Genomic DNA, 66,561 nt, shown 5'->3' with positions numbered 1-66,561 from the left:
TGAATATGAAACTTGTTTTCTAATGACAGATTTTATATTCACGTCTGTTGGTGAAATGTAGCCGAATGAAGTCAATAGACCAAATCTCAATGCTTATTGCAAGTAAATAGTGGTAAACATTAACAGGAGCTCACAATGAAATTTTTAACGAAAGCAGGTGAGTTAGTTGATAAAAAAATGCTGGAGTATTTGGTCGATGCTAATACAACAATAGAAAGTGTTTACACAAATAACACAATAACAGCCTCTTTTGGACGTCCACTGCGTTCATCGTCTTCGGTGCTCATATGACCAGTACGAAATTTTGCAAACCCGGTGCAGAGTCTGGATAACACTCATTAAGCCATTTTTTGGTATCGGCGGCACTTTTTTTTCATCAAAAAGTAGTGTTTCATCGTCACACGAAATTCCTTTTTTTCCATTTTTTTCGCAATAACAAAAGTAGCTACACTCAAAATGCAATATCTCACAAACTAATAATCAGACAGCTGTCAAATTTATACACGTATCTTTTGAAGGTTGGTACTAACTGAAAATGGTATGGATTTAATTCTAGTGGCGCCCTCTCATAGAAACGATACGAACTTTTCAGTCGAACTGTTATTAGTGTGTGTTTGACAGCTTGTTTACGACACAAAAACTTTGTCTGGCTATTTTTACTATGGAACAAAAATTGAACAACGAGTTTGATTGAAATGTTGTGTTTCAAATCAAATTTCGACTACGGAATCATTAAAAATGTTGCAGAAGTGTTTTGGGGAGTCTACTTTATCGAGAACGCAAGTGTTTGAGTGGGATAAAGAATTCAATGAGGGTCGTGAGATCGTAGAAAATTTGCCTCAAGCTACTCGACCGTCCACCTCTGACGATAATAAAGACTGTCCCAGAAAGTATGGACGCACTTTGATTTCGCTGTAAATAATTCACAAGTGTAAGATATTCAAGTTTTATTCGATATACTGATAATATTAGACTACAACAACAGAATATTATTCTCAACATTTGCTACTTAGACATTGTAGACTAGCTGACGCACCTTCTTGCGAACGTTTCTCATTAAATTCCGTACAGACTTCTTGGCGACAAATTTTGACACTTTTTTCCAATCTTTTTCGAACTGTTGAATGGTTTCGGATGCCGAGACATGCTTCCTAAGATATGCCTTCGTTAATGCCAAAAATTCCTCAATTGGTCGAAGTTGTGGGCAATTTGGTGGATTCATGTCTTTTGGGACGAAAGTGACATTTTTGGTAGTGTACCATTCTACCGTTGATTTCGAGTAGTGGCAAGAAGCAAGATCTGGCCAGAAGACAACAGGATCCTTGTGGCTTCGAACCATGGGTAGAAGTCGTTTTTGTAAACATTGATGAAGGGTTTCGAAATCTTATCGCAGCTACAAATTGCTTGCCAGACCATAGCTTTCTTACCAAATTTTTCGTCTTCAATCGATGTCTCGGACTGGTTTAACACTTGTCCTTCTCGCACGGTATAATATTGTAGTCCCGGCAAGGATTTGTAATCGAGTTTCACGTAGGTTTCGTCGTCCATGATTATGCAGTTCAAATTTCCAGCAAGAATCGTATTGTACAGCTTTCGAACCCTCGGCCTGGTCGATACTTCTTGTTTCGGATTACGTTTTCCTGTTTTTATAGGTTCGAAGATTCAAACGTTCTTTAGCACGAAGAATATTTGACTTCGAAGTGACCACTTTTTTGGCCACATCCCGAACTGAAACCTCTTTCTTTTAATAGTTTCACTATTTATGTATCATTTAATTTCACTATTTCACTGTCACGTTATTACACTTTCACAGAGTCACTATACTTTAATGAAGCATAACAAACGTTACAATACAGATACGCGTATTTCGGAATGTTATTTACATCCTTCTTCAGTGTATCGGTTTTATAAGTTTGTTTGAAAAAATGCTGTAATGCTGCTCCTTTTATACGAAATGTCTTATTGTCAACAGGTAAAAACGGGAAGAAACAGGTAGTTACAAACGGGTAGGAAGGTAGTTTGATTGTCAGCGGAGGGCAACAAACTGAAGAAGTGGGATATTTTGTTAAGAGATTAAGTATTACCTAAATCTATTTGTATCTTATGTTTAGGTAATAACTTGAATAGCCAGGAGGGCTTATTTCCTTGGTCATGATTTAAAAAAGAAATGGAGTTATTTTTAAAGATTTCTAAACTTTCGGCTGTGTCTAATTTTCATGGGTTGGAAATTTGTCTTATGATTTTTATGTCGTTGGTAGTGAGTTCATGATCTTCAGAAAAGGCATGTTCAGCTACTTTTGACTTGAAATGATGTGGTAGTCCTTTCTCTAATTCTTTAGATGCTTTCACTATTTCAGCGACGTGCTCTTTGACACGGATGCCTACACAGCTCGAAAAAATCTTGTGATTTTACATCTTATAAGATGCACATAACTGGAGCGTCGTATTTCATACAAATTTATATTCAAGAACATGTAAAATTGTGTGATTTGGAAACTACATGGCTTGAACACGAATGAAATAAAAAAACAAAAGATCGGTAGCAACAGCGGGACTTGAACCGAGAAACATTAGATCACAAAGCACATCGATTATTCGACTGTACCACAGAAGCACATATTTGCTTGCTGAATAATTGATACATATAAATCCATCCTGTGGAAATTGGTAGTCGAGTGCAAATTACACTTGGAGCTTGTAAAATTTTGTGCGCGTGGAATATTGTGTCATTTGAAAAGTCAAGTAGCTATGAATTATATCGTTTGTAGGTTCATGTCACATGTAAAATTCATAATTTTTTTCTGTGTAGAGTTTTCTTTGTTTGTCCAATATATATTTCATCACAATGAGAACACGAGATTTTGTATACCCCAGATTTTTTCAAATTATCCGTAGGATCTTTTGTAGAACCTAGTAAATTTTTCAATTGACAGTTCATGCTGCTGAATACTAAATCCAAACCAAACTTATTTAGTTTTGATTTCAAAGGATGTGCAATGTTTGGATTGAAGTCCACCGATATTCTTTTTAAATATTCCGATGGGGGAGGCATAGTTGTAAGTGATTGTTTTTTCAACAATCTAAATTTTTTGTCGAGGATTGTTTGGATTGAACGCTCCGGATATCCATTGAGCTTTCCAACTTCGAAAATAAAGTTTTTCTCTTTTATTGTAGCAATCATATGGTGGAAAGCTGCCATTTTGTGTTGGTGGGAATGATTAGAAGCATTTGGTATGACCCTATCTGTGTTGGTTGGCTTCCTGTATAATTTAAGGTTTTTGCCTCTCTGACAATGAGGATATCTAAGAAAGGTAAACTGTTGTCTTTCTCTTCCTCATAGGTGAATTTAATGTTTTTTATGTAAGTTATTAATCATTTGTAAGAAAGTTGATAAATCTTTGCGTTTGATGATACAGAATATATCATCAACGTATCTCCACCAGCGATTAGGTAATAATCCCTGGGTTTTCAAAAGTTATTCAAGATTTGCCATAAACAATTCGCATAAAAACGGGAAGAGCGGATTACCCATTGGTGCCCCTTGTAACTGTTTATAAAATCCGCCTCTGAATTTGAAGTAATTTACATCTATACAAAGCCGAGTTAGGTTAAGATATGACCTACTTTGCTTTTCCATAAACCGTTACTATGTTGTTGAAGTAACCAATCTTCCAATAGATTGATTGAGTCCTTCACCGGGACACTTGGGAATAAGGCGGTTACATCGAATAATACCATTATTTCGTCTTCTTCGATTTCACCAGAGTTTTGAAGTTGAAGTTGTGAACCTTTGGTAGTCCTTTGATTTTGGGTAAAGAAGGGTTAGGAACTTTGAGGTAATTGAGGTTGATATCGAAGTTTGGATTACATTCAAGAAGAGTTTTATCCACTTTTTTAATAATTTCAGGAAGGGGGTCGGTTCTTTGTTTCTTATAAGGACCGTCATTAATTTTTTGGGTTATCAAGTTGTCATAATCTTGTTTGTCCATAATAACTACTTTATTTCCCTTGTCAGCCTTTACATAAAAACAGGCATTTCTCGCTTTGTTTCACTAGTTCTTTTTCATCTATGGTTTGCTGATTATTCAAAGAAGTACTTTTAATGACGTCAGATACGATAGTTCTGGCGTCATTAATTTGAAGAAAGGAAAGATGACATTTATTTAAACCTGTTTATATGTCTATAATAACTTGTTCGAGATTTACTTTTGAAGAAATTGCATAATTTAAACCAAGATTTAGAAGATTAGTTTGTTCATTGGAAAAATTTTGAGATGAACGAATTACCACACATTTTTCTAAATTTTCATCCATTATAAAAATCGCCACACGAAAATTTTTCAACTTCTTTGTATAGACACCAAACAACAACTAATCGTACGATATGCGTCAAAATTTGACAGAATGTGTATAAAAGTGTTGCCAAGGTTGAGAAAATAAAAGTTTACCGATTGGACAAGCGCGGGAATTTTACAATGAAAATTCCGGTTCTTTTTTGATCATAAGGTACAAGAAAATCTTCCAAAAATTGTACTGGAGGTTTTGGGGGGCGGTCTGCAAAATTATTGGAACGTAAATTTTCGAATTTCTTATGATGAAGAATTCGTTTGCGTTCGGATTCGCAATGTTCTGTAATTTTTACTTTGTTTAGAAAAGTTTCAAAGCCTTGGGGATATTGTTTCGCTAGTTTCAAGTGAAGGTTCGAGCATTCCAAAGTTTTTACGCTCTGAATGCTATACAATTTATTAACCTTCTCTTTCAAAATTTCGTGTTGAATTTTAATTAGAATTTTTCTAGAAAAAGATCTCTCACCCTTTACCTTACAGCATGTGGGAATTAATCCTAATATACTGCATTTTTTCAAAAACAAATCATTTTTTATCTTCAAAGGTGTTATCCTCACCGAACTTCCTGATTGCATTTCGCACGGCTTTTTCACTTACTTCTTCCATTTTTGCTTCCATCTTTCTCAGTGACAGTCCGCGTTCTGTGCACCATTTGTACACAATTTTTCGACGTTGTTCTGCTGAAAGTCCACGCATTTCGAAACAAACTAATGAAAACGAATAAACAACTGCACAAGTTGTTAGAGAAGAGTGTAAACAACAGGACGCAGCCATAAAAATTGACAGATTTTGAACAATTGCGAAATGGCAGCGGTTTTTGGTTGCGTCCATACTTTCTGGAACAGTCTTTATCGAAAAAGTGAAGAAAATTGGGCTTGAATATCGTCGAGTTAGCATTAGATAGATAGCAGAGGATCTTGACATATCTTATGGATCGATTCAGCACATTTTGGTTTATGTTTTGGATATGAAACGCATCGATGCCTAGCTCGTACCGAAAGAACTAAACTTTATGCATGATTGTGACTGAATTTTAGGTCTAACACGAAACAAAAGTCATCGCTCAGCCGCCGTATTTGCTAGATTTGGCCCCCCTGTGACCTTTTACTATTTCCAAAACTAATATATCCACTCCGGGAAACGCTTCATAACTCGACCTAGGATATAAAAAGTAATTCGCTAAAGAACTGAATGCCATCCCGGCCGAGGTAAGTGTATGAAAAATTGGATTGTACAGAATACGATTTTCACTAAAAACCGAAAATGGCTGAATGGGTAAATGAAACAAATGACACAATTTTGAAACTACTGTTCCGCTTATGTCGTTGACATGACATGGATCTTGCTCCCATGATGTACAAGCGGAGCTGAGAGTGACATTTATTTCTCGTCATTTTTGTCTAATTCGAGTAAATGGAAATGACTTCTATTAGCTCAGAAACCAGCCCCATTCACACGAAAGTCAGTTTCCATATTGATTGAAGTAGCCTTTCTATATGAGAAAAGTACATTATTACATTAAAATAATAAAACTCGAATTAATTAGTGTAGATATATTATTATATAAATACAACAATAAATAGAACATTTCAGACTATGAACATAATTTGTAACTTAGATGATGAACTCTATGGTTAACACGTATAACTATGTTTTTACAGCGCACTAATGCTAAACATGCAAACCGTGGTATGGTAGCTACCACCGTTTACAATTCCATTGTCTAGAGATTGTACCAAAACGGTAGCGTTCAGTTATTTCGAATATCCACTTTGCAGTTTAATCCATTGAACAGATTAAACAGATTGGAATGCTATGTTGCACGAAAAACCGCGTGATGTAGGTGTATCGCGATAAGAAAAAAAAAGCGGCACGCCTGTCTGAATTTATTAAATTTTTTACTGCTTGCTCACTGCCACTTGGTGGTGTGGATGCACCAGCGTGATCACCGGTGAAATTTTGCGATGTACACTTTTACTTTCATCGATACATTTAAATAGCCGCAGACGTAAAAACTTTTTTTTCATGAAACCTACTGACTGATCAACAGTAGCTAATTAGATCGACCTTGTAAACACTCTACGTAATGGTATATGACTGAAGCTTTCTTAATAAATATTTTTGAGGGGCTCTCTTATTCATAAATAAACGTGGTGAACATTGAATCTCTTGTAGCAGAATAACATGCACTCATCGCAATCGTTCACTGGGTGTTGGATTTTGTGTTTTTTGGCATTTCTTGAAGATATTCTGTCGATAGCCGCCCGCGTCGCTATCGGGCTCGAGCGTAATTCTGCCACTGGGAATAAGGATGAGTGAGGGCCTTTGCGGTTGCTTGGACAAACGTGTTCGGATAAAGGCTGTGGGCTGGGGCTCGGTAGATTGAATCGATCACATCATTCCTTGCATACGGGTACGAGGATGATGAAATACTGCTGATCGCCGTTGGTGGTGTGTCCAGCGAAAGCTGATGTCCTGGTGCACTGTGAATGTTAATATTTACAGTTTTCTCCGGACTAGCCCAGGCTGCCGAATGGTGTCCGTACTGTCCGTACTGCCCGTACTTGCTGTGTTTGAAGAAGTTGATGACCTTAGCGAGGCCCACACTTATGTTGATCACCAGGATGGAAACGGCAACGAAAAGTGTTTTCACGCCGACGGCAGCGACAAACAGGAGCAACATTTTGATGCCTCCCAGTAGGAACATCATCGGTAGCATAAAGTTTTTCACCATGCGTATTCGACCGAATGTTCTGGGAGCTAGAAATTAAAAAAAACAAACCGTGGTTTTAGTATTGCGGTTTCGAATGCAGCGTAGTTAACGAATCGAATTTACCTAGCAATCCGCTGGCGGATGAACGTTCCTGATCCTGCACGGTGGCTCCAGATGACATTTGCATTTCACCGCAAATTATCAGCACGATCAACGTTATTGTCACCGCGAGGAGTGATGATGCCCTTGCTGCAGTCATTATCGTGTGGCTTCGAGCGATTGATGCTGACAGGAAATCGGAAAGTTGCCAGCCGTTTCTTGCGATGGTCTCGTGACGACTGACTAATGGAGATGAAATGGGCTTTCTGCCATAAAAGAAGATCGAAGAAACAAAAAAAAATATGGATTGGATCAGTACATGGCGTGAATGATTGAACTGTAGCAAACTTGATAGCTTGCATTTCTTTTTGCGGTATCGATGAGGGATATTCAAAAGCAATAATTGAATTAGCGTGGTTCAATTATTTGAATGTATGCAATTCGTTGATTCTTTTGTTATCTTAATTGGATATGCATTATAAAAGGTTATATTTTTCTCTATAATTGGTTTTCATTGTAAAACTGAGAAATAAAATGCATGAATAGTGATACATTAATTGAAAATAACAATAAAGTGTTTTCAACCGTGAACTTATTTCACTCTCGAAATCGTTTACCCAATGTTTTTCCCTTCAATACTCGGGGGCTGGGGTCCACTAAGAGATTGATAGTACCTATTAGCTTTCTCCGGACAAAACCAGCCTAGATGCCGTGTGGAATCCGGCGGAAAAAATAAACCAAGAATAGATCCACTGGGTTCCTGCTTCCATGTCGTAAAAGGCGACAGTTGCAGGAGTGTTTTTTTTCTTTTTTTTTAATTGAATGATAAAAGTCAACTATTGCGCAAATCCTTTAATATTACAAGGTTAATAACAGAGATAACATGCATCGGTATATTGAATAAGTAGTGAAAAAATACTTGTTTGTTTGATAAATTAATATTTTTTTCTCGGTAGCCGGTTGGCCAATCTATTAATAAATTTTATAAATAATTAAAATAATAAACAATCAAGACGCGCGTGAAATCTGTAGACCTTTGTTTGGTGATTGAAAATGATTTGGTATAATTTGTAGAATATGTCACTACAGTGAATCGACTATTTTGTCTGGATCCTATTCACTCGTTTATTTTGTAGTAGGTCATTCCATTTAGAAAAAATTAGGAAGTTTGTGTTCGTTACGCGATAGTATTTTAAATGTTCTTTCAGTTTTCACGAATAAGAACAAGGAATCAAGATTTCCCGGGATTTCAGTATCGGATATTGTTGAAACGTTCACTTGGGAAGTCAGTGAGTTTAGTGGCGCACCCGAGCATCTCGAAACCGGAACATACTGAGTCGCGCGCGAATTCTTCAATTACTGAAATTTTTACTAACAAATATCCTTCTCCCGGGACACTTGTGGAGTGCGCAGTAGTATATACGGCCTCTAGTATCAACAAATGTTGGACTAACATACCTTCCTATCCCTAAGCGGACTGATCAATAAACTTCGGGGTTATCAGAAGTTGCACATTGTAGGTTGATCTGCCAGTCCCAGGTCTGATCTTCCAGAATTTCTCTGTGCAATATCAGCTGATCCCGATCAGTAACGGAGTAGCAACCTGGGGTGGCCGTTAAAGCTCAAGCTCAATAAATGACGGTACTAATAATGATAATGATGATCTTCGATTCCAATGCTTTACGCACGGAACATCAAACATTACTTTCGGAAAAAATAAACCTTTTAACTGTTTTAGCGGTAACTTCTTCTTTTGAAAAAAGACGGATGGGTAATGTCACAGACATAACTGGAAGACGTGAAGACGAATAAAACTGACATGTTTTTTGCACACTTTCGAATATCAATAATCGTTGGTACTAGTTTATTGATTGTGTGATATTTTTCGAACTTTCAATGCTTCATTTGCAGAACTGTAACGGTGTCAAATATAACGTAGAATAAAAAGGGGACAAGACCGATTAGGATAACATTAAAAATGCTATATTCAAATTAATTCACAAAGGGTAAATTGAGGTGAGATTCCGGTCCGGGAGAGTTGTCGCATTTTCGAGTTTGTAGTTATAGACATGCTCTAGAGTGTGAATTCACCTCATGAGACGACAGCAAAAAGGTAAGCAAAAGTAGTGAATTATGTTTTACCTGTTGAATATTTACCGATAGTATATAGCAAGTAGCAAACATTGTTTTAGTACTGAATTTATTAACTTTTCTCGCAACGATTATGCGATTGGAAAAGTGCACTTTTCTTGTATGATGAGAAACAAGTTTTTTGTTTCATATGTTTCACAACAGTAATATTTTCTAACCGGAAACCGGAATTGAAACTGCCCAAATGATACTGTCGTACCGTCAGTTGAAAAACCGGATGTGGAACTTAATCCATTCAGGTTTTTGAGCTGGTTTCACAAGCAGTAATATGAATAAATTTTACATCCCTTACAAAAACGTGTTGAATCAGTTGTATAGCCCCGGTAACCAATAAGCACATACTAATGCCGCATTATGACAGCAAATAATCGCTAATTGGCATTTCAATCGGCATTTCAATCGCCGATTCATAGATAATGCTTATTTATGGCTGGTGTGCATTCTGAAAGCTGAGTTCAGATTGATTTACAACAGATGAGCTTTCAGATTGCAGATATAGAGCTTTAAGCATTTTTGGTGCTCATAAAAGGCTAATTTAATGCCAATATTAGTGCTTACTGGTTACCTGGGAACATATCTAACAAAAATAACCGATCTCAAGCAATTGTGAAACATGCCAATTATAACAAGTTTTAATTGTCACTTGGGTTGTTAGCTCTGTTGCTGTGAGCGGAAAACTTATGTCGCGCCTTGCTATTTCATCCAAAATCAATCTAAAAAAACCTGTTTTAATCCACCTAGTGGTGTAATGATGCGTTTCTCATGTACATATAATATTGTGGTATTTTATTCCAAATTTTTCTATTCGATTTTTAAAAGAAACCAAGAGATTGTTTGTGCATAACAAACAGAAAAATACAGTGCTTTGATTGCGTAGGTCATCCTTAAGAAAACGAAGTGGGTTCACTATTATATGCACTTCCTGCACCGGAACCCGAGAACCGGTATAATCAAAGTCGGTTCGTAAGGCCACCAACTAACATGACATACAAACTCTACTAGTACGCACTCTAAATTACGATTTAAATGTTTGTTGCATCCGAATTGCAGTAATTTTTTGTAGGACCATAAGACCTTTCAATTGACCCTAAGATTGGAAATAACGGTTTAGAGTCCAGTTTAGACATTTTTTTACGTATTTTATTTGTCCGGTTTAAGTGACGGTGTCCAATATTGAACACACTTTAACCTATAACTCCGGAACCGGCAGTCGGATCCGGATAAAATTCAGGAATTCCGTATGGGACCGGAAGACCTTTCATTGAATCTAAGTTTGTCAAAATCGGTTCAGCCATCTCCGAGAAAACCTAGTGAGATTATTTGACACATACACACACATAGACATTGCTCAGCTCGATGAACTGAGTCGAATGGTATATGACACTTGGACCTCCGGGCCAATTTTCATTAGTCGGTTTTTCAAGTGAAAGGCAAAACCTGTTTTAATCCACCTAATGGTGTAATGATGCCATTCTCATATTACTCATAATATCATAAATATTACTGAGGTTGATTCGCAAAAACAACTGTTCATTGAATATAAATAGGAAAGTTTGTTCGGACTTAATCGAACAAACTCTACAAATCCTGTTTACCCTGTAATTCCGGAACCAGAAGTAGTATCCACAACAAATTTAGGAATCCCATATGAAATTGTAAGACTTTTCCTTTGAACCTGTAAGGTTGTGAAAATCGATTTGACCATCTTGAAGAAAAGTGGGTGAGATTTTTAATCACCGTTTCCAATTCTTCCGAAACCGGATTCAGATGACCGGAATAGCCGAAGTTGGTTCGTTTACCAGCAACTCATATGACCTTCAAATTGGCACAATTTTTAACCTAGTAAAACCTATACTTACTATCTCATGCTCTATTTCGATTAAACCAATTAAACGAAATTAAACAAACGAAACGAACCTTCGTTTCTGTTACTTCTGTATATGTAAGTGAAGTTAAGGGGTTACACCACTGTAGAAAAAAGGAGAAGGACTTTTTTGGGGAATTATTTTGGGATCCAAAAAATGGAGTAATCTGAATTTTATATAAAGCACTTATTAATATGTATATTTAAGTACAAAAAATGATCAGTTTTAAAAATTGAAAAACAAAATGGCGGCTTGGCGGCATTTCCGCGAAAGTGCTGCATTTTGACGGCCGGAAACATAAGTCGAGTAAATCTTGACCAATCGATTAAAAATTTTATAGAATATTCGCGATAGTTATCTCCACAGAGGTTTTTTAATTAATTGATATTCTGTAAAATGGCAGCCCTTTGAAAATAAAACCGCATTTTTTCATCACAAAATGTTCATTGAAAAATATTCACAATTTTCAAAAACCCCTACGTACCTCTGTGGAGATAACTATCGAAAATATTCTGTAAAATTTTTGAATCGTTTGGTCAAGATTTACTTGGCTTATGTTTCCGTCCGTCAAAAATGCAGCACTTTCGCGGGAATGCCGCCAAGCCGCGTGTTTTTCAATTTTTAAAACCGATCATTTTGTGTACTTAAATATACATATTAAAAAGTGCTTTATATAAAATTCGGATTACTCCATTTTTTGGATCCCAAAATAATTCCCCAAACAAGTCCTTCTTTTTTTTTCTACAGTGGTGTAACCATTTAAACAGCATGAATCAACAACATAAAACCTTTTAATAACATTTATTTTTCCCGGCTTTACATTACGCACTTATCATAAAATAGCTAAAAGTTTTATCAACCGCAGCACCGTATTTTATCAATATCATACACTAGTAGCAGACATCCGTAACCGTTTCGTTTTATTTATAGAAATAGAACAAAAAACCCATCGTTCGTTTTGTGTTTTGTTCTACCACCATACCACCACGTACCTTTGTTGTACATATTGTCATTCTATATGGCGATTTGAAAACTTTGACACTCATCGCCCTGTAAATGCGGAACCGGAATTCGGATCCGGTTGAAATTTCACAGTAGCTTGAAAGATAATATGAGCTTTAATTCAAATCAAGATTTGTGAGAATCGGTTCAAGCATCGCAGAGAAATCGTGCTTCCAAAACAGGAAAAAGGGGGACCGGTAGTGCCGAATTAAGTTATTATGCCCACAAACTAACAAGTTCTGCAAACTAGAAGCATTTATCAGACAGTTTTTGTGGGATTTGTACCTGTTTTTGACCATTGTTTGTGAAAAAAATACTAATGAAATTGGTAATTTTCCACTTATCACGCTTGAGCTCCGGAACCGGAAGTCGTATCCGTTTTCTTCTTCAATAATTATTATTCTTAACTCACTTCAACATTTCAACAGGTTTTTTAACCTCTGTGGCATAAGAAATCTTTATGAAATACTCATAGATTGTTCTTTACCGATAAACTTATCCTCTGATCTAAAAATTTTATTAGAATATCTTTGGAAAACTCATATTTGTGGTTTTGAAGCTTTCAGGATTGTTACGGTCGCGCGGATTTCGCGGTTTTCGCGGATTTCACGATTTTCGTGCGGTTTCTGCTCATATTTTGATACGATGGCGCGGATTTTCCGCGAATTTCGAGAAACATCGTTGCACATCTGTGAATCATTTGTTCAAAGAAAAGTTTTATGAAGCCCCAAAAACTAAAGATGGGCGAACGTTTCAGCAATTGGTCGAGTTGGCTGAATTGATGAATTTTCACTTTGATAAAACCAAAATTGACGAGATCATTAGATTCAGTTATTATAGAAGTACTAGATTTAAGGAAGTTTATAATTTGGATGATTGTAATCTGTTCATGCAGAAGATGAGGAGGTTTCATGCCTACTGGAAAGCAAGTTTGGCAGAAACTTACTCCAGTACAACAACAAGAGAAGGCACTGTTTTAGAAAACAAAAGTTAAACATGAGGCGATAAATAATTGAAACTTAAACTATGAAGATTAAATCAGAGCATCCTGATGTGATCTACCTTAAAATTCTTCTTACCGAGAAGGAAAAGCTTGCCGAGCAAGAAGATCTTGAAACAAAAAAAGTCTTCCCAGACATCTGTTCAACTTCTTTCAAAATCACAAAGTTGTAGGGAATTTTTTTTCGCTTTTACATTTTCCGTATATCTGAGAGTATATATCAACTAAGGACATCCAAAAAAATGGAGAATTAAAATGAAATCGTTTTCATGAGATTTCTCAAAGTGACGTGTTGTATCCGGACTTATTTATTGTGTTTATATGACATGCTCATGCCGATTGTTAGATAATATTCAAGTGGAAAAAATTCATTTTTTTAGTTCTGCGGAAAGTAACACCTGCATAAAAATAGTAGTGTAAACACTTCGCTTGAATATCTCGCGTTTTAGTTTACAACTTCGCACGGATCTCGCGCGTTTTAGTTTTCGACTTCGCGCGTTTTAATTTCGAAATATTTCATAACAACCCTGAACTTTCCAAAAGTTCGCGGTATAAAGTTTAGCGACGTGCTTAAGTGTTGGTGATTTCATCCTTTCATATTAGCAGTGATGCCATCATTAATTGGAAAAAAAAAACACATTTAAATGCACTAAACATGGATTTATGTTTTATTCGTCGCACATTGATATACTACCTTGATTAAAAAGTTCCCGGAATTTATTCAGAAAATTAAAATACAAGATTATTCATCAAAATCGATATTGTCTCTTTCAAAGTACTCCCCATGGACTGCAACGCACTTATTCCCCTGCTTGATCCAATCCTCGAAACATTTTTCAGTTTTCGGTATGGCCATCTTCGATTTTTCCATAATTTCATCTCGGGTGTTGAAACGCATTGGCTAAAACCGAAACAAATACCATTCAGCAACCACTGAATTCACCCGATTTGGCTCCCTGCGACTTTTTCCTCAAAAAAACCGCTCCGTGGAACGCGTTTCAGCATCCGAGATGAAATTATGGAAAAATCGCAGATGGCTCTGATGGCCATATCGAAAACTGAATATAAACAATTTTTCGAGGATTGGATTAAGAGCTGGCATAAGTATGTTGCAGTCGATTAGGAGTACTTTTAAGGGGGCAATATCGATTTTGATGAATAATCTTGTATTTTAATTTTCTGAATAAATTCCGGAAACTTTTTGATCAAGAGAGTATAATAAATTATTCTTTTCCAGTCCCACCAAAGGCAAACTACATCATTATTGGCCGTTTTGTGCAAAATCCATTAACATTTTTGGTTTATTAGTATCAGCTTTTGTTACCAGTTACCGAGAACTACGCTTTTTGAGTCGCGAAAGTTGTTGAATGTAAGAAGCATTGATCGATATTCCTGAAATTTCGGTTAGTTCAGTGGTACCGGCGTAGAACAAAAGAAATCGAATCCAAATTAGTGAGACATGTCTAATTTATTATTTTGGTGCGGTAGCAGTTCCCTAGCACTCCATGTTTATCTATTACGCCTAACTCCATTTGATCTAACATGCCGAAGACATGGGTTCGATTAGACAGCAATTGTCACTCTCGATACCTGTTTTACCAAAGTTTTATTAATTCTTTCACTAATGTTTCAAAACGATGTTAGGACTTCGACAACAACAGATGCTTCATACTTGGCATAACTACGATTGTCATTGAATTTCACAACTTATGCAACACATCATATTTAGTATATACCGAAACTCAATCTTGATCGGTCGAATTTGGCATCAACTTCCATTTGTCGAGCTGCTGTCTATCCGGTTTAATTGTTGGCTAAGACTACAGCCATGGCAAATTCGGTAAACTTAATTTTATTTTGATAATTTTCTTCCGCAGCTCGATTCTTATATAAGATGACTTTCTTTAAACCGGATTATAAGTTCAGGATCAGGTTTACGTGTAGTGACTCTCGTGTCGTTCATAGATTTGCACCGTCGTTCGCGTTGGTCTTTTATTTTCGGGAGCAGTGCTCCCATTCCAGTAAACACTAGATATTTGTTCCAGTTCTATAACATAACCTTTTGCTTCAACTTGCCGTCCGATTCTTGGCGTACAGGATCGTTTCATATTTAGTACTACTTAGTACTAGTACTCTATGCATTGAACCGCCAAACCGGGGTGACTCCGTAACTTTGCAGTTAAATATTTCTGCAGTTACATCAAGTTTGCATTGACAATCATCATCGTAAACTTTCTGCCGCTTTTGTATACAATTTGATTCATGAACTTTGAGGGGAACATTTTGGTAACTAGCGTACATTTCTTTCTCGCCGGTGTCCATCATCTATCGACCATTTGACATGATGCCCGAAGAAGGAAAGTCACACGACACACAAAAGAAAGGTAAGTATAACCGCGTGACTACGTGCAAAAGTCTCACCAATTTATGTTTGTCTTTTTTCACCGGTCTTACTATGGCATCGCATAACTCAAACACTAATTTGCAGGGAATTAATTCGTGTGTCGATTTTCACATAAGACGAAAAAAAGGCTAAATTATACGGTGGTAACTGGACTACTTTAGGATTTTAGGCATTTTACTTTCATGGCATGCCACTAACGTCCACTGGGACATTTTGGAAAGTAAGAGAAATCATTTCCGAAATAATCGTCGTCTTAAATACGCATTTAGTATGCTATTAGCGATTGGCGATGGCGGTGTGTTTTGAGATTGAATTTTAATAATGAATAATTTTATCTTTGAATTATTTAAGTATATTTTTATCTCTCCTTCTTTTGATATGACATCCTTTTGGTTTCGCCATTTTTATGTCTAAGTCGTTTTTTAGGAGGAGGTTTTGACCCAGTTCTATGCTAGAATGTTCCATTTTTCGACTGGCTGATTATGATAACTGCGTCCAGATAGCAATAAAAATAAAAATTTCAGCTGGGTTCATAGGCAGTGTTGCTAAGTTTAAGAGAAATCAAGGTCGTGATGGCTTTTGCATTCTTACTGCTAACACCTGATTTTTTAAACTCAAGCCTACTTTTTAATGACTAAAGTGGTGTTTATAATTGAATGGATTGGAAAAGAACAGTTTAGAAAATAAGACCGAATAATAATTTGCAGCTGTTTTGTACGATAAGAATCATGTGTGACGTTGATAAAAACAAAAGATTCAATCAACGATGTTCAATGCAATGAATGCTTTGTTTTGAGTGCAAAAATATTTTTATTTATCTTGGATTGTCTGGACGGAGTTATCAAAATCAACCATTATTTATCGATTATCTTCCTTAAAAAGTAATTCATTGACAATTGCCGTGGTCCGTCACCTTCCGTCACAGTCAGCCTCTCTCGACAATCTCTGGCAGCCTCGCTGCATGTATTTCAAAGCATTTGATGAAAAATAGAAGCCAAATTTCCCGAAAAAGACGATAGTTCGGCTCTAAAGCTGACATTTCCAATCAAGAATACGTTCTTTTCTAGAAAACGTCGGAAACGAAGTTGTTCATTTAATCTTTGGGAATATCTTGAGAGCAAAAAAATGTTGTTAGGTTCAATATAATTGTTTTCACGATTGAGTCGCTCGTCAAAAGGTAGAATAATACAATTAAGTGCTCACAAGTTCCAATCTCATGCGTCTCCGTATTTCTATTATCAAAAGAACGGTGTCAACTGGATTCTAGCGGCTTTTGTGTTAGTAGAAGAATGAGAGGGTGCAAATTGATTTGTTGTCGCATTACAGCCCAATTATATAACTACTAAAATTCATTTAAATAGACCAAACAGTTGCTTTTTTTTTGCGAATCTCTGGTATGTCGGAAAGTAGTGATAAGTGTCTTCTATCATTTTCTAAACGAACACAAAAGATCCGCCAATAGGAACAAAATGTTGTTGAGTTCAAATCATTTGTCGCCTACGACCATCAGCTGGCTGTGATGTCGATATTGTCTGAAAGGTGATCACTGTGGCAAGCCCTGCTAGTAATTGGACTAGAAATCATCTACCCTCAAACATTTCCTCTTCGCCGGTCCTAAACTACTCCAGTACTTGGGCATCAACAAACTCATCAACGAAACCATCATTTACAACCAATGTACAACGAGTTACAAGGGCTTTAGATATAATCTGTGCTTCAACGACAAATAGCAGCCGCAACGATGAGTTCACCAACAACAGTGATTTCAAAATCAATGGACGAGGACGTGAATAGTGAACCATTACTCCATAGAAAACGTGCTTAATCCACCTAGCAGTGAGATGATACCTTTTTTATCAACCCGCATGTGTTTTTTGTATGAATATTTTTAGGTGTTTTTTTTTTGTTCTCATGACATTTGTTTAATGACCGTCGTTTTAAGCGGCAATTTGAGATTTTAATCAGGTAGGTAAGTAGGTTCCTTTAGAGTTTAAGGTTATTTAAGGTACTTCCAGAGCCCGTATTCAGGAACCAGCATAACCCAAAACAATTCGTATGGCCAAAAAATAAATATGACGAAATTGGAGTGAATTTTGAAAACTCATCACCCTGTAATTCCATAATCGGATAAAATTCATTAATTTTGCATGGAAATTTGAATTTTTGTTTTTCAAACTCGATGTTTTTTTTTGAGAAAACTATTGTGCTTTGAGAAACGATTAGATACTGGAACCGGAATTCGAAAATCAGTGTAGTCGAAGTCAGTTAAATTCACCTGAGGAGTTGTATAGTTTACATTTGATTTAAAATGTTCGAAAATCAGTGCAGACATCTTTGATAAATCGTAGTGCGAATTAAATTTCCGAACCGAAAACTGAATACCGCTGAAACTGAAATAAGTTTATTTGGTTATCGACTATCTAAATCTACATACCCGATAAACCTGATTAATTTATGTGAAATGGACACTTTTATACTAATCATCCTTTAACCCCTAAACCGGAATTTGGATCTGACAAAAAGCAAGATTTTTTATAGAATCCTAAGACTTTTCATTTGAATCTTAGATCGGTTCAGCCATCTATGAGAAAAATGAGTTACACTATTTCAATATCGTTTGACATATCATCCTGTAGCTCAGGAACCAGAAGTCGGATCCAGTCGTAATTCAGGAACTTTGTTTGGGAGCCTACGATTCCGAGAAAATTGAATGAAATTATTTTCTACACACGCATTTGCTGATCTCGACGAACTGGTTCGAATGGTATATGGGTGTTATGTTCTTCCAGTATTCATTACTGTCAGTAGTTTAAATCAGTATAATTATGCAATTGTTTTCAACTCAAAAATGCTGCCATCTTGGCCATCATCCAATTTACATATGTTATATTCGAACGATTATGTTGCCAAAAACGAACCGTGCTAAAATCAGTCCGAAGCAAAATGACATAAAAACACAGTCTTATTGGTATTTAGAAACAATTGTATATAACAGTTTAAAAAACCATGTTTCAAGTACCTCCCAAGCATTGCTTTGTCATACAGCGCTCAAAACTACTACCAGGCATGGCAAAAACACGGATCCGTTCTGCACGGTACTCACCATCACTCGTGAGCACACCACCAGGAGTATTGAATGCTACGCTTCGTGCCCGTGTTGAAAAACACACACCGAACGCAGTAGAAAGAGCACCCGTAGCGGTGGTCGTGTAATTGTCAACCACCGGTGCTTGGATTTTCGGGCAGCACTGAAGTCGAATGTTCCTGACTTCGGCAAACACCGAAGCCGAGTGTTTCCGATTTTGCCATATACGTTGCTTGTACTATAAGCACCTATAGCGCCACGGTATGACAAAAAATGCGTTTGAATGATTAATTTTTTTCATCAATGCACGTCTGATTGAATTCAATTGATTGACAATATAACCAACGCATGGGTGCTTTTCGGTGCCTTCACGAAATTGAAAACACTCGGCTCCGATGTTTAACGAAACTGAAAACATGCGGTTTCGGTGTATGCCGAAGCTTGAAACACCAGCGCCGAAAATAAAACAGCGCCACGAGCACCGTGGCTTCGGATATGGCGTTTCGTGTTTCTCTTTGTGCACTGGCACGCAATGGCATTCTCAATACACGCGGTGGCGGTGGTTATATGAAGCACGCAGTGCAGTGCAGTGTTTGGACATGCCTGATTCCTACTACTGGAATAAGGCGAACAGTCGCTTACACAAAAATATCGATATCTCCGTTAAAAATGGACCGATTTCAACAATCAATGACTTGATGGATAGATTTTGCCGTGCGGAATCCAAGTCTAAAAACATATTCTGTTTTCAAGGTCAATTGTGACAGATATAGTCGAAAAACTGAAAATTCTGACATAAACTTAAAAAGTAAACATCAGATCTCAAAACCATTCAAAAGCGTTCAGGGTGAATATCAATTTTCATATAGACGAATTTGACACCAAATCGTATTCGCAGTTGGCATCACTCCCTCAGATATGAATGAAACTTTCTGGACATGTAGACTTTGTCACAAAAAGCCACTTTTCAAACTTTGTCTTTCCAAAATCGATCTAGACTGTCTTTTGAAAAGGGCCAAACTGTCTTAACTATTTTTTTTTCAAATGTGTAGTTATTGCAGAGAAACTATAGATCCTACAAAAAAGTGTTGTACTACACGTTTTCACAAAATCAGGGAAATTTTGAGTATAAATACTGAAAAAAATTATCGAGTCGTACACTGAAAAAAATTGACTTTAAAACTATTTTTAAATACATTAACAAAAAACTACAAGGATCAGCCCCAAGGGGTTGTTCGAGTAATTGATGTGGAACAAGGCAACCAAAATTTCTAATGATCTACAATCAAACAGTTCAATCAATCGTCACAGTTTTGATTCCGCAATCGCACGAGAGTCTGCTTAGATTGATCTTGATTATGAATCAACACCTAACATTGTTAGTCTTGATTTATATTTGTTTTCTAGCCGACGAAATTACACCAATATCCCAAATGTATGCAATTATATTTTTGTACATACTTGCGATACGGATTTCGATATTTAAGCTTCTCTTCGCCAAGCTTGTGTTCAAGATTTTGCATGCGAGCAGTTTATTTTATTTTATTGTTATTAATTCCATCTGACTAAAGTCTACATGAAATATAATCTTATATTATATGATTACACTATTTTTAATCCGTGTGATAAATCGGCAAGACGGTTCTCCGAATTCGAATAGTTCCTCGACAGATGTAAAAGTACGAACCAGTGATGTAAACGGCTCATGATATCCAAAGTTAGTGCGATGGAAGCGAGGTACAAGAAATGAGCCATGACGCAGAGATCTGGATGGTACTCGGATGTTCAATGATGACAATAGTTCAGAGCTGTCAACTTCGCCATTCAAGAGTTTTGCAACAAATCCAGCCTGTTGGATGCAACGACGTCGTTGAAGAGTTTCCAAATTTAGCAGCTTGCAACGATCAACATAAGGTGGGAGATTTATCGGGTCGCGCCATGGTAGGTTCCGCAGTGCATATCTGATGAACTTACGCTGTACATTTTCTATCCTCAAGCTCCAACTCAATTGATTAGGATGCCAAACGATTGAAGCATTCTCCAGTATGGGCCGAACGAGTGAGCAGTAGAGTGCTTTCAAACAATAAGGATCCGAGAAGTTTTTCGATATCTTCGTAATAAACCCTAATTGTCGGTTAGCTTTTGCGATTACGGCAGATCGATGCATATTGAACGTGAGCTTTTCATCAAGCAGCACACCTAGATCACTAAATAGATGAGTTCTATGCAGGACGACACCATCAACAGCATAGTCGAATGTTAAAGGCTGTTTGATGCGATAATAAGACATGACTACGCATTTGGAAACACTCACTGTCAGCTTGTTTCGATGGCACCAGTCGACAAACTGATCCAATATTGCTTGAAGGCGAACGCAATCATCAATGCATCGAACAATAAAGTAAATCTTCAGATCATCCGCATACGCCAATTTACATCCGGGCATCAGAACTTGCAAAATGTCGTTGAAAAATAAAATGAACAATAACGGACCAAGATTGCTACCCTGGGGTACTCCGGACGAATTAGTGAAACTTGATGATTTTGTTGAACCAAGCTTAACACGTAGTATTCTACCAGTTAAATAAGATCTCAACCAATTTGTAATACGCTCAGAAACTCCTAATTTTGATAATTTTGCTAATAAAATCCCATGGTCAATCGTATCGAAAGCAGCTTTAAGATCAGTATAAATAACGTCAATTTGCACTCCTTTCTCCAAATGTTCAAAACAAGTTGTAACGAATTGGAGTACATTTGTGGTAACTGATCGCCCCGGCATGAATCCGTGTTGATCATTCGAAATATAACGTTTAGCTTTTTCGAGGAGAGCACTACTTACGATAATTTCAAAAATTTTAGATGCGGCTGAGAGACTCGTGATACCACGATAATTTGCAACATTCCGTTTATCACCTTTTTTGTGAACAGGGACCATAAACGATTGTTTCCAAATAGCCGGAAATCGAGATTCGATAAGCGATTGGTTAAAAATTCTGCATAGTGGCTCAGCAAGAACTCTAATGTTTCGGCAAAACACTATAGAAGGTAAGCCGTCCGGACCTGGTGTGAACGTACTTTTAAGTTTGCGAGTAGCTCTCATAACCATATCAGGTGTAACATGTGGCATATCAAAATCGACCAGGTTATCAGGAACATCCCTAATGGCCAAATCAATTTCAGACGTTGCAACGGAATGTGCAGCAAACACTGACGCGAAATGAGTGGCAAACAATTCACATTTTGTCATATCGGCTGATGATTCAGTATCATCTAAGAAGATGCTAGCAGGAATTGCAGAGTTCTTTCTCTTGGAATTTACATAGCTCCAAAACCTCTTGGGTTGTCGTTTTAAACTAGTTTGCACACGTAAAACGTATGATTTATAGAGTGACGAGTTCAGGTTCCGATACTCATTGGATGCTAAATGAAAGCTGCGTTTATGCTCAGTTGAACGATAGTTTCGTAATCGTCGCTGTAAAGTATTACGTTTTCTCTTTAATTTGCGCAAATGTGGTGTACTCCATACAGGAGAAACGCTAGGGCGACGAATCGGTACATTAGTATCCATCCAATTGTTAAGCACGGAACAAAACGTATCAGCCATTTCATCTGTGTTTAGTTCATCAAATAAAATCGTCCAATTGATTTCAGATAAAGCGGTGGAAAACATGTCGAAGTCGATTTTATTGTAATCCAACGGCAACTCATCATCAAAGGTATAGTGATCCAAAGGCAATTCCGAAACTGCAAACGGAGTGCTAATCATCAACGGCGGATGGTGACAATCAATTGACAAGAGCGGTGAGACGGACGCAGCAATGTCGACTACCATATCGTGAGAGCAGAACACAAGATCCAGTGTGCGATCTAAATAGTTGCGAATAGGGTTCGTTTGTCGTAAGTTGAAAAAGTCCATACTATCAACTAATAACGAGGCAGCTCTCGGCAAAGTAACAGAGTTACTAGGTCGAAATTCATCCTCTTCCTGGCTCCAGAATATTTTAGGCTGATTATAGTCGCCGCATAGCAGGACGTTATCTGAACCATAACTTATTAGCTCGCTAATTGATTCAATATGTGCATGCATTATATTAACATCATTGCTGATATCAGGAGGAATATAACATTAGTCGCTTACATCCAATCGACATTGATACACACACTTGCTCTAAAGCTTCTCCATTGACAACGTTGATCATTGAGCTGACGAAACGATTGTGCACCGCAATCAATACTCCACCAAACCTCGATTTTTTGCTGTTTCTATTGTTACGGTCACAACGATACACATTGTACACATTGTCAAATAGTTGCGTTGAGTTTATTGCTGCGTCAAGACCAGTCTCGATTAGTATGATCACATCAAAATTGCTATCAAGTGCGTTGCAGTAAAAATCGTCTATTTTACTCCGCAATCCTCGAACATTTTGATAATATATCCATAGACGACAATTGTCACGAACAGGAAGCTGCAACAGAGAGACATCAGGTCTCGAAATGATAGGTATAGTAGAATACTCGCCTCTGGTGGAAACCCTAGGGTTTCCACCGTCTGAAGAAAACGTCCGAGAGTAGTTGTCAAGTATAGTGCAAACCCTAGAGTCTCCACCGTCCACAGAAAGAACACCCATATTGTTGTCAATTCGTCCTAAATCAGTTACAACTGACTGAGATTGCTCGAAGTCCTTTGGTTTTTTGATAAATCAACAAATTCACGGAATAATATACCATCAGGCCAAATGGAAGCATCAAGAGCGAGATCTCTCATCGATGGGTCAAGTCCAATTTTGAAGGAGATGAACGTAAGGTTGGTCACATTCATGTCCTTTGGCACTAAACGAATAACGTCAACCGGTACAGTTAGCTTCAAGCAGCGAGAAATTATTTTCTGCATATCATCGGCTGTGACCAGAGGGTGTAAACCGGACAAATAAAGCCAAAATTTTGGTTGACTTACAATGGGTGTCAAAGATGGTACAGATAAGTCGCTTATGTCAATAGTACTAGTACCGCGATCAGATGGTACTCCGATCGATTGGCCTTCATTACCACGGCGACGTTTGACACCAAGTCTTGGCCAATTATTATCCTTCGTACGAATCGGAGGCTTGTCTGATAGAGAGTCGACTTTTTTGTTCAATTTTTCGACTAACTTGAACAGCTGATGCACTTGTGCCGGTAAACCATCTTCAGATAATTCGCAGTCGGATGACGAAGTAGCTCCAGATGAAAGCTTGTCGGAGATATATTGTTTAACACTCTTACCGTTTAATTCGTTTCGGCAATTTGAGCATATGAACAAGGCCTTTCCATGCGAGAAGAGCTCTCTATTGGCACGACTAAAATTAAATCCACAACACTGCTGGCTGATATGAAAATAACATTCGCAGAAGCCACAACACAACGGCTCAATTTCGTTTATTTCCAACTGACATTCACCGCATTGTTTTTTGGTCTCCATGATAGCGAAGCGCAGTATAGAACAAAGGCAAATATAGCAGCAGACGACGATCGATGTAAATCGGGTTCAGTTTTGTTTATTGATGCGATAAAAAACAATATAAATATATTGTCCAGTGACGATGAGCTTAAAGTACAATATGATAATATACACAATAAATAAAATCGACGATTATGTCACGAATTAAAAAAAAACTGTTTAGCAAGAACGAAGTAAGCGTAAGCGTAACTATGGACTATATTGGATCAAATTGTAATAATGTCGTGTAATAATCCATGAGATGTGATCTTGATTATCAGATAAAAACTGTTTGTTTATTTATTTTTCACTATAATAAACAGTAACTATGCAGTTATTTTCATAGCGTTAAGTTTCTCTACCATTCTGCGATTTCGGTTGAAGCGATAATCTTTTTCTCATTATTAATTGAGTTCATCTTATATAAATCAGAAATTAATCTTAAGCACTCAGAATTTACCCTGGGGTAGTTGTCAAGTTCTCAGGCGAAACGACATAACATGGAATTTCATCCGAGCTTGCATGACACAAGATCAGAGCATACCAATTGAAGCTTCAAAACGTTTCATGGCCCTTTTTGTCTTGCTGTCTAGCAACAACCTACCTCTAGCATGCTACGCGTAGGACTGGAACGTTAGCTATAATTTCGCTTCTATTTATAGAATCGCGTGCTTCCAATAGCTTCGCTTTTGCATCGATCAGAGCGATGCTTTCCCTTTGATATATCGCTTACTCCTCACAACCGTTGTCTATGGCAGGGAAATTCAGTATGCCGGAGATTTTTAGCAGACAAAATAGGACACTGCTCACTACTAATCAAAATTTCAATCATATATAATTGAAAATACGTGACTATTTCAAATGATGAAATAATATTAATAATTGATACAAAATAGACTGTAAGTGTTTAAAACCTGACCACATTTCTACGTGTATTTTTCCTTGAGCTTCTGATTCGCACCTCTATATAGAAAATAAAGATGTGTTCCACATAAAAAAAAAACAATTTTTGATTTTGATAAAAATTTGCTTCAAGCCAACCGTTCATGCATCGTAAGATGTGCACTTTGAAAAAAAAAAATTCTTACAAAAATTGTTTCTTGTCCAAACCGACTTTTTTCAGTGTCTTTTTATTGAAAAAAACAAACTGAAAAACGTTTTCTTCCAAGAATCCAATGAATCTCACTTCATGGGAAGATTCTACAGAATACCCTATCGCTAGTTGTCTAATATTTGCAAAAAAATATCAATAATGGACAAGAAATCAGTTTTTGATAGAAAACTTTTTGCTTTTCTCTATAGAAAGGTAATAGAAGTTGTTAGCAAAATCGACACTTTCGAGAGGAGCTTCGGAGACTTAAAGTGTTATATACCATACGACTTAAATGTCTCTGTGTGTATTTTCAAAAAATTTTTTACCCGCGCAATTTTCTCGGAGATGGCTGAACCAATTAAAAAAAACGGTAAAAAGTTAGGCTCTTTTCAAAAGATAGTCTAAATCAATTTTGGAAAAAAAAGTATGCAAAATGGCTTTTTGTGACAAAGTCTACATGTTCAGAAAGTTCTATTCAAATCTGTGAGGGTTCTGCCAGCATTTGCTCGATTTGGCGCGAAATTCGTCAATATAAATAAAATATATGGGGCATTCCACGCAAAATCGGCCACCCAAATTTTTTTTTATCTAACTATTTTTTTTCGACAAAGAACTCGAAAATATTCGACAAATATTTTTTTATTTCAATATGGTACGTGGAATTATCGAGATATGATTTTTTGAAATTTCGCGTTTTCAAAAAAGAGCCTTTTTTCAACAGCCTATATAGTAAAATCTAATAAAGATACAAAAATTCGTCCAAGACATAGAATGTGCGTAGATTTTACAGTATAGGCTGTTGAAAAAAGACTCTTTTTTGAAAACGCGAAATTTCAAAAAATCATATCTCGAAAATTCCACGTACCATATTGAAATAAAATAATACGTGTCGAATATTTTCGAGTTCTTTACCGAAAAAAAAGTTAGATGAAAAAAAAATTTTGGGTGGCTGATTTTGCGTGGAATGCCCCATATTGTTTATCACATTCTTTATTATCCCAATGTCCTAAAATGCTGCAAAATAAGTCCTATCAATTAGAATATCTGTTATGCTATAAATAATCATTTATTCACATTACTAGTTTGTTTAAGATCTTCTATTACCCAGTGAGCCAGTCAGCTAGCCTGCAAACTAGAATTACAGTCATTATAAGCTAAGTATCCATTACATCTCGACGAAACCTCAACAATCGGTTATGAAAATACAACATCATCCACCTTCTGTTAGAATGATTCTCAATTAAAAACTGTCCCAGAAAGTATAGACGCAACCAAAAACCGCTGCCATTTCGCAATGGTTCAGAATCTGCCAATTTGTATGGCTGCGTCCTGTTGTTTACACTCTTCTCTAACCACTTGTTTATTCGTTTTCATTAGTTTGTTTCGAAACTTTTAGCAGAAAAACGTCGAAAAATTGTGTACAAATGGTGCACAGAACGCGGACTGTCACTGAGAAAGATAGCAAAAATTGAAGGAGTAAGTGAAAAAGCCGTGCGAAATGCACCTTTGAGAATAAACCGAAAACGGATCGAAAAAAGGTCCTGCTAACCCTCAGTTGGATAAACGTATACTGAAGGCGTTCGAGTGGGCACTTCGATGTCAAATGTTCTTCGTGCTACAGAACGTTTGAATCTTCGAACCTATAAGAAGCAGAAACAACCAAAACGTAGTCCGAAACAATAAGCATCGATCAGGCAGAGGGTTCGAAAGCTGTACAATACGATTCTTGCAGTAAAAATTTGAACTGCATAATTATGGACGACGAAGCCTACGTAAAACTCGATTATAAATCCTTGCTGGGACCACAATATTATACGGTGCGAGAAGGGCGAGTGTTAAACCAGTCCGAGACATCGATTGAAGTCGAAAAATTTGGTAAGAAAGCTTTGGTCTGGCAAGCAATTTGTAGCTGCGATTCGAAACCCTTCATCACCATTGCTTCAATGAACAGCGAAATATACACCAAGGAATGTTTACAAAAACGACTTCTACCCATGATTCGATGCCATAAGGATCCTGTTGTCTTCTGACCAGATCTTACTTCTTGCCACTACTCGAAATCAACGGTAGAATGGTATACTACCAAAAATGTCACTTTCGTCCCAAAAGACATGAATCCACCAAATTGCCCACAACTTCGACCAATTGAGGAATTTTGGGCATTAACGAAGGCACATCTTAGGAAACATGTCTCGGCAGCCGAAACCATTCAAGAAGTTCCTAGTCTACAATGGCTACAATGGCTAAGTAGCAAATGTTGAGAATAATATTCTGTTGTTGTAGTCTAATATTATCAGTATATCGAATAAAATTTGAATATCCAACACTTGTGAATTATCTACAGCGAAATCAATGTGCGTCCATACTTTCTGGGACAGTTTTTATAATTTGTTGATTTTGAAGACGCATGAAATCGAAAGTCTCTCTTTAAGTTTTGAATCCATTTGATGCAAACATTGCACAGTGGGGAAAAAACGATCAAAAACGCGACTTTGCTTAATAATTTCATAAAAACATAAGCAATCGATTTATGATAGTTAGAAGATCCGCAAAATTCACTATCATGCCCGTTTTGCTCCAATTCCTCTTTTTTCTGACTTTACTTTGAAAACTAACTGTGAAACTCAGGAAAAAATTCAATTCAACCAATCGTAAGGTATTCCTGACATGCTCATAAGTTAGATAAATGGATTGTTTTTAATAAGATTGACCGCAAACAACTGTATTCTGTTTTACCCCCAGTCATCTTTTTCCATGAATTTACAGAAAAAAATGTTTTACTGAACGGTGTTTGGACCAATTTTGGTTCAACAAGACAGTTCTATGTTTCGCATATAACCTCAAATAATAATTCACAGATGATGTTCATGATCGAATGCTACGTGCTACATCGTTTTACCCCAATTTTCCCACTAATATAATTTTATGTTGAATTCAGATTTAAAATCCCGAAGCAGATCCAATATGACCTACCAATATTGGTTCATATTACGTGCAAAACATCTGTTATCCAATTCATCACAAAGGAAAGACAGTACTAGCCTGTTTAACCCGTTTTACCCCAATTTATTTCATAAGTCGTATTTCTGGTTAAACTTTCTTTCGCATACCGAAAGCAGGCTGATTGCGGTTGATGAAAATCGATTGATATTCAGAAGAAAGACCTGAAAATAGGATTACAAATGAATTCAATGACCGCACGAATCTTGCTATACCGTTTTACCCCAATTTATTTCATAAGTCGTATTTCTGGTTAAACTTTCTTTCGCATACCGAAAGCAGGCTGATTGCGGTTGATGAAAATCAATTGATATTACGAAAAAAGCCCTAAAAATAGGATTACAAATTAATTAAATGACCGCACGAATCTTGCTATACCGTTTTACCCCAATTTATTTCATAAGTCGTATTTCTGGTTAAACTTTCTTTCGCATACCGAAAGCAGGCTGATTGCGGTTGATGAAAATCAATTGATATTACGAAGAAAGACCTGAAAATAGGATTACAAATGAATTCAATGACCGCACGAATCTTGCTATACCGTTTTACCCCAATTTATTTCATAAGTCGTATTTCTGGTTAAACTTTCTTTCGCATACCGAAAGCAGGCTGATTGCGGTTGATGAAAATCAATTGATATTACGAAGAAAGACCTGAAAATAGGATTACAAATGAATTCAATGACCGCACGAATCTTGCTATACCGTTTTACCCCAATTTATTTCATAAGTCGTATTTCTGGTTAAACTTTCTTTCGCATACCGAAAGCAGGCTGATTGCGGTTGATGAAAATCAATTGATATTACGAAAAAAGCCCTAAAAATAGGATTACAAATTAATTAAATGACCGCACGAATCTTGCTATACCGTTTTACCCCAATTTATTTCATAAGTCGTATTTCTGGTTAAACTTTCTTTCGCATACCGAAAGCAGGCTGATTGCGGTTGATGAAAATCAATTGATATTACGAAGAAAGACCTGAAAATAGGATTACAAATGAATTCAATGACCGCACGAATCTTGCTATACCGTTTTACCCCAATTTATTTCATAAGTCGTATTTCTGGTTAAACTTTCTTTCGCATACCGAAAGCAGGCTGATTGCGGTTGATGAAAATCAATTGATATTACGAAAAAAGCCCTAAAAATAGGATTACAAATTAATTAAATGACCGCACGAATCTTGCTATACCGTTTTACCCCAATTTATTTCATAAGTCGTATTTCTGGTTAAACTTTCTTTCGCATACCGAAAGCAGGCTGATTGCGGTTGATGAAAATCAATTGATATTACGAAGAAAGACCTGAAAATAGGATTACAAATGAATTCAATGACCGCACGAATCTTGCTATACCGTTTTACCCCAATTTATTTCATAAGTCGTATTTCTGGTTAAACTTTCTTTCGCATACCGAAAGCAGGCTGATTGCGGTTGATGAAAATCAATTGATATTACGAAGAAAGACCTGAAAATAGGATTACAAATGAATTCAATGACCGCACGAATCTTGCTATACCGTTTTACCCCAATTTATTTCATAAGTCGTATTTCTGGTTAAACTTTCTTTCGCATACCGAAAGCAGGCTGATTGCGGTTGATGAAAATCAATTGATATTACGAAAAAAGCCCTAAAAATAGGATTACAAATTAATTAAATGACCGCACGAATCTTGCTATACCGTTTTACCCCAATTTATTTCATAAGTCGTATTTCTGGTTAAACTTTCTTTCGCATACCGAAAGCAGGCTGATTGCGGTTGATGAAAATCGATTGATATTACGAAGAAAGACCTGAAAATAGGATTACAAATGAATTCAATGACCGCACGAATCTTGCTATACCGTTTTACCCCAATTTATTTCATAAGTCGTATTTCTGGTTAAACTTTCTTTCGCATACCGAAAGCAGGCTGATTGCGGTTGATGAAAATCAATTGATATTACGAAGAAAGACCTGAAAATAGGATTACAAATGAATTCAATGACCGCACGAATCTTGCTATACCGTTTTACCCCAATTTATTTCATAAGTCGTATTTCTGGTTAAACTTTCTTTCGCATACCGAAAGCAGGCTGATTGCGGTTGATGAAAATCAATTGATATTACGAAAAAAGCCCTAAAAATAGGATTACAAATTAATTAAATGACCGCACGAATCTTGCTATACCGTTTTACCCCAATTTATTTCATAAGTCGTATTTCTGGTTACACTTTCTTTCGCATACCGAAAGCTTCTTTCGAAAGGTCTTTCTTCGTAATATCAATCGATTTTCATCAACCGCAATCAGCCTGCTTTCGGTATGCGAAAGAAAGTTTAACCAGAAATACGACTTATGAAATAAATTGGGGTAAAACGGTATAGCAAGATTCGTGCGGTCATTGAATTCATTTGTAATCCTATTTTCAGGTCTTTCTTCGTAATATCAATTGATTTTCATCAACCGCAATCAGCCTGCTTTCGGTATGCGAAAGAAAGTTTAACCAGAAATACGACTTATGAAATAAATTGGGGTAAAACGGTATAGCAAGATTCGTGCGGTCATTTAATTAATTTGTAATCCTATTTTTAGGGCTTTTTTCGTAATATCAATTGATTTTCATCAACCGCAATCAGCCTGCTTTCGGTATGCGAAAGAAAGTTTAACCAGAAATACGACTTATGAAATAAGTTGGGGTAAAACGGTATAGCAAGATTCGTGCGGTCATTGAATTCATTTGTAATCCTATTTTCAGATCTTTCTTCTGAATATCAATCGATTTTCATCAACCGCAATCAGCCTGCTTTCGGTATGCGAAAGAAAGTTTAACCAGAAATACGACTTATGAAATAAATTGGGGTAAAACGGTATAGCAAGATTCGTGCGGTCATTGAATTCATTTGTAATCCTATTTTCAGGTCTTTCTTCGTAATATCAATTGATTTTCATCAACCGCAATCAGCTTCCTTTCGGTATGCGAAAGAAAGTTTAACCAGAAATACGACTTATGAAATAAATTGGGGTAAAACGGTATAGCAAGATTCGTGCGGTCATTGAATTCATTTGTAATCCTATTTTCAGGTCTTTCTTCGTAATATCAATTGATTTTCATCAACCGCAATCAGCCTGCTTTCGGTATGCGAAAGAAAGTTTAACCAGAAATACGACTTATGAAATAAATTGGGGTAAAACGGTATAGCAAGATTCGTGCGGTCATTGAATTCATTTGTAATCCTATTTTCAGGTCTTTCTTCGTAATATCAATTGATTTTCATCAACCGCAATCAGCCTGCTTTCGGTATGGGAAAGAAAGTTTAACCAGAAATACGACTTATGAAATAAATTGGGGTAAAACGGGTTAAACGGACTAGTACTGTCATTCCCATTGTGTTTTATTGGATCACAGATGTTTTGCACGTATTATGAACCAATATTGATAGATCTCATTGGATCTGCTTTTGGATTGTAGATCATAATTCAACTGAATATTATAACTAGAAAAGAAATGGGGTAAAACGGTGCAACGAGTTTTCTGCTGTCAATAAAACTATATGCAATCGATTTGTTAGACTTTTTTACATCGGAAACTCTCTATTCGCTCTTCTGCAAGTTCTTCGGTTTCATGTTATATAGTTAAGCTTGAATACAATGCAGTATCAAAAGGGAACTTGGGGTAAAATGAACATGATAGCGTTTCGTGCGGTCTTTCTAAATACATGGAATCGATTTTACTGACCATTTTACACCAAAAAAGTGCTTTGTGGTCAGCTGTATCATGCCTCCAAAAAAATCGTCGCGTTTTTGGTCCATTTTTCCCCACTGTGCATTGCCTTGAAGCGGGGCTGATCAATGAAACCATAACCTTGGAACACGATTTACTCTGTATATGAAATGGGTACATTGGAATTCGATTGAGCGAATAACTATCCTAGCGATTAACTATCCTATAAACCGCTACCAAACAGTGTGGCTTGTGAATTAAATAAAACACATAAGACATTTTCCTTCTCATTGATGGGCGCATTTCAAAGTAACAATACGTGTGTTGTTTCTTGACCTACACGCATTGTTCAAACTGTAGATGTAGAGTTTAATAATTTTAGAATAAGAAAAGGTTACTTGTAAGGAATGAAAAGCGAAGTTAAAGCTCCATACTGAAATCCGCTGCGTGCAAAACTTGACCTTCTATTTTGACAGCCTTAATTCATGTTGACAATAATGCTTGCTCTAGATTAATGGTAATAACAAACAGCTTACCGTACTACAGTTTCCGTTCGACGTAGTGCGTTTGATCATAGAATGACCATAACACAAAGCTGCACAGCTCGAAAGTAATCGGAACTGGAATCTATTTTACTACTAAATTAGATAATTATGAAAATAAATTAAAAAGTTCATCTCGTACCAATTCACAGCATTGAGAAATACGTTGAACCAGTTTCTACAGATACCTGCACCGAAGCTGTTTGCCAACCGAGATACGGTTGCATAAATTTCCGGCAACTTCACGCTCTCAAAAGAGTTAAAGAGCACGCTAAAACCGGAACCACCTATTATTATGTAAACATTGAAAGACCCACATTCCTCTGGCAATACTCAATCTTTCCCGTATTGGTATAGGTATAGTGGTAAAACTGCGCAACGGTTTAATGTATTGGAAGTTATCATAATGTGTTGAGAGATGAGATTTTTTGTCTCTTAAATATCAATCTTATTCTATGCAATGTTAATCCATCACCATGTTACCGTTGAGATAATTGAGTGACAAATAGTTTGTACCATGACACTGACAAATGAATGGTATCGTAGAGAAAGAGTGAAAGGTAGCCCTTTTACACGAGGAGATCGAAGCGTGTAAATGTGAAACAATAATATAAAATGTACTCAATATACTGCCGAGGTCCATTATTTTGCACTATGCTTTGTAAACTACTAATTACGTAGTTTGTTGATTATGATCCTTAACAAAAAGTCATGTTCGGTTCACTCACAGTTGACTTTCACACTTCGTAAATGGCACAAATTGGGCCAATGTCCTCTACGGCTTCGAGTCATTAGATCAGCAATGTCTGCATGCAGGCTGTTCGAATTGATACACATCGAAATAAAAACAGTTGAAACTCGGAAAACAATGTGCTCGAAAACGAAGAGCGAAAAACATATGCTCTGCATTCAAACGAAGGTCGCCGAAAGTGAAATGGAACTTGCAGCAAATAACGGTCGCATTTTTTTCCGCCGTCGTACATCCGTATCATATTTGTCTTAATTTTATGGCCATCAATGCGGATGGTTGGCGCTCGACCAAGTTCAATTTCCTCAATTATTCATCGTTTCTTGCTTCTTGGCTCATCTTGATTCCAGCAACCGGGCTTGACTTGATGTTGATGTTCGGGTTTCTAGCCGTTATAAGAACTGATGCCTATGATTATGTGATCGTGATCTTCACTGTAGAAAGTGAGAGTGTTGAGTGATCAGAAGATCTATGAAGATCATAGATGGTAAAGATGGCACTAATGACTACTTAGACCGGCTGGTTACTTCAAACCAGTTTTAGTTTCCAGTATCTCTATAGTAATTTTTTCTATAAAAATGATCTGCTTTCCATTAGTTTTCAAACAACATAGCTGCATAGCTTATGCTAAATTTGCAATTTTAATTTATGTCACTGCATAATATGCGTGCTATTGAACAAATATTAAATGCAAATCGTTGTAAAGCTGCGTGGATCTCGACGCACTTTTTCTGCAAACAATGACAGTAGAATGGAATTGCACAGTCGCCTTCGCTTATGCTGTGAAATTCGAACAATTGCACTGTTATGATGCTAAAAGAAGAACATTGACCCAAGGGACGTTTTGGTATGATTGGAACCATTTTTTTGCTCTTCAAAGCGTTGATTTTGCCGCCTTTTGATAATATTTTTGCAGAGCTGTCCTCTTTTTGTCTCTTATACAGTCTGTCAAGTAAAAGCGTGTCCACCGCAGCTTGTGATAATGATCCCAAACACCGGAACCGGCTCTGTACTGAATGGGAACGGTAAAAATGGGTTGTGACACTTAATTGGCCTTTGCAATCGCCTGATGTAAATTCCATCGAAAACGGCTGAGCCTACAACAAGCAGAAGCTCCGTGGAAAACATGTTTGCACTTTGAAGTGGCTTTCCCGATAAATTCGACTCATTTGGAAGACGCTACCCCTCGAATTCGATTTGTACACGAAACTCGGCTTAAACCCAAACCCGACAGGTATTGGTCGGGTTCGGGTACAGAAAAAATATATTTTTTTTTTATTCAATATTACAATATATTTTTAGGCACACTGCTTAAGCTCTAAGATGCCAAGGTTATTTTCTAATCTTAATTTACGACTAACTTAAAACTAGAATAGTATCATTAGAATATGTGATCTTAGCTTCTCGAGAATCCAGCGTTCAGCTGGCGATCGGCAGGGGTCGATGAATTCAATATCGCACGAGTCTTCCAGATGGCGTTGGTAAATATTTAGCGCTGGCCGCATCTTTCGGTCCGTGTGGGTCCGCGGGAAACACCCCCAGGCTACGAAAGCCCGGCGGGTGGCCCGCATGCTCTGTTTTCGACTGGAGCGGTCTTCCGTGGGCGGTGATGGTGATGTTACGGAAGAGAAATAAAAAGAAAGTAAATATTGTGGAAACGGGGTAAAAAGGGATGTGGGAACAAAATGTCTGAACACGACAGAGATCTAATTAGTTGCCATCGAGATGATGAAGAGACAGGGGAGGGGGAACGAAAAAGTTAGTGACAAAAAAAGATCCAATTAGTTCCAATGAAGATGGTGGACAGGGACGGGGATCGAGAGAATCGAGCGGATGTTAGTGTCGAACCTGTAGGTGGAGATTATACTTTCTGAGCGAGGAATAACACATTACACTTGTATATCCACCATATATGAGAAGCATATATGAACTATCCCGACTCGCCAACACATCCCGAACCGGAACCTCAGGCGGTCTACCTCGGGCCCTGAGGGATTCCAGTAGCTTCGACCTGGCGTCGCGATACTCTACGCACGACCACACGACATGCTCGATGTCCTGATAACCGTCGCCACAGGTGCAGAGCCCGTTCTCCACGATCCCGATACGCCGGAGATGTGCGTTGAATGTATAGTGATTTGACATGAGCCGTGACATAACGCGAATGAAATCACGACTCACGTTCATCCCCTTGAACCAAGGTTTCGTCGATACCTTAGGGATAATGGAGTGTAGCCATCGTCCCAGTTCGTCATTGCTCCATGAAGTTTGCCAACTTTCGAGAGTGAAAAAAAAAAAAAAAAGAAAATATATATATATATATATATATATATATATATATATATATATATATATATATATATATATATATATATATATATATATATATATATATATATATATATATATATATATATATATATATATATATATATATATATATATATATATATTTGTCGGGTTTGGATCGGGTACAGGTGATGATTTTTTAATTTCTAACGGGTACGGTTGGGTTTCGAGAATTCGAGGTAATTTTTTTCGGGTTCAGTTCGGGTCGGGTACGGGTAAAGATTTTCATTTTTTATCAGGTACGGGTCGGGTACGGGTATGGAAGAAAAATTTTTCTCGGGATGTGGCTTGGGTATGGGTAGAAGTTCTTTTTTATTGTTGGTCGGGTAAATGCAAGTTTCTGACAGATTTTTATTGCCATTTCTGCACATAAGAGTAATCTACAATACAGTCTGTTTAAATGAATAACTCCATCAGATTCAAATAAAAGGCCTTACATTTTCAGGACCTGCCGATTATCTCGACCCGAATCCCGGTTCTGAAAATATAGAATGAAACATATTTAAACATTCTTCCCTTGAGAATGCTTTTATAAAATTGAGTGAGGTAAATCTTCTATTTTTCAGGTTTTGTTATTTGATGTTCTAATAAACTCTTTTTACCTACACTGACCTTTGGATCCGGAATCAGAGGAAGTCGTGGTCAAATGGTACCAAATGAAACTCACATGTTATTCAGGGGTTTTCACAAAGCGGAGACGCGTAACTAATATGTTCACGTTCCCATTGAAAATCCTGTGCCATAGAATATATTCCGAAAAAAACTTGAAGTATATGTTATATCACATTCAGGACTCTATAATTGCGTGAACGGAAGTTGGTTTATACAGGGTTGCGCAAAGGAACCTGGCACAATTTGTTCACCGGTTACACTGGAACCAAACAAGAAACTGAACAGAGCATCGGAAAGAAGAAGAATGGTAGTTTATTTTCGTCTAGTAGTTTTCAATCGTACGTTACAACTATTCGTAAGTTTAAAAAATATTTTAAATTAAGTGGGCTTCGTAGCTCATCATTATGTCGCTTAGAAATATCTCATCACTGCCTAGTATTTCGAGAACCTTGTTCACGAACGATAAATGAGCTCCATAATCCTCCGGTTCGAAATGAGAGGTGATAACGATCTTATATGGATGAAATGACAAGATGGAAAGAACAACGAGAAATTTGAAGAGCAGCCGCATGTTTCTTAGCCGGGCCTTAGTCTGGGACTCTTCACTGAGTGGATCGAACTCGATCAACATTCTTTGGTGTTCGGACAGTCCAGGCCACGTCGCTCTCCAGGCCACGTCCGGAGGTTTTATTTGGTCACAGAACTTGTTTTAACGAAATTCACAGTATTACGTGAAGGCACCGGTATTTTTGGCTTTAATGTAAAATGTTTTTGATCTCACGAAACGTACGACTGATTCTTCAAAAACGAGTTATAAATAAAAATGCGATGAGTGACATTTCAGTGCCCCATAATGAAAAGTGCATTAAGCGACTACGACTATGAGTTCTGTTCGCAGTCCTTTGACCAATACTTTTAGTAGCTCCCAAACTAGAAATGGAGAACCCCGAAATAGCCGAATGATATAATTGGTCAATAAATAACGAATTCTCTAATCGAAGTGAATTTAGTGACCGTACTGAATAATTCACTCCTTCGAGAATCGATATTTTTCACACTTATTATCAAGGATGGCTTTTACCGTATCAAAGAACGCCCTATAGCTACTCTTCACATGATTCAATCAGTGCCATCAAAGAGAGACGGATATCATTGCAGCAACAAAAAACCGACATAGTTCATTTAACATAGAATGGACACCAGTGCGAGAGTGAATTTCTCTCGATGGCCCGTCTGAGCATCACGGGTTAGCACGCTGCTGTGGGGATTCTCTCTGAAGCAACAAACGGTCGCTTATTCTCGTTTCGCGATCCGTTTCTATATGGGCAGTTGATTATTGCGATAGAATCATTTTACTATTGCCGCTTATTCTAACTATGTGCAAATAACCCGGGTTGGCGGTTCAATGCATAGGACGCTGGTCTTACAAGCCAGTTGTCGTATGTTCGAGTCCCTACCTGGAAGGATCTTAGTGTCAGTAGGACCCATAGTAATAGACATGCAATGATTCTGTACACTAAGAATCGGCTGCGAAGTCTTTTGAAACAGAAAGGCCAAATTCCACAAAAGGAATGTAATGCCAAGACTTTGCTTGATAAGTTGTGTCTATGAAAATGTCTGTGAATGCTCCACACAAGGGTTTTGAATTATTTTCACCTAGTAGGAGAATCATCAAGTCGAATCATCGATTCGATTTTCTGCGATAATTGTCAACTTCCGATTCTCTCTTGGTAAATTCCACACAGCACCGATCATTATCAGTGTAAATTTTTTTAAGGGCCGTGAAATACTCAGAGTATGACGTGGAGCGAAGATTTGTAGAAAAATTCTCCCACGGTTCATGCATTAAGAGACACGAGTTCTTCTAGCATCTTCTACCGGATTGAAAATGTTGTATACAATATAGATAAATATCGAGCAGCTTCTGTCAAATTATCGGCAATCACCAACAGTGATGGCATTTCACTAGAGTGATACATCAGTGCGTGAGTTTCAATTCTACACTGCGGATACATTTGGTGTGCTCCCCACAAAAAGGAAAGCGCACTTCTTCTCAGTGTCCATTAGACAGACACCACATTCTCTTCGCATGAATCGCTCTAACGTGCTCTCGCCTAAATACACTCAAGTGATCACTTGCGCGCGAGAGTAGATCTCGCCTAGCTTTAAAAAACTTGCAAGGAAAAACAAAAATTCAACGATAATTTGTTTTATTTTGCTGATTTTGAAAGCCCCGCGCTTCTTCTATGCAAACTATACACCAGAGTGCTCACGGGTGTGTACACCTCTGTGAAAGTATCTGCGTCCACCTCAGAGAATTTGATAGCTCTGCTCTAGCACTGCTAGAGGTAAAAAGAAAATAAACACATGCACTCATGATGCCTGCACACCTTTTACAACAGTGGTGTATATATGTAAAAGAGAGGTGCTCTCGTTGAAGTTGTCCGTGCGAGGGGAGAAATTTTGCTTGCTCTTCTTCACACAGAGGAGATGGATATCTCTTATCACCAACACTGCTTATCATTATGTAAAATCTGGGTGGTTCTTATTTAAAGTAGCATGCTCCAGTAAGAGCATCCGGATTCGATCGAAACAAGTGATAATTCAATCAGGATCACGATATGATAGAGGTAGAATTTCCAATCCACTACCATTCAAATAGTTTTTGATTGTCCCCAAGGCAAGTGGCCGAACATTGTCGTGATAATAAATTGCTGACCATAAGATATCAGGTCTCATATGTTTTCCTCTCAATGTTTGCTTCAAAAATATTTGTGAGGTCAATATATAGACACTCCTAAAAACGTATATCTCTGGAAATACTTCAAAAAATGCGTGAAATATTTCGCAGACTCATGAACGTATGTCTGTTGATTGTGTAAAATAAACTTTTGGGGAAACTACAAGCGTTAAGATCAATGATGGCGTAGAAAGTGAAGCGAGTGCGAAAAACAATTGTGCGCGATCGTAATGAAAATTCGGATCTGTCAGTGAGAAACCATGCAAAAAAAACTAGATTTTCTTTGGTTTTGGACAGTGCCATAACGTTCTTAAATCTTTCGATTCACATTTGACAACAAAACAGGAAGACTTGGAATGGAACAAAAGCGAACCTCAGGAACCACCAGAAGAAGGCAAAGAAAATAAAAATGTCTTCAACTTTCGTGTATACTTCGTGTGGTAAAAATTACCGTAATGATAAACATAATGTGATGGCTTACAAGTTGTATCGTGAATGTTTTACGAAGATTTATTGTGTGATAATGGACGATGAAACTCATGTCTTTTTACATTGCCATGACCGGAACGGCGTAGAGAAGCGTTTCCTATAACGAAAAAAAGCTCAAAATATTTGGTTTGGCAGGCAATACGCAGCTGTGGTAGAGCAATACAAAGCTTAATCACTACCTGAACGATAAACAAGGAAATATACTTTGAAAAATGCCTAAAAAAACATTGTTAGCATTCCTACACAGCAATGACGCTTTCTCACTATTCTGGTCTGATTTGACATCTTGTCACTACGCCATGCTTTGGAATGGTATAAAGCTAATGGAATCCCTTTTGTACCGGAAAAGGCTAGTCAGTTGTTTTGGAACTGCGGCCTATCGAGCGGTATTGGGTTCTCGTTAGGAGAGAACTTATTCAATACATACAACAAGCTACAACTATATAACAGCTAAACCGGTTGCAGAGAAGTCTACACAGACCTCAAAGGCTGGAGTAAACTCAAAAGTTAGTAATTTGTTCATGTAGCCTTATTACGTAACTGTAATTGGTTTTAACGTGACTAAAAATGCACAATCGAATGAATAGAAAATGCATCTTAGATTGAACTAACAGCCAATGAAATAAAACGCCAAATTAAATCGATTCAGATTTTGTCGCGAACAAATTTTATAAATCTTTTGATGGATTAACAACTCGGAAGCAGTTGGTATTTTATGACACCGTTTTGAATCCTCCTAGTACCGACCATGATTAGGGCAAATTTCTTTTCGGGGCTTAATTATCATCAAATTATTCCAGTTATTTTTTCCAGTTAGCTGTGATTTTGGTCGGATTTTAGCATCAGTGTGAAATGCTTATAAGATAATTTGCATGAACATTTAGCCGTGAAAAGAAATTTGTCTACGAGGAGTTTGACGAGGAGTTCATCTCTTTCATATAAACAGGTATATAGTTAATAAACATCGAAAACTCTCTTTTTCAAAGTGCATTCTTTACACGCTAGTAACCATCAGTTATTTCTGCAGACGAACGTGTCCTAAATTTCAAATCATCATTTTTTCTATTGATTTATTGTTTCTTTGTACCTTACAATATGATCATTTGCTACACTGACTCAACGGGTGGCACATAGGAATGGGGTTTGAGTTTTGAGTTACACTTCTTTCAGCACCTACTCCATGGGTTAAATTGTACTACTTTTACACTGTACACATAATAATCACTGGTCATCGGAGCTTGTCAACAGCTAGGTTTAATTAGAGATCGAAGTCGTACGTAGTGTGACTCAGACACGTTTGTTTACATTTTTCATGTCACTTGGATACTTACACAATATGAAACCCGCCAATGAAAAACTCCGTTAAGTTATTTTTTTGATAAACACTACTGTTACGTTTTAGCTAACCATCGAACAATTACTTCCGTTTCACAACTAAATGCTGCATCATTCGCTAATGTGTCGTCCCGTGCCGCGATCACGATTGTTGTTGTTTGTGGTCGATATAACTTCGATTGTCGGTTTTAGTTCCTCTTCGCACAACACCAAACAAAAAAAAAACTCCAACCCGTTCAAGCATCGAACTGGTACTGAAAGGCTTTTTCCTCATCTGAAGATCACTTGATACTCGGTGCCGCTGCAACTGATAGCATGCCGCAATCTGGACTGGAAGGAAATGGTCTCTTGTTTACGTTTTGCACTCTCACTCTTTTGAGCGCGGTGTCCGGTTGGCATGCTCTCACTCACCTGGCTATATGCGAGTACCACGTGAAGTTTAACAAGTGCATTGCACGTAGAAAAAAAACATTTGTAATGTAGCGAAGTAAATTACTTTGGATTGACTTTTGACTCTAGGCTATTGATTACATAATCAAGAAACTGTGGCATACACTTCAAAACTAACACGGGACCTAACACAATTAGGGACTGAGTCATGTAAAAATTCATTTGAACAATGTTCTTTTTACAGTGTTTGGAATGCTTGAAGAGAATGAGTGCCGTATCGCACGGTGCTGGTGAGTGTAGCGTGGACAGCGAAATAAAACGTCCGACACGAAAGAAATCGGCCTTCGGAGATAGTCCAAACATTTTCACTTCTCAGTAGTTTCTCGGTACGTACGCGTGCCCGCTGACACGTTGGTTAGGACAAGACAGTATCATACATATTTATTCCCAATACTTTCCCCAACGTGTCGGTGGTAGCCGGCTTGAGCAATGCAGGAGCATCAACGTTTCCGAGTATGTGGGTTGAAAAAATTATGGTTTTTCGTACAATTGGTGCAAATTTAGGAGTACATTTTATAGAGCCGGTTAGTCATTATTTGATCTATCAATACTATGAAAAAGGAGGGCGTATCACCTCGCGGATGCAGTGCACTCACTCACGCAAATGTCCTCTTTCTGCTAAGTGTTTTCATGAATTGAAAAATCTGTTCATCGTCATATGCGCAAGTGACATGCTAAAGACAAGTTAATTCGCCGAGTATCACTGTCTTCTCGGTCGGTCATAATGTTGTTTACTTTCACAGATTTTTGAATTGCATACAAAAAGTATCCTATCTACAAGAGAGGCGATAGGCTGTTTACAAGTACCGTACAGTTATAAAGCCTACTAGCTGCTCTACCAAATCACACGGAACCAGATCACACATTTGCGATTTGACAAGTTTTTTTTTTTTTTTTTTAAATAACTATTTATTGGAATATGAGTTAAAATTAAATTATTAAGATTTGAATTGGGTGTTCAGCCACAAGTGGTGACTTTTCAGCCCTATTATATATATGATTTGGTTATTACCATGAGGACATTATTTGCTTCCGCAATTCTGAGATTTTTGTGTAGGGAAAATTCTAAACCTACTTGTATTGTGTAATGGGGAAAAGGAACTTATATACTAACTTACTAACTAATACAGAGAGCGAATCGATTCAATTGAAGATTGCATCGATTTTTGTCGGAATTTGCTTATAATATTATGTGACATTACATCTAATGGTTCTATATTTGTGAGTCTGTGTAACTCATTTGTACTAAACCAGGGAGGACGCTTCAAAATCATTTTCAGAATTTTATTCTGAATCCTTTGAAGCGTTTTCTTCCTGGTGGAACAACAGCTTGACCAAATTGTAACCGCATAAAGCATGGCTGGTCTGAAAATTTGTTTATAAATTAACAATTTGTTTTTTAGACAGAGCTTAGAATTTCTGTTTATAAGAGGATAAAAACATTTAATATATTTATTACACTTTGCCTGGATTCCTTCAATGTGATCCTTGAAAGTGAGTTTTTTGTCATACGTTAAACCTAAGTATTTAGCATGATCAGACCATGTTAATTCCAAGCCATTCAATTTTAGAATGTGATTATTGTTTGGTTTAAGAAAAGAAGCTCTTGGCTTATGAGGAAAGATAATTAATTGCGTTTTTTACTGCATTTGGTTTAATTTTCCATTTTGACAGATAATCACTGAAAATATTTAAACTTCTTTGTAGGCGACTGCAGATCACTCTTAGATTTCTACCTGTGGCTAACAGACTTGTGTCGTCACAGAATAGCGATTTCTGACAACCAGCGGGTAGATTTGGAAGATCAGAAGTGAAAATATTATACAAGATTGGAGCTACACTCGAACCCTGCGGAACACCGGCTCGTACGGGTAGCAATTCAGATTTACAGTTCTGATAGCTAACCTGAAGAGTACGATCAGTTAAATAATTTTGAATCATTTTGATCAAATAAATAGGAAACTGGAAATCAGACATTTTTGCTATTAAACCTTTGTGCCAAACACTGTCGAATGCTTTTTCTATGTCTAGAAGAGCAACTCCAGTGGATAACCCAGAAGATTTATTTACTTTTATCATGTTCGTTACTCTGACAAGTTGATGAGTAGTTGAATGTTCATGACGAAATCCAAACTGGTCTGGTAAAAAAATTGAATTCTCATTTATATGAGTCATCATTCTCAACAAGATATTTTTTTCAAAAAGTTTACTGATAGAAGAAAGTAAGCTAATTGGTCGATAACTTGATGTTTCTGCTGGGTTTTTATCAGGTTTCAGGATAGGAATTACTTTAGCGTTTTTCCATCTTTTTGGAAAGTAAGCTAATGAAAAACACTTGTTGAAAATTTTAACCAGAAGTCTCAAGGCAACATCGGGAAGATTTTTAATAAGATTATTAAAAATTCCATCATTACCAGGAGCCTTCATGTTTTTGAGTTTCCTAATAATTGATTTAATTTCATCAAAATTTGTCTCAATAATGTCATCTTGTGATAACACTTGGGTTGAAATATGATCATATTTCAGTGAGACTTCATTTTCAATAGGACTCACAACGTTCAAATTAAAATTGTGGACACTCTCGAACTGCTGAGCAAGTTTTTGAGCTTTTTCGCCATTTGTAAGAAGTATTTGATTTCCTTCCTTGAGAGCAGGAATTGGTTTCTGAGGTTTCTTAAGAACCTTAGAAAGTTTCCAGAAAGGTTTAGAATATGGTTTAATTTGTTCAACTTCTTTAGCGAAATTTTCATTTCGCAAAAGAGTAAATCTATGTTTAATTTCTTTTTGTAAATCCTTAACTATGTTTTTCATAGCAGGATCACGAGAACGTTGATATTGTCGCCGACGAACATTCTTCAACCGAATGAGCAGTTGAAGATTGTCATCGATGATAGGAGAATTAAATTTAGTTTGAGCTTTGGGAACTGAAAGATTTCTAGCTTTGATAATATAATGATTCAAATTATCAATTGCAGTGTCGATGTCCGCAGAATTTTCTAAAATAGTTTCATGATCCACATGATTTTCAATGTGAGATCTGTAATCCAACCAATTAGCTCTATGATAGTTGAAAATAGAACTAATTGGATTAATTATAGCTTCGTTGGAAAGTCTGAATGTTACTGGAAGATGATCTGAGTCAAAGTCAGCATGTGTAATCGGTTCACTACAAATGTGACTTTGATCTGTTAGAACCAGATCAATTGTAGACGGGTTTTTCACTGAAGAGAAACAAGTCGGATTACTGGGATGAAGAACTGTGAAGTTAAAGAAATTTAATTGTTCGCCGGTGCATTGGAATGCCAAATATGCTCCAGCGATGAAATAAATTCCATGAATGGTTTCAACTTCGATTCCCAAGCTTTCAATAACTTTAGTATTGAAAGAAGGTAAAATTCGATGTTTAATTTGCCGTTGGACAAAAATGGCAACTCCACCACCCATTCCAGTAAACCTGTCAAATCGATGAATCACATAATGTGGATTACTTTTCAATTTGACATTTGGTTTAAGAAAAGTTTCTGTCACAATGGCAATATGGATTTTGTGAACTTCGAGAAAATTATAAAATTCAACTTCACTGGATTTCAAAGATCGAGCATTCCAATTTAAATATTCAAATATTTATTTAACATCACTGTTAAATTTTAAATTCATTATAATATTATTTGCAAATTGCCATCCGATTTGAAATGCTTCAAAAAGAGATGAAGTCGAATTCATTTGGATGATCATTTGAAAAAGTTGATCTTGTAGGTAGATCATTTTATTTTCAGTTATATCGCCTAAATCGACTTCATTTAAAGAAGCGAATAGCATTGAAGGAATATTGGTAGGTAGACTGCCATTAGAAGAAGGTGATTTGGCCGGTCTACCTATTAATAAATTGTTTTCGTTAGAATTATTTACATTAGAAGAAATAGGTGGTATTTTTCTACCTAATATACCAGCATAACTGACATTAGAAGAAGATGATGACGAGGTCGATCTACCTGTCAATAAATTGTTTTCGTTAGAAGACGAATTGGCAGGCGTACCTGTTTTTTGTTTTAAATTCGAAGAAATCAGTGCCTTAGAAGAATTAGGCGTGGCATTTGTAACGGTTTTTTGATTTTCAGGTATGTTCTGTAAATTTAAGGTCGTTGATTTGACTTGTTGTCTAAGCGAACGAGCGTTTATAATTTTTTCCCTGACATGACATTTCAAATAATTGGATTTATGATTTCCATTGCAATTTGAACATGAAAATTTATCAGTGGTTTCATTCATTGGACAAACGTCTTTCGAATGTGATTTACCACAATTCAAACACCGTATATCCATATGACAATTTTCGGTTCCATGACCGAAGCCTTGGCAACGACGACATTGCGTTAAGTTTGCAATACGATTATGCCGTTTATAATGTTCCCAATGAATTTTAATGTGGGAAATGAAACGTACTTTTTCTAAAGTTTTTAAATTGTTTACATCACTTCGATTGAAGTGTATTAGGTAAAGTTCATGGGAAATTCCAGAGCGTGGTTTAGAAGTACCATTCGCTCTTTTTTTTTTCATAAGTATTACTTGGGAAGGGGCAAAACCAAGCAATTCTTTTAGTTCATTTTTAATTTTTTTTTTTTAAGCCTTAAAAAAGGCTGATTAATTTCTTAGTCACTCTAATATCACTCTTTGTATCACTTAGTCACTCTAATATCACTCTTTGTATCACTTAGTTAGTGATTCAGGTAGTCTTGAAAAAGACTGAAGCCTTGAATCAATGAAACTCTAGGTAGCCAGAAAAAAAATTCCAGGAGCCAAGAGCTATACGCGTGCGGTGCGAACGACTGTTCAACACCGACTCGATTTGACAAGTATTTCACCTTAGCCAGTGGTCACATGTTCGAGACTCGACCTGTGAGGATTCTCACTGTCAGTGAGCTGCGAAGTCTGTTGTGATACTCTCCCTCTCGTAGATATTTACTTTAACTTGAATACCCTCTGCTAGATCTCTACTCACTACTCTATGGATCCAACACTCATCCATACAGCCTACAGACTAACCTAATTATACTCAAACTCATTACAGCTATCACTTACCTTGGGAGGTTATATTTCGCATCGGAAGGTCCGTTTGACGATGGTCCAATATTATTCTATTAAGCGGAGCTCTAGGGTGCTGGAGAGATGCATGTTTATGGGTACCATCCAATGTTGACATTATCATTTTCAAGAAATCAAAAATCAGCTATCATCACCGATAATAATCGTCGGTGATTATCGTATACAAAATCGTCATTGTTCATAATAACGAAAATCGTTTGATTTTTGCCTTTCTCATATAGAAAGGCTATGTAATCGCTGTGAAAACCGGCTTTACAACCGAGCCCCGGAGGGCCGAGTGTCATATACCATTCGACTCAGTTCGTTGAGATCACAAAATGTATGTGTGTGTTTGTGACAAATAATGTCACTCAATTTTCTCAGAGATGGCTTAGCCGATTTTCACAAACTTATTTTTAAATGAAAGGTCTTAAGGTGCCATACAAAGTTCCTGAGTTTCATTTGGATCCGACTTCCGGTTCCGGAATTACAGGGAGATATGCACCAAAAAAAGGAAAAAATAGTCACACACGTTTCTCAGAGATGACGTGTCCGATTTCTCAGCAACGGTTAAACCGATTTTCACATATCATGATCCAAATTAAAGCTTTCATTGTCTTTTAATATACTGTGCAATTTCATCCTGATCCGACTTCCGGTTCCGGTTATAGGGCAATGAGTGTCAAAACATTCAAATCGTCATTCAAAACGACTAAAGCTTGCTTCATTTAGAATTGGAACAAACTTTTGCTCATATTGTGGCGCTTCTGGTGGACGGATTTGGAAGTTCTTGGCGCCCACGTGTCGAGAATTTTGTCAGCTTCACGTATGATTTTTGACATTCCGCAAATCGACTGTACTTTGTAAACAATCAACATGAAAGCCGATAGAAGGGAAAAAATTGTGCACAGTTATTTGGAAAAGAATGAAGAACTACAAGAACATCTCTCTCTATGAAATTTATATTAAAAATTGAATGTAATTACGACCTACCATTGTAAACCCCCTGCTCTCCCCCCAACATAGTTTAGTCTTCCAACATCCCCCTTCCCCCCCCCCCCCCTCCCCCCCCCCTTCTCTCACCCTGAAACCCAAATACTCGATACAAACCCGGTGAACGACCGCAACTAGGTTAAAACCGGGTATAAATAAACGATATAATAATAATAATACTTGGAAAATCCATTGTGGTGTGCATCTAGGCTAGCTAAACAGCTGAAATTGCCCAGAAATACCGTATGGCGCGTTATCAAACGGTATTAGGAAACATTGACGACGTTTCGGGGGCCTCAAGCCAATCGTCGGAGTGGAACTGTCGACCGGAAACTGCGTGGTAAGATTTTGAAGACGATTAAGAGGAATCCTAATCTGTCGGACCGTGATTTGGCCAGAAAATTCGGTGCAGCCCATAGTACCGTGAGGAGAACTCGACTCCGGGACGGAATCAAGTCGTATCGAGCTAGCAAACAGCCAAATCGGACCATAAAACAGAATAGTGTGGTCAAAATTCGTGCTCGGAAACTATATGACCAGGTGCTGACCAAGTTCGACGGGTGTCTTTTGATGGACAATGAAACCTATGTCAAGGCTGACTTCGGGCAAATCCCAGGTCAAAAATTTTACTTGGTAACGGCTCAGAGGGATGTTCCAGCCAAATTTAAATTTGTTTTTGCCGACAAATTTGCAAGAAAATTTATGATTTGGCAGGGCATTTGCAGCTGCCGCAGAAAAACGAAAGTTTTCGTTGCAAATAAGACAATGACATTGGAACTATATCAAAAAGAGTGTCTCCAAAAACGAATTTTGCCGTTTATTCGATTCCACGACCATCCCGTAATGTTTTGGCCTAGTTTGGCAAGCTGTCATTACAGCAAAGTCGTTCAAGAATGATATGCATAGGAAGGGGTCCAGTTTGTTCCGAAAACCCTTAACCCACCCAACTGCTCCCAGTTCCGCCCTATTGAGAAATACTGGGCAATCATGAAGAGGAGACTCAAGGCAAAGAGAAAGGTTGTCGAAGACATCACCCAAGTAACCATATGCATTATATCAATGCACATTTACCACTCTATGTTTACATTGTTAATGTATAATTCCACTAATTCTACATTCTTTAAAGCAATGTGCATTAAATTTGCATTCAAAACGTAACTGAGCATTATTTAAAAACAACTTTCCGCCGTGCTATATATCGACATTCAATGCTATATTTTGCAGCAACGACACTTTAATAATAACTATAAGAGTAATAATCCTATAAGAGTCTAATAATCGCCCTTTTTAGCTTTATAAAAGCATTGTAAAAACATGCATAACTTCGCTGCATTCAATCAAATTTTACACGAATTTTTAAAGCTGAATTAATGTAAAGTTGTAATGCGTCGTGGTTACTTGGGCAATCAGATGACGACCTGGTGGAATAAGATAGCAAAAACGATGGATGAAGAAGATGTGCGCCGCCTATTGAGCCGTGTTACAGGAAAAATTCAAGAGTTCCTTCGAAACCGTGACGAATAATTTTATCCGTATTTTTTCTTAATAGTAGGAAGAAAACGCTACATTTGTATAAAAAAAGATCTTGAATTCAATAATAAATTACTGAAATACAGGCAATTGTATTTGTTCCAATTCTATCTGAAGCAAGCTTTATGCAAAACTAGTACGCGACGGTACGTGCGACTTTGCTCCGTTCGCAGCGTGCTTTGTTCGATTTCGTATAGCGTGCAGGGTTGCCACATTAAAATTTGTATTTTCCTGGTGAAAAAAGAAATTAAATTTCTAATTCTTCTTTTATTCCATTTGTACCTATACTTGTTAGTGGTTAGTATTACAAGTACACTTATTACTTTTCTCATATAGAAAGTTCATGCAATCACTTGAAAAAATGATTAGTGAAAATTGGCTCAGAGGGATAAGTGTTCTATATCATTCGACACAGTTCATTACCACGTGTGAACGGGATGAAATTTTGTCCAGCGTTTTCCGTCCTTCTTAATTGTTACACAACCACGTTGACCAGGCATTGGCCTGGTGGTTTCATTATCCTCGTAAAATTACATAACATCTAGTCCACTGACTGCCTTCGATCCAATAGTAGAATGCACACCGCTCTCATTCAGTAATCTTTTTGCTTCCGTTGCCGTATATATCGTCGTATTAATTATTATTTTCATTTTCTCGGCTGTTCATGATTTGGGCTGCACAGTTAGGAGTTATTCAGACCTTGTCAGACCTTGTCGTACCTTCACTGGACATTTTTTCTTTGAGCTGCTCAATCATTTTATACAACTCTTCGATTCTTCCTTCATCAAAACTAACTTCTTTGTTTAGGGCAAATATATGTCGTCTAATGCTGTTTTTATCTCGTTATATTTCTTCATAATATATTTAACAGAATTAATTTTTGTTTTGTCAATTGGGGCCACGGCAATACTCGAGATTGATTAATTGAAAATATCAATATTAATTTTTCTGGAACGGTTGGGTTCGTTGTCTCTATTGATGATGCTGACGTCGCTTTTAATGTTTCCTGACTGAAAACAATCATGTTTGAATTTGTTGACTCTATTGGTGTTTCTGTTGTTGCTTGTATTGTTTCCTGACTCTAAATTCCCTCTTCAATACTCTATAAGTCATCACTACTAGATAGAGCAGTTCGTTTGTTTAATTCAAAACGACATGAATCGCAAATTTTAATTTTTTTCTTGTTAAGAAGATTTTTCTCATCCTAGTACAAATAATTTAACAATATCACTTACCGTGAGATTTCGGCAATTTTTGGAGATCATCCATCCAAAATCGTTACAAAAAAAAATTTCAATTCGCTGTGTCTCTAGAATAGTAGCATGTAGTAAAATTTTGAATAACATCCTTTTTATTGGAAATTTGCCGTTCCTTCATTCGTTCGTTTGTTGAAAAATATAAAAGAAATGTATTTTTCATAATTTTCAAAAGTTTACATTTTTTTGAGAATATGTAACTATTTCAGAAATATCCATTCCAAAAATTTGTCGAACCATCGCTGAGAAAAGTGAGTGAGATCCATTTTGGTAAATATGACCACTATTTCCGGTGCTTCCGGAACCGGATACCGGGAACCAGGATAGCCGGAATCGGTTTGTTTAGTTGTCTACTGATAATGACTATCGATTTGTGTAGTTTTTCGACCAGTTTAGAAATTTTTTTACGTTTTTTGTTTCGCCGGTTTAAGTGACGGTGTACAATATTGAACACACTTTACTCTATAACTTCTGAACTGGAAGTTGAATCCAGATGAAATTTAGGAATTCCGTATGGGAGCATGAGACATCATTTTATTTGTCAAAATCGGTTCAGCCATCACACACACACACACACACACACACACACACACACACACACACACACACACACACACACACACACACACACACACACACACACACACACACACACACACACACACACACACACACACACACACACACACACATTGCTCAGCTCCATGAACTGAGTCGAATGGTATATGACACTTGGCCAAAAAGGTTAAAATCATCTTTTCTGTTAAGTTTTTCATTTTTTTGGCTTCTCCAATGTATGTTTCCACTCAGTCATTGCAAAAACTGATCTTTTTATGCTGATTTATTAAGATAAACCAACAATTCATCGATTTATCAAAAAATTATCTTAGAATATACGATTAATTCTGAATAGGAATTAAAACCAAAGTCGTAACATTCATCGATGTTCTTCTCCATTTGCTGTCAATGACAGATTCGCCCTTCTTTAAAAAAACAGCTGATTTATTAACTTTTTATTGTTGTAGTTGTTGGGATTTGAAAAAAAAACTTTTAGTTTTTATTTTCATCCGATGTAAAAATCGAACGATTATCGATTTTACTCATATTTTCCGCGATCAACCGCCTTATTTTCATGTCGATTCTCATTTTCACCGACCTATACCTACTAATCGCATTATGTCACTGGTTAAAAGCAAATGTTCGATGTTACGAGATCATGACCATGTCACTTACTTTTGCTTCCGATCCGATCGACAACTGATGTTACGTATTACCTTCCAGCATGTCAAGAGGTCGAACACAGACAAAAAAACGCGAAAGTAACCAAACACCAAAGCAAAGTTAGAAAAATCGGCAATCGAGTCGACCTGTACCGACCGCTGCTAACTTTTACTAATCATGCCAAATTCGGTGAAATTTGAAGGCGTAACAAAGACCACATGAGATACAATCACTCATTTTATGACAAATACAAGCAGGGCGAGGGTCGAGTTTCTCTGAAGCGGTTTACCGCGGTGTTTCATGAGGCGAAAATTGATCAGTATGCGTTGTGAGTTCGAAAACGCTCATCTTTCGGAATTTACAATACGAAGAAACAACAATGGAAAGAATGGATTAAAAACCAGGTGCGTTGTAAGTAAGGTAGCAGATATTAATTTCTCCCAAGAAGGAGATTTAATGCGTTACTGCGGGTAGTAAGTATTGCTGAGTTTAGGGTACAGTAGGTTGAGACGAGCTGTTATCGTTGGAATTGAAAGATTTAAAATAAAATTAAAATAATGTGCTTTTTTAATGCTGTTAAGCACCCCTATTTGCATGACTGATTTTTGGCATATGATCACTTAATTCCGGTTGATCATTTTTTATATGGATACCCCAGATCATGTTTTATTTTTGTAAACAAAAGTGACAGAGCTTAAAAACTGTGTCATGAGTTATAGAAATATATTAACAGCTACTGCAGATTGTAATAAATCGAAATTAGTTCAAATTAATATTTTTCATTATTTTCAATGTACAATGATCTGGGTAAGACTTATTAGTAAAATTTTTGTTGTTTGAAGCTTCATATAATAGTCTTCGAACATTTTGTATATCTAATGCTCAATCAACTAAACATAATGAATATTGAGCTGTTCCTACCGGAATATACACTATTTATGGCGATCGCTATAAATAGTCGGGTATTTGAATTTTTAAACCCGAATCCAACCCACATCTGAGTAAAAATAAAAATTCTTATCTGTACCCCACACGAATTGGTAATTGGATTTTGTTTCTAAACCCGAACCTGACTTGAACGGTTATTATACATTTATGACAAAATATTTTGGCGTGGTTATGGATAAAAAAACAAATGTCAAAGCAGACTTCTAGCATTTGACATATATATATATCACTAGAACGTGGTCAGGTTGACAATCTTTTCCAGGTCGATGAATGTTAGTAGTTCTCTGAAAAATACGTTGTTTGGCAGGGTACTTGTGCTTGAAGAATAAAATCTTCATAAAAGCACGATTAACCAGTAAGTTTACCTTAACGAGTGTCAGCTGAAACGGCTACTACCATTTGTCTAAAAGTATAGGAGTTCTGTATTGTTTTGGCCTGATTTGGTGTCTTGCCATTACAGTATAGCGCCTAGGGATGGTATGCTAGAAACCACATCAATGTTTTACCAAAGGACTGAAATCCTCCGACACCGCTTAACTTTGTTCAATTTTAATCGGAAATCGAAAGAAAATGCAAATAATGAGATAAATCTTGTCAAAAACAAGTGGGAAAAGTCTTCCGAATAGATAACTGAAGACTTAAGACTGAAGACTTAAGGGGTGGAATCGAATGTAAAGTTAGAGTATTCGGATATCACAAGTCCGAATAACAATATTTTGAAGTAAATAGGTTGTAAGTTAATTTTTTGCTACAAAGATTTTTCCGGATTTGGATATCTATAGAAATAATGCTATACCGCGAGATTCTCTTTAGACAGAATTTGCTTGGCACATACCTTAAATACCACTCTGTATATTTCAACCAGAATAACTCAGTAGATGTTTGTCGCTATAATTTCGTCTATTTATGCAATGAACCCTTTAAGTCTCTGCTACAGTTGAAACCTAATCAAAGAGAAAAAACAATTCAAGTTTTTATTGAAAAGACACCAGAATCAAAAGATACAATTATTTTTTGTACATATAGGGTAACAGAAGTGTTTTGCTTACTTTAGGATTGATTTGGCTCACTTTGTAAAATTATCCACCAAATGTTGTAATATCTTTGAAAAACACTTCCGCAATAGGTAATTTAATGTGGTTAGCTTCAAATTAATGCTACATGGGTTACTTAACATCGATTAAATTCATTAAGTTTGTTAGGTGGGCCAAAATATATGAAGTGACCAAAATACCACTGTTACCTTATTGATATCTTCGATTTCAACAAAATAAAGTAATTTTTGAGTATATTAGTTCGTATAAAATTGTTTAAATTCAGCTGGTTTGTTTAGTGTATTTTTTTCTTTAATCTTTTCACTAGTTTTCCACTTTTTCATAATCTTTTTGTTGTAGTTTATACTAATTTTTTGAATCAAGTTTACAAAGGTTTTTCTTTCCAACTGCCCAGTATAGCTCAATCGAATGTTGTTGTGGACAGTTTAGTGGACTACAATCCTCCGGAATGTAAGCTCGATTCATATCAGATGGTCGTATCCTAAATGTAAAGGGACACTTGCCCCGGGCGCAACGTTTTTAGGGGGGCGGCAAACTTATATTTGGGACCTTTTTATTGCTCAACCCAGTCGTCTTTCCGGTGATGAAGTTCACTAAACGAACGATAGGGGCGGCAAATCTCTTATTTTGCCCCCTCCATATTTCCTCGGTACGCCACTGATCTGGCCTAAACATCGATTTAGTTGGATGTTACCGATAAATATCACCGTTGAAGGAGACGGCTACGAATACCTTAGATTTTAACCTACTTGAACACAGCGCTTGCCAAACAAGATATTTTCTATGATAGTAATAATTAATGTCATGTTTCATGTATGTAGGAACATTTGCAGTCGAGAAACTCCAGAAATGTGTAGCAGGTCATCGGACTTCACATTCACCGATTGAAATGAAGCTTGGCACATGTCTTTTATATGGCAAACCAATTTATTCTACAATTGGAGAGACCAATTTGGCTCAAGAGTGACTTTTTAAGAGGGCGATTGATTTGTATACACACTTTTTCCATAACTGTAGTTAGAGATCGGGATAACATTTTTCAAAAAACTTATTTATTTTCTTTGCATTTTGTTATAGTAAAATATATCAAAAAAGTTTTGTCAGCTCGTGTTCGCATTTCATCCGACACAACTTGAAAATTGTTAAAGGTCGAGACGACAGAAACAAAGACAATACAGTGTAGTGAACAATAGAGTATACGAAATGGGCAAATACGATTCACAAAAAGCTGAAACTTGATATTAAATTTGTATTCATTTCAAGCTTGAAATTCAATTTGTATTCATTTCAAGCGCTGCAAAGTTTGACCAGCATCAGACGAAATTGAAGTCTTGCTGAAAGAACGAATGCATCTAGACGTGAATGATGTATGCGAAATACCATTCAATAAGACTTGTAACTCAGTGTATATTATGTTTAGACGCACACCAAAAAAATTTGAATTTTTCAAGTGACTTAATCCCTCGTGCGATGTAGTTCATAAAGACTTAATTTGTCACATGACAGAAAATTTCATTTTTAATGGCTTAGAAAAGTTATAACGGATTGAAATCCTACCCGACCCGTAGGCATCAGTCTTGAGTCAAACTGGTCGCCCCATTCGTACAAAACTAAAAGTTTGTCATACTGAAGATGTGGGGCCAATTTCATCCAAATCGGAACAGTTGGATCCTGATTTTGCCATCTTTTCTGCTGTTAATTTCTGGAATTACTCAGTCGTATAAAACTACGATTTTAAAAGGTACCAGAACGAACATTTGTTCGTGTTTATGTGTTTATGTGGCTTAAAAAATTGAAATGCGTCGGATTGTATCAATATCATTGTGCAAATGAGTACGTAGATGACACAATTCTGATACTATGAAGCTCTAGTCAAGACTTTCCACCGTCTAAAATGTATTCTACTTTATACTAGGGAAGTGTTAAATTTGTGTGTCTGTTTTTCGATTGAACAGTAGCCATATGATGAACGCTATTTTCTGTGCGTGATGGAATCCGTAGAGATGTGTTTTATGTTAGACATCATAAGCAAATCACATTCTCTCCGCGTACAAAACCGGAGGATTTATTCCACTCGACAAGTTGCAATAGGTCGTATTCCACTTCGAGGCGAACGTGTACGAATCACGGGGATCGTAACTTGTTTGGCCTGTTTTCAAGTTCAATGTTTTGCTTCAGCAGTGGTTGATATTTTCGCGCCAACATAATATGCGCGTGTTTAGATGTTTGCTTGGTTTTCGCCTGTAGACTGACCGAAGTAGTTTTGCGTATGTGTATATTTCTCGCTTTTCATGTTGCCTAGGCTCAAGCAAAGCAATGTCACACTTAGAGTCTATACAGATTAAGATGTAAGTATCGTAACCTCATTGTCATGCACCGTTTTTCTCGTTTTTTTGTATTGTTTTGGTTATACTCGTATGACACTACTCACGAAAATTATCGAATGATCTCTTGTTTTATCCAATTTTTGACCAAATCCATAAATGATCAAACAGACGACAGAATCAGTAGGAAATGTTGGGACCAGAATCAAAGCTTAAACTGAAATGAATAATATCAATTTCTGTTACAATAACGAGTATTTTACAGTAACTAAAAGTAAATATACTTTTCAGACACTGAATCACAGAATATAGTAGCAACTATCGGTTTTTGCTAAATGTGCCTTTTTATGATGATATATTAGACCAAATTTTCAGTTCGCATGGGTTGAGAGGTTAATCCAGTTTGTAGGAATGACAGTTTTTGATAAACAAATGGATAGTAATCCAACTTAACGAATCAATATGAAATAAAAGGTGATTTTTTTGCTAGTATATTTTTGGCAACACTCAGTCCCGTACCCAGGACTTCGTTTCGGGAGGAGCTCTAATCAAAAATGAAATATCTAACTTCTTTGTGTATCTAATTCTCGGTGCGCCTATATTTCTTAAAAGCGTGCGAGCAGATTAAAAAGTAATTAATAAATTAAAAAGCATTTCTGAAACTTAAACAAATAATCATATATTCTATGTGTTGAAAGAAAAGAAATTTGCTCATATCATATAATCCCGTAGTGGAGATTCGACTTCCAATTCCGGAATTACAGAGCATTGAGTGTGTAAACCATCCATTTCAAGAGTGTTTTTTTATAAGTGATTATGTGAAAAGGAGCAAATACTGTGAAGCTGTTCAGTAAACTCTTCTAGTTTGGAAATTTTGTTGGTTATTTTTCGAACCGACTCTATTTGAATACATCCGCTTCGGAAGCATCGGAAAGAGCGGACAACAATTTCGAAATTTGACTCACATCGATTTCTCAAATTCAGTTGAACCGATTTTCTCAAACTTATATCAAAATGAAGGGTCTTATAATCCCAATAGATTTATAAATGGGTTAACCATGGGTGAATAGGGCATCTAACCGTTTTTATATACTCTATGTTAACCGATCTTATCAGTTAGTGAATCGAAAGTGAAGAACCGCTGAAGAAACATTCATATTCTTTCCAGAGTATGTTTGTTAATGAGAGCACAGCAATTCTCGTTACGTAGTAATTGAATACGATTCTGCCAAGGTACACGGAGAACCCTTCGATCATAAAATTGCGATATCGCAGTTTTTGATTTTTGCGATAGTTCATTTAACTAATTTATTTTTGATTCAACCAATATGGTTTTTGAATTGACATATATTCAAGTAGTTGAAAAATATGTTGTTTTGAATGCTGTCAAATGCCGGAGACAGTTGAAAGCAAAACAATAATTGCAATGCAAAATCAACAACTTTTTTAGTTGAAATCTGTTCGCGTCGCTTTAAAATGTCAATGAAAACAACATCGATGGTTAAAGCGTTTGGTGAAATTGTGTTCATTCGATTTGAGAAATTTATGATAACAAGTGTTTATCTAACAGCGGTGTTGTGATAAAGTTAACCTTGTTTAAGATGAAAAAGATTTGGTGAAAAATTAGAAAATGTTAATGAATGATCATCTCGTAATCTTTCAGGTATGCGCAAAAATTTTATGTTTCAAATTCGATCATTGATTTACTTCCAGCAGACTGTTTTACTTACAGCTGTTTGATACCGATGATGATGTTCATGCATTAGCAATAAAACGCTTTTTGACATGAATTTAATTTATGAAAGTAACAGGAGCGAAGGGTTTCAAACACACAGAACGCGCTGCGATTGAATGGCGCGTTTGAATTGCCGTCGCAAAATTCCAATTCCCAGCGGTTGATGCACACAAGCTCATATATATTGACTAAATTTTTCGCAAATCATTAACATTGTTCGAATTGATTCAACTATTTGCAATGTCTAAAACAAATAAAACCGATTTATTTTTCAACTAACAGAATTTTGTTTCTATAACAACACCAGTTATTTCAACTAAAATATTTGTTGAAATTGAAAGGTATGTGTCCTCACTAATTGACAGCATTTTTTTTCAAACAGTTAAATTAGTTGTTTCAACCATCGTTTCTGCTAATCGAAAAACAAAAATGACAGTTTAGTTAAAACAACAATCGATTAGTTGTACCAAATTTTAACCAATCGAATTCAGAAAATCAACTAATATTCTGGTTGAAATGGGATCGCGGGTGGTTCCGTGTAGTCTTCGAAGAGTAAATAAGACGAAGCACTTTTGACGTTCGTACCTTTTCGATTCGATCGATATGAACATTGTGATACAATTGTAGCTACATAAAGACTGTCCCAGAAAGTATGGACGCAACCAAAAACCGCTGCCATTTCGCAATGGTTCAGAATCTGTCAATTTTCATGGCTGCGTCCTGTTGTTTACACTCTTCTCTAACCACTGGTGCAGTTGTTCATTCGCTTTCATTAGTTTGTTTCGAAATGCGTGGACTTTCAGCAGAACAACGTCGAAAAATTGTGTACAAATGGTGCACAGAACGCGGACTGTCACTGAGAAAAATAGCAAAAATGGAAGGAGTAAGTGAAACAGCCGTGCGAAATGCAATCAGGAAGTTCGGTGAGGATACCACCTTTGAGGATAAACCGAAAACGGGTCGAAAAAAAGGTCCTGCTAACCGTCAGTTGGATAAACGTATACTGAAGGCTTTCGAGCAAAAGAATGAGGTTTCAGTTCGGGATGTGGCCAAAAAAGTGGGCACTTTATTACAAACGAAAGTTAAAGTTTAGTATAATCAAATGGTTTTGATTAAGTTGCTATTTTCCTTTAACTCTCATCAAAGGAAACTCAGAAAAAGAAGATCCACAAAATACAAAATCAAATCAACTGAAACTTTAAAGCTCTTTGAAGCTTACTCATGGCAAAGAAAAATTTCTATTCATTACAGTATCTTGAATGTTTTTTCTTTCACCTAAACAGTGATGCCACTTTTCCCTGAGGTGAAATCCGTAGATTTTGTTTCAAGTGTATTCATACTCATATATTTGCATAATGTTATTATTGTGTCTTTTATTTAACCCCGTACGTAAAATTACTTATATAACTTGAGAGGCAAACAACAATTATGAAGATGGTGTAAGAATATTTTCAGTGTTTTCCCGGATAATGGTCAGTAAGTCATTTGTAATTTGAAGAGTAATTTCTGAAGTGTTGAAATCAACCAGACGAAAGATAAATATTTAATGATTGTAGAAATAATGCAAAATCCTTAAATTTCAAGAAGTTCATCCGTTGATCCGTAGAAAAGGTAGAAATCCGAGGAACTATGGATAAATCCGTAGGGTTGGCATCGCTGCACCTAAATCTTCTGTGGAATAGCTAATCTCGTGGCACAAATGGCCGCTTCGCATATCGAAATTTTCGAAGCCTTTTTGGCACGATGCATTTCGCAGCCGTTAATAGCGCGCCATGTGAGATTTGCTTGTCCCGAAAAAAAAACGGGTTTCCGTTTGCCGTCCGTCCATTCTATTTCGTATCCGACAACCACCAACCTACTGATTGTGTATCCCCGATCGGACGAAAAGGTTGGCGTCATTTATAATATGGTAATTTTTTTTTTGGAATTCAACATATATTTATTTCTACGGCCAGAAAGACGGCGGTGCTGGTGGTGGTGGTGAGCGCTTAAACTTTGTGAAAGTTGAAATCAGCCAGACGATGATCGTTGTATTTTTATTGAGATACTGTTTGAATTATAAATACTTGCCGGAATGGGTCTAAATGTTGATAATTATATCCTGTGTCCATGCGTTTCTTGTGCCGAATTCAAACGAACTGCAACTGGGCTGCTCCTGGGGTAGATGCACTACTACGTTTACTAAATTTAACTGCTATTAACGATCGAATGTATTTTCATTTGAATCGTTTTTCTTTTCATTATTATTTTGCCGGCGATCTGTATTGATTGAAATACTGGTAAAATATTTTCTTTATTTTATTACATGGTGTGACGTGCTGTTAACTTGTTCCACCGGTTCATGGAATTACCGGTTAACGTTGATGAACTTACCGTTGTACTGATCTGATTCATAGCTGTTACTAAAGAGAGAATGAAGATCACGGGTTTTTACACTATATTTGCATGTGTACTGTTCAACCAATATTGAGTAAGGCTACTTTAACTTGTTGCGCTAAGGCCGGTGGTATTTACTAATAAAAAACCGTGCACGAAATCATGAGTTTTTAACAGGGAGTCGATATAAAAAACCCTTCTTAATCCACCTAGTGGTGTGATAATGCCTTTCTCTTCTTTCATAACAGTCTCATGAAAATATGTTTCATACATTTATTAAATAATTTTAGACGCCAATTGATTCAGATTGACTCGAGTAGTTCACAAAAGCATGCTTCAGTGTTTATGTCACACAGTCAGCATCATTTTTCCAAACTAGTGCTTGACATTTGCGTTGCCTATTTGTATGAGAACAATGATGCTAATCTAAAAAAAGCCTTCTTAGTCCACTTAGTGAAATTTTCATATATCTTGAAAAATCACCATAGGGGGGAGTACATGAAATTTTCAAAATCGAAAAAAAAATTTTGATGCCAAAAGGCTTAGAATTGCATGAAACGTCGAGATTTAGTGTCATCTCGAAAAAAAATTTTTTGGAAAAAATCGACTTTTTGGGACTTAGAAAAAATATGAAAATTTTTCTAAGTCCCAGAAAGTTGATTTTTTCAAAAAAATTTTTTTTTGAGATGACACTAAATTTCGATGTTTTATGCAGTTTTAAGAGTTTTGGCATCAAAAAAAATTTTCGATTTTGGAAATTTCATGTACTCCCCCCTATGGTGCTTTTTCAAGATCGATAATTGTCAAACCTTTACCACCGGGCAGCACCCCTTAAGCATGTCCGATTTAGGTCAAATTTTGCATGAAGGCTTTTTTCGAGGTGCTTAAACTTTTGAGCACTAGAACTTTACGAAAATAGAGTTGATCCCAAAATTTTGGCACCCTTATATATACAAGAGCGGTAAAAATCAACGTGTTTTGTCGGTTACGTCACTTATACCATCATATATCTGGAACCAAAAGTCACAACCATTTGATCTTCGAACTTGATCAACGGCCCGACAGTAGCTTTCAAACGAGCCCAAGTTTGTTAAAATCGGATCAGCCATCTCTGAGAAAATTGAGCGCGTTCAAATACAACGCTTTTTGTCGATTACGTCACTTATACAATCATATCTCCGGAACCAAAAGTCACAGCCATTTGATCTTCGAACTTGATCAATGGCCCGCCAGTAGCTTTCAAACGAGTCCAAGTTTGTTCAAATCGGTTCAGCCATCTCTGAGAAAATTGAGCGCGTTCAAATACAACGCTTTTTGTCGGTTACGTCACTTATACAATCATATCTCCGGAACCAAAAGTCACAGCCATTTTATCTTCGAACTTGATCAATGCCCCGATAGTAGCTTTCAAACGAGCCTAAGTTTGTTAAAATCGGTTGAGCCATCTCTGAGAAAATTGAGCGCGTTCAAATATCTTCGAAAAGTGCACACACATACACACACACACACACATACACACACACACACATACACACACACACACACACACACAGACATTTTCCGATCTCGTCGAGCTGAGTCGAATGGTATATAACACTATGGGTCTCCGAGGCTCCGTTCGAAAGTCGGTTTTTCCAGCAATTCTAATACCTTTCTATAGAGAAAGGCAAAAAGCCTTCTTAGTCCACTTAGTGAAATTTTCATATATCTTGAAAAATCACCATAGGGGGGAGTACATGAAATTTTCAAAATCGAAAAAAAAATTTTGATGCCAAAAGGCTTAGAATTGCATGAAACGTCGAGATTTAGTGTCATCTCGAAAAAAAATTTTTTGGAAAAAATCGACTTTTTGGGACTTAGAAAAAATATGAAAATTTTTCTAAGTCCCAGAAAGTTGATTTTTTCAAAAAAATTTTTTTTTGAGATGACACTAAATTTCGATGTTTTATGCAGTTTTAAGAGTTTTGGCATCAAAAAAAATTTTCGATTTTGGAAATTTCATGTACTCCCCCCTATGGTGCTTTTTCAAGATCGATAATTGTCAAACCTTTACCACCGGGCAGCACCCCTTAAGCATGTCCGATTTAGGTCAAATTTTGCATGAAGGCTTTTTTCGAGGTGCTTAAACTTTTGAGCACTAGAACTTTACGAAAATAGAGTTGATCCCAAAATTTTGGCACCCTTATATATACAAGAGCGGTAAAAATCAACGTGTTTTGTCGGTTACGTCACTTATACCATCATATATCTGGAACCAAAAGTCACAACCATTTGATCTTCGAACTTGATCAACGGCCCGACAGTAGCTTTCAAACGAGCCCAAGTTTGTTAAAATCGGATCAGCCATCTCTGAGAAAATTGAGCGCGTTCAAATACAACGCTTTTTGTCGATTACGTCACTTATACAATCATATCTCCGGAACCAAAAGTCACAGCCATTTGATCTTCGAACTTGATCAATGGCCCGCCAGTAGCTTTCAAACGAGTCCAAGTTTGTTCAAATCGGTTCAGCCATCTCTGAGAAAATTGAGCGCGTTCAAATACAACGCTTTTTGTCGGTTACGTCACTTATACAATCATATCTCCGGAACCAAAAGTCACAGCCATTTTATCTTCGAACTTGATCAATGCCCCGATAGTAGCTTTCAAACGAGCCTAAGTTTGTTAAAATCGGTTGAGCCATCTCTGAGAAAATTGAGCGCGTTCAAATATCTTCGAAAAGTGCACACACATACACACACACACACACATACACACACACACACATACACACACACACACACACACACAGACATTTTCCGATCTCGTCGAGCTGAGTCGAATGGTATATAACACTATGGGTCTCCGAGGCTCCGTTCGAAAGTCGGTTTTTCCAGCAATTCTAATACCTTTCTATAGAGAAAGGCAAAAAGCCTTCTTAGTCCACTTAGTGAAATTTTCATATATCTTGAAAAATCACCATAGGGGGGAGTACATGAAATTTTCAAAATCGAAAAAAAAATTTTGATGCCAAAAGGCTTAGAATTGCATGAAACGTCGAGATTTAGTGTCATCTCGAAAAAAAATTTTTTGGAAAAAATCGACTTTTTGGGACTTAGAAAAAATATGAAAATTTTTCTAAGTCCCAGAAAGTTGATTTTTTCAAAAAAATTTTTTTTTGAGATGACACTAAATTTCGATGTTTTATGCAGTTTTAAGAGTTTTGGCATCAAAAAAAATTTTCGATTTTGGAAATTTCATGTACTCCCCCCTATGGTGCTTTTTCAAGATCGATAATTGTCAAACCTTTACCACCGGGCAGCACCCCTTAAGCATGTCCGATTTAGGTCAAATTTTGCATGAAGGCTTTTTTCGAGGTGCTTAAACTTTTGAGCACTAGAACTTTACGAAAATAGAGTTGATCCCAAAATTTTGGCACCCTTATATATACAAGAGCGGTAAAAATCAACGTGTTTTGTCGGTTACGTCACTTATACCATCATATATCTGGAACCAAAAGTCACAACCATTTGATCTTCGAACTTGATCAACGGCCCGACAGTAGCTTTCAAACGAGCCCAAGTTTGTTAAAATCGGATCAGCCATCTCTGAGAAAATTGAGCGCGTTCAAATACAACGCTTTTTGTCGATTACGTCACTTATACAATCATATCTCCGGAACCAAAAGTCACAGCCATTTGATCTTCGAACTTGATCAATGGCCCGCCAGTAGCTTTCAAACGAGTCCAAGTTTGTTCAAATCGGTTCAGCCATCTCTGAGAAAATTGAGCGCGTTCAAATACAACGCTTTTTGTCGGTTACGTCACTTATACAATCATATCTCCGGAACCAAAAGTCACAGCCATTTTATCTTCGAACTTGATCAATGCCCCGATAGTAGCTTTCAAACGAGCCTAAGTTTGTTAAAATCGGTTGAGCCATCTCTGAGAAAATTGAGCGCGTTCAAATATCTTCGAAAAGTGCACACACATACACACACACACACACACACACATACACACACACACACACATACACACACACACACACACACACACAGACATTTTCCGATCTCGTCGAGCTGAGTCGAATGGTATATAACACTATGGGTCTCCGAGGCTCCGTTCGAAAGTCGGTTTTTCCAGCAATTCTAATACCTTTCTATAGAGAAAGGCAAAAAGCCTTCTTAGTCCACTTAGTGAAATTTTCATATATCTTGAAAAATCACCATAGGGGGGAGTACATGAAATTTTCAAAATCGAAAAAAAAATTTTGATGCCAAAAGGCTTAGAATTGCATGAAACGTCGAGATTTAGTGTCATCTCGAAAAAAAATTTTTTGGAAAAAATCGACTTTTTGGGACTTAGAAAAAATATGAAAATTTTTCTAAGTCCCAGAAAGTTGATTTTTTCAAAAAAATTTTTTTTTGAGATGACACTAAATTTCGATGTTTTATGCAGTTTTAAGAGTTTTGGCATCAAAAAAAATTTTCGATTTTGGAAATTTCATGTACTCCCCCCTATGGTGCTTTTTCAAGATCGATAATTGTCAAACCTTTACCACCGGGCAGCACCCCTTAAGCATGTCCGATTTAGGTCAAATTTTGCATGAAGGCTTTTTTCGAGGTGCTTAAACTTTTGAGCACTAGAACTTTACGAAAAAAGAGTTGATCCCAAAATTTTGGCACCCTTATATATACAAGAGCGGTAAAAATCAACGTGTTTTGTCGGTTACGTCACTTATACCATCATATATCTGGAACCAAAAGTCACAACCATTTGATCTTCGAACTTGATCAACGGCCCGACAGTAGCTTTCAAACGAGCCCAAGTTTGTTAAAATCGGATCAGCCATCTCTGAGAAAATTGAGCGCGTTCAAATACAACGCTTTTTGTCGATTACGTCACTTATACAATCATATCTCCGGAACCAAAAGTCACAGCCATTTGATCTTCGAACTTGATCAATGGCCCGCCAGTAGCTTTCAAACGAGTCCAAGTTTGTTCAAATCGGTTCAGCCATCTCTGAGAAAATTGAGCGCGTTCAAATACAACGCTTTTTGTCGGTTACGTCACTTATACAATCATATCTCCGGAACCAAAAGTCACAACCATTTGATCTTCGAACTTGATCAACGGCCCGACAGTAGCTTTCAAACGAGTCCAAGTTTGTTCAAATCGGTTCAGCCATCTCTGAGAAAATTGAGCGCGTTCAAATACAACGCTTTTTGTCGGTTACGTCACTTATACAATCATATCTCCGGAACCAAAAGTCACAGCCATTTTATCTTCGAACTTGATCAATGCCCCGATAGTAGCTTTCAAACGAGCCTAAGTTTGTTAAAATCGGTTGAGCCATCTCTGAGAAAATTGAGCGCGTTCAAATATCTTCGAAAAGTGCACACACATACACACACACACACACATACACACACACACACACATACACACACACACACACACACACAGACATTTTCCGATCTCGTCGAGCTGAGTCGAATGGTATATAACACTATGGGTCTCCGAGGCTCCGTTCGAAAGTCGGTTTTTCCAGCAATTCTAATACCTTTCTATAGAGAAAGGCAAAAAGCCTTCTTAGTCCACTTAGTGAAATTTTCATATATCTTGAAAAATCACCATAGGGGGGAGTACATGAAATTTTCAAAATCGAAAAAAAAATTTTGATGCCAAAAGGCTTAGAATTGCATGAAACGTCGAGATTTAGTGTCATCTCGAAAAAAAATTTTTTGGAAAAAATCGACTTTTTGGGACTTAGAAAAAATATGAAAATTTTTCTAAGTCCCAGAAAGTTGATTTTTTCAAAAAAATTTTTTTTTGAGATGACACTAAATTTCGATGTTTTATGCAGTTTTAAGAGTTTTGGCATCAAAAAAAATTTTCGATTTTGGAAATTTCATGTACTCCCCCCTATGGTGCTTTTTCAAGATCGATAATTGTCAAACCTTTACCACCGGGCAGCACCCCTTAAGCATGTCCGATTTAGGTCAAATTTTGCATGAAGGCTTTTTTCGAGGTGCTTAAACTTTTGAGCACTAGAACTTTACGAAAAAAGAGTTGATCCCAAAATTTTGGCACCCTTATATATACAAGAGCGGTAAAAATCAACGTGTTTTGTCGGTTACGTCACTTATACCATCATATATCTGGAACCAAAAGTCACAACCATTTGATCTTCGAACTTGATCAACGGCCCGACAGTAGCTTTCAAACGAGCCCAAGTTTGTTAAAATCGGATCAGCCATCTCTGAGAAAATTGAGCGCGTTCAAATACAACGCTTTTTGTCGATTACGTCACTTATACAATCATATCTCCGGAACCAAAAGTCACAGCCATTTGATCTTCGAACTTGATCAATGGCCCGCCAGTAGCTTTCAAACGAGTCCAAGTTTGTTCAAATCGGTTCAGCCATCTCTGAGAAAATTGAGCGCGTTCAAATACAACGCTTTTTGTCGGTTACGTCACTTATACAATCATATCTCCGGAACCAAAAGTCACAGCCATTTTATCTTCGAACTTGATCAATGCCCCGATAGTAGCTTTCAAACGAGCCTAAGTTTGTTAAAATCGGTTGAGCCATCTCTGAGAAAATTGAGCGCGTTCAAATATCTTCGAAAAGTGCACACACATACACACACACACACACATACACACACACACACATACACACACACACACACACACACACACACACACACACACACACACACACACACACACACACACACACACACACAGACATTTTCCGATCTCGTCGAGCTGAGTCGAATGGTATATAACACTATGGGTCTCCGAGGCTCCGTTCGAAAGTCGGTTTTTCCAGCAATTCTAATACC

General features: G+C 36.9%; 1 protein-coding gene across 1 annotated transcript; it reads right to left on the bottom strand.

Moving 5' to 3' along the window:
* Positions 1–5,993: 5,993 nt before the first annotated feature.
* LOC131438849 (uncharacterized) lies at positions 5,994–40,994 on the bottom strand. The gene is made up of 3 exons (XM_058609186.1): positions 40,755–40,994; positions 7,183–7,424; positions 5,994–7,106 (listed from the first exon to the last, which is right to left on the bottom strand). Exons 2-3 carry the CDS (start codon positions 7,316–7,318, stop codon positions 6,619–6,621), a joined length of 624 nt encoding a protein of 207 aa, XP_058465169.1. The 5' UTR covers positions 7,319–7,424; positions 40,755–40,994; the 3' UTR covers positions 5,994–6,618.
* Between the last annotated feature and the right edge of the window lie 25,567 nt (positions 40,995–66,561).

This window comes from Malaya genurostris, chromosome 3 (genome assembly GCF_030247185.1).
Source record: "Malaya genurostris strain Urasoe2022 chromosome 3, Malgen_1.1, whole genome shotgun sequence".
NCBI classification, from domain to species: Eukaryota; Metazoa; Arthropoda; class Insecta; order Diptera; family Culicidae; genus Malaya; species Malaya genurostris.
The sequence above is the reverse complement of the archived record's forward strand: the minus strand, read 5'-3'. Positions and strand labels throughout refer to the sequence as shown.

Coding starts and splice junctions, on each gene's coding strand:
- LOC131438849 (XM_058609186.1), bottom strand. CDS start 7,318: ATGACTGCAGCAAGGGCATCATCACTCCTCGCGGTGACAATAACGTTG. Junction 7,107..7,182: donor ATCCGCCAGCGGATTGCTAG/GTAAATTCGATT, acceptor TTTAATTTCTAG/CTCCCAGAACATTCGGTCGA.